General features: G+C 37.1%; 1 protein-coding gene across 1 annotated transcript; it reads left to right on the top strand.

Annotated features, from left to right (window-relative positions):
- Positions 1-45,310: 45,310 nt before the first annotated feature.
- Positions 45,311-49,631, top strand: LOC113331453 (protein IQ-DOMAIN 31-like). Its single transcript, XM_026578165.1, has 7 exons — positions 45,311-45,541; positions 45,886-45,998; positions 46,459-46,755; positions 47,226-47,429; positions 47,737-47,817; positions 48,062-49,079; positions 49,288-49,631. Exons 2-7 carry the CDS (start codon positions 45,909-45,911, stop codon positions 49,317-49,319), a joined length of 1,722 nt encoding a protein of 573 aa, XP_026433950.1. The 5' UTR covers positions 45,311-45,541; positions 45,886-45,908; the 3' UTR covers positions 49,320-49,631.
- Positions 49,632-72,089: the final 22,458 nt, after the last annotated feature.

The following is a 72,089-nucleotide window of genomic DNA, read 5'->3' on the forward strand; positions in this document are numbered from 1 at the left end:
ATATAAATAAGCCGATCATATACACTTGTAAAATTTATGAAATTTTTACAATGATATTCGGCGCAACCCTAATACTATCGAATAAGCCGAATCTAGACTTATGAATTGAAACATTTATTCGACGCAAAATGGTGTCATACAAATAAGCCGATCCTACACATGAAGAATTCATGAATTTCAAACAACATTAATCGGCGCAAAACTAATACAACCATACAATCCGATCCTAAGCACATGCAAAAATTCTGAAATTCAAACAACATTTATTCGGCACAAAACTAATACTACCATACAAGCCGATCCTACGCACATGCAAAATTTCTGAAATTCACAAAACATATTCGGCACAAAACTAACACCATCGAATAAGCCGATCCTAAATATAAGTCTCTGTGTCATTAAGTTCGGCACAAAACTAATACTACCATACAAGCCGATCCTACGCAAATGCAAAATTTCTGAAATTCACAAAACATATTCGGCATAAAACTAACACCATCGAATAAGCCGATCCTAAATATAAGTCTCTGTGTCATTAAGTTCGGCACAAAACTAATACAACCATACAAGCCAATCCCACGCACATGCAAAATTTCTGAAATTCACAAAATATATTAGGCACAAAACTAACACCATCGAATAAGCCGATCCTAAATATAAGTCTTTGTGTCATTAAGTTCGACTCAAAACGGATTTCAGATTTACGCCGACCCGTTCATATGCACGTTCAGAGTTCCGTTTCAAGAACAGCTCGGCGCACATCTAAGATTTCTTTTGCGCCGAACTATACACTGTCACCGCCGCAGAAACATGATTTTGACGAATTAAATCGACCAAACCAATCAAAAACATCAAATACGAGATGGATTTGTAGAATTAACCTTTTTAATCTCATTTCCGGAGTTGGTTCTTCTTCAATCTCTTCTTCCGGTTGATTTTGTGGTTGATTTTGAGTTTGTTCTTCACTCTCTAAATCTTCTTCTTCGTCAATAGGTTGTTCAATCGGTCGATTTGAACGAAATACTGCCTTACGACGACCCATTATATAGATGAGTTTAATCGTCGATTAAATTTTCACGAATCGACAATTAAATTTCTGCGATGATACGTTGAAAAAAAAAAAAAAAAAAAGAAGAAGGGTTCGACTGCTATGGAGGAGGAAGAAGAAGGGGTTATGAAACTGATTTTAGGTTTTGTATTAGGGTTAGGGATAGATTAGTAATTTAAAGGATTTAAAAACATATAGGTAATTGAACTACCCATAAGATACCCTTTATAAAGTCACCCAAGTTAGGACTAGTGTTTTATATGCCTAGGAAGAATTAGGTATACCCAAAATCAGGGTTCTACCTAAATAACTAATTAGATTTCACACATGAAAAAGAGGAACATAAATAGACAGAAACGGACCCATTATACTGTACGCAGTAATGAAGGTTGGACAGAGAATAATGTAGTTAAAAATAGTGGTTCATTCTTCTGTTATCTCTAGAGTCTATGAAGACGATGGGTTGTCTAACTAGCTAGTAACTAGTACAACTGCACTAACAAATGAAAAAAATTCTTCTATTCAGAAACGTTTCTCTCTCTTTCTCTCTCCAACAAAAAAAACATAAACTCTTAATCTTGATCTTGCTCAGTTTGGTCTTTTTGGACCAAATCTGAACAAGGATTATTATTATTTTTTTAGTTTTAATAGATTTTTCAATAAAATAAGATGTTGTTTTTTAATTTATGGTGTCTTTTGACACATTTCTTCACCATTTGAGTGATTTTGTCTTCGTTTTTGGGCGATTTTTTCTTCGCTTTGAGAGCAATTATTTCTTCACTTTGATGGTGATTTGTAAGATCTTTGTTGGTTGCTTAATAGCTTGTTATTCTAGATTTGAGAAATCGGCGATTCAACACGGCATAGCTTTGAGTTCATCTTCAATAAAAGGGATTTAGGGCATCCGGGTTTTTCGTTCACATATAAGATTAAGGGCTAATTACTCCTTTGTTTTTGGAGCATCTCTTGTTATAGAAGACAAACATTCAAAATGGTCGGAATTGATTCCGGATTATACCATCTTTTCTCTCTACTTTTCATACAAAAATTTGATACCTTTGCGGTATTTTGCTTTTTCTCTTCGCGAATTACATGTAATTGGTATCTTGATTTATATTTGGGTTTTAAGTTTATTGTATTTTGATGATTGAATGAAATATGGTCTGATTGTTCACCAAAGGCAAAAAAAAAAAAAAAAAAAAAAAAAAACAAGACCCTCTTTCTTGACATAAATCTAACAACAACCAGCCAAACATGAGACGTTTGTAATTTGTAATGCAGCTCAACAGCGACATACATTGCTTCTTAAAAAAAATAAAAAAATTGATCGGCTTCTTTTGTCATCTTCTTCTGTGCAGATACTTTTCTTGGTGCAGTGATCACTTTCTTAGATGCTTTCAAGAAAATATATAAGCAGTAGCACTTTACTAGTTTTGTACCTACCAAAAGAAATTCGTTTTTAGGTGGTGCCTCGTGCTTTCCAAAAAGTAAAGCCTAACGGTTCCGATATGGATAGTGAAGGGCGACCAGTAAATTTGGTGATCCGTCGCATCTTGATCGTGGTTATTTAAGATTGTCCGCGTAACCAAGATTCAAGACCCATTATGGCGCTGCCGACATTTTTAGCTCTTTTGTTTAAGAAAACAAAACTAGTCATAAAGCATCAAGGTGACCAAATTAGTGATACAAAAACTCCAGTCATATGTTGAGAGTTATAAGAACTCCATTTCTCCCAGAAGTGATACAAAAATTCCAAATCCAAAATAATAACCTAAATTAGATCTTTTCCTATTTCAGAAATACCAGGCTTACCCTTTTTTATGCTTTTCTTTGTACGAGATATTAATTCCCCAATCTCTCTTAAACTCTCAGACCACCACTGAAACCAGTACCGCGTCTATATCTTTCATGAACACCATCGCCGCCTCCTTCACCAGCAGCAACACCTCAACCTCCTACTCTTGCACCACCACTAAACCCACTGCAATATCCTGATCCTCCACCAAAATCACCTCCACGACTCCTCTTCCTACCATTACACCTCAATCAAACCCATTTCCATTTCGATTCAACGAAGATTGGGTATTAATTTTTTGAGTTAAATCGATTTGTATCAATGATGATGACGGTGGTGGTACTCCAAATCATATAATTTTACCGAACCTCTTACTCCTCCTCTTCCGATCCAACCTTCAATTTCTGACCATCTCCGAGAATCACTAAACAAAAAGTTGAATCACAATGATGATATATCATTATCATCATCATCTATTGTTTGATTTGAAGAAATTTCACCTCAACCTCAACTATTACAAGAGGTGCGTATTTCATTTTAGGGTCTTTTTGTATCTAATTTCCAATCAGAATCTGATTTCTAAAGAATTTGGTTTTAATTTTATGAATATCAGCTTTCAAAAGATTAACATCGGTATGAATACCTGATGGTGCTGGAATTCGGTCTTTTGTATGGAAGGTAATCAGTTTTCTTTTGAATTTTTAGGTTAAAAATTGAATGAATTTTGAGTTGGGTTTTTACAACAACTAAGGTAAATAAAAATGAATTTTATCTATTTATACGAGAAGAAATGTTTTGTTGTAAATGTGGTTGGATATGTATTGAGATCATATGAAACAACAACTGCATCACTAGTGTGGTCTGATGAGGTTTACAAGCGAAGCGAAGTGAAGATTTAGTCATGTATGGGTAGACTTTATAGTCATATGGAGATGTATTTTGCCTATTTGACTGTTCTGAATGGGATTTCTGTATCTAACTCTTCTGCTGTTTAGATTTATGATGTAGTTAAATTCTATTTTGTTTATATTTGCTCCTGATGTATTTTCAAATGGTCGTTGTAGTGATAGTGGTAAAAAGATTCGTTTCAGATTTATGAAGGAAATAATTTTTAGATTTAATAAAAATAAAGCAAATTAATTTTTCAAAGAGTGATGTCAAGATTTAAAATGGACTAAGGCTCCGGATTCACTATTACTTCAAGTTGATTGGTTACAAAAATATTTCATAATTATTATCTAGCTCTTTTTCCATTAAATCACTTATTAATCTATAAGGTGTCCAAATATTAAATTGTAATCCTTAAGCATGATTTATCAAAGAATTAATTATAAGCATAAAACATCAAACTGATTCACAACTAATTAGGAAAACCATTTTTATCTCTTTTTTTATTGATCCAAGTGAATTAAATAAAATAAATAATTAAAAAATTATAAAAAGAATTTACCAATCAAACATGAATAAATAGCTCCTCCGTCGCCTCAGTCACCAGGTATTTTAGCCGCTCATCATGTTGGAAAACCTCTCAAAATATTTCATTGATGCTCAAAAGTGTTTTACAATGAAGAGAAAGATAAGAAAATGATATAAAACAGGATTCTGCGACCCACAGAAGGCGTCCAGAATCAACGATAGAGATAAAGTGTTGTTGTCGTTGAAAAACTATGACCCACGAACGACAGTCGTTGTCTTTGTTGGTAAACGACTGCCTTTGGTAGTCTGTTCTTCCTCTTCTTCTTCCTCCTCGAGCAGCAGCAACAGCAACAGAACCAGAATCTATGCAACTTCAATTTTCTTGCTCTGTAGTGCTCTAAACCTCTCCCAATTCTCTCTAAACTTGCCAGCCCCTCCTTCTCGACATTAGGGACCTATTTATACACAACAGGTCACTCAAATCCTCGTAATAATTCCAAGAATATCCGGCCATTAAAGAAAATATTCCGAAATATTTTTTCTTTAATTCTATGATTTGTTACGGATTGTTCCCTGTTTTATCTCTTCTCACGCGTCATCCTTGAGCTGTAGGGATTGTTTCCGGCCAATAGAATCAATCCATGCACGTCTCTTCCATCCAAGAATTCCAAGAATAGAATATTTTTCCTATTTTAGAATATCTTCCCTGATCTGATTCCCACCGGTTATCTAACCAATTTTGACTGAATCCAACACCCATACCAGCTCTATCTAGGCCCTAGGAACAAACCCATTTAATTTGGGCCATTGAATCTCACTGGAACACCTTCAAATCCTCAACCCTAGTCACGGCAGTTCAAGAACAATTTTTTCCCGCCAATTTTTGGTTTTTGAATTTGGGAAGAAGATGTCCTCCCCCTAACCAGAACTGGGGTGTGAATAGCAGCTGCCTTGGGGGTGACCTGGGGGGCCCCCTTAGTAATTAGGTTACCCCTTATCCAAAAGCGAGAGTCCGAATAACACTTGTCCTCCGGGGGTGCCAAAATCAACTTTTCGAGCCGAATTTTCCAAAAATGTTTATTTCCTAAAAATACATAAAAACACAATATTAGTACAAAAATAGAGTTCCAATAATACGGACATTGAGGACAGATTAGACACAAAAACGTGTCTATCAAAATACCCCAAAACTTATTATTTGCTAGTCCTCGAGCAAATCTAATTTAGAAAGTAAAATGACTACACTTAGCACGTGCAGCAAGCCGTTAAACCACTAGGTGACCCTAGTGGCGGAGTGTTGTCTCCGGAGGGTTTACCAGAGGTGTACCCACAAAACCTTTACTCCAGACCCTAGATATCTACAACGAACCTTGGAAGGCACTAAAGAATCTCCTTGGTTGACATACTTATTGACTACAAGAGGAAGTACCCTGATGCGAAATTCCAATTGATGTACACGAGTTTGCACTCAAGCATACTAAAATTCATATATAAGTGACAGAGATCTACTCAGATAGTTGCACTATGGACATCATATTCGGAGTCATACTAATCACATGGAAAGATTAAGATATGGATATAGAAAAACATAGATGGTTTTGATGTTTACTAAGTGAACGGCGTTTCCCATATTTGTCTGAAGGCCTCCGCCAAAATGAACCTATCCTAATGGATTGAGATACTAGTCTGACTAATATCAACACACTGGCATATACAAGGGTATCAGTGGTCGATAACCTAACTCTAGGTCAACACAACTGGCATATACAAGGATATCAGTGGTCGACTTTATTGAATTTATTCCTTTTGGTCAAATGGTCTGGTCTCAAAAAAATTTTTTCATAGTATCTCAATCACTCTAATTCACCCTAGCATTGGTAACAACTTGAATCGTGGGCCCCACCTATCACTTAGACAAACATAGTTTAAAAACAAAATAGAAATAGAAGTGAAAAGGACTCAACGAGATATGGTGCAACTATCATGTTATTTCTAACACCTGAGCTCTGTGCTTTTATGAATAGACTCTATATATGTTTCCATCTAAGCAGATTGGTTCCTCAACTCCTATAATCAAGATGTTCCCATCCACTTAGATTAGTTAGTGCCATCCTGAATATGCATAAATTTCTAGGCTCTGGAGTTTATTTATTGCAACTAAAAGCTAACAAAAAGTTTCTTCCCCACCCCCAAACTTAAATCTAACATTGTCCTCAATGTTTCTAATTAAAGAGTAGTACCAAAAGTAAAATAACACGAGGAGAAGTTGGAAAGATAGTACCTGGGTAGAGAAAATCAAAAACTAATATACAACATACAACTGCCTCGATGGTCAATCAAGGGTAAACAGGGACCTCCTCAACATCACCTGTAGGAAAGGGTTCTAAAAAGGGTTTCAATCTCTGACCGTTAACCTTCGAAAAACTACTACCATCCGGTGTCTCTATCTCAACAGCTCCATGAGGAAAAACAGTGCGAACAATAAAAGGACCCGTCCACCGAGAACGTAACTTCCCAGGGAAAAGATGCAAGCGGGTATCATACAGAAGAACTTTTTGACCTGGAGAAAATGACTTCCGTAAAATGTTTCTATCATGCACAAGTTTCATTTTGTTCTTATACTCCTTCGCACTATCGTAAGCATCTATACGAATCTCGTCCAACTCATTGAGCTGGAGTTTCCTATGGGCTCCTGCCTCGTCAAGCGAAAAATTTAGCTGCTTAACAGCCCAATAAGATCTATGTTCTAACTCAACAGGTAAGTGACATGCCTTGCCATAAACAAGCCGATAAGGCGACATTCCAATGGGGGTATTAAACGCCGTACGGTAAGCCCATAAGGCATCAGTAAGCCTAGACGACCAGTCTTTCCGATTAAGATTAACTGTTTTCTCTAATATAAGTTTTATCTCCCTATTGGAAACCTCTACCTGACCACTAGTCTGTGGATGATACGGGGTAGCTACCTTATGTGTAATACCATATTTCTTCATCAGAAGCCTAAAAGGCCCATTACAAAAGTGCGACCCTCCATCACTAATTATAGCTCGCGGTGTACCAAAACGTGTAAGTATATTATTTTTCAAGAACTCAATCACAACCCTATGGTTATTGGTTTTACACGCAACCACCTCAATCCACTTGGAGACATAGTCTACAGCAACAAGGATGTATAGGTTACCAAAAGAATTAGGAAACGGACCCATAAAGTCAATACCCCACACATCAAAGACCTCAACAATTAAAATAGGGTTCAAGGGCATCATGTTCCTACGGGAAATGGTTCCTAATTTCTGGCATCGTTCACAAGTAACGCAGTAACTGTGAGAGTCTTTAAACAACGAAGGTCAATAGAATCCACACTGCAATATCTTAGCAGCAGTTTTCTTAGCACTAAAGTGAGCCCCACAAGCATGATCATGACAAAAGGAAATAATACTGGACTGTTCACTCTCAGGTATACATCTCCTAATAATCTGGTCTGGACAATACTTAAACAAATAAGGATCATCCCAAAAGAAGTGCTTAACCTCAGCTAAAAATCTAGAACGATCTTGTTTACCCCAATGTTGGGGCATTCGACCAGTAACAAGATAGTTCACTATATTCGCATACCAAGGTAATTGGGTAAGAAAGAAAAATTGTTCATCATGAAAGCTATCCCTTATAGGAAGGGAATCATCTGGGGAACTAACAACTAGCCTAGACAAGTGATCTGCTACAACATTTTCGGCACCCTTTTTGTCTCTAATGTATGGAGAAAACTCTTGCAACAACAGAATCCACCTAATCAATCTAGGTTTAGTATCCTTCTTAGAAAAAAGATATTTTAAAGCAACATGATCAGTATATATGATGATCTTAGAACCTAAGAGATAGGGTCTAAACTTGTCTAAGGAAAACACAATGGCTAATAGCTCCTTCTCGGTAGTGGTATAGTTCAATTGGGCATCATTCAGAGTTTTGCTAGCATAGTAAATCACATGAAGTAACTTATTTTCTCGCTGACCTAACACAACACCAATAGCATAATCTGAAGCATCACACATGATCTCAAAGGGTAGGTTCCGGTTGGGTGCTTGGACTATGGGGGCGGTAGTGAGTAATGACTTAAGCTTCTCAAAAGCCTCTAAACAAGCATCATCAAAGACAAACTTAACATCTTTTGCAAGCAAATTGCAAAGAGGTCTAGACATCAAGCTAAAATCCTTAATGAAACGACGATAAAAACCAGCATGCCCTAAAATGACCTAATATCTCTTACGGTTTTTGGGACCGGTAAAGTTTTAATAAGGTCAACTTTGGCTCTATCTACCTCTATACCCTTTGAAGATACAATATGCCCTAGAACAATTCCTGAACGAACCATAAAGTGACATTTCTCCAAATTAAGCACTAAATTCTTTTCCTTACACCTAGTCAAAACTAATGACAAATGATGCAAGCACTCATCGAAAGACGAACCAAACACTGAAAAATCATCCATAAAGACCTCTAAGAACCGTTCTACCATGTCAGAAAATATGCTCATCATGCAACGCTGAAAAGTCGCAGGGGCATTACATAGCCCGAAAGGCATGCGTCTATACGCAAAGGTACCAAAGGGACAGGTAAAAGTGGTTTTCTCCTAGTCTTCTGGGGAAATAACGATCTGATTATATCCAGAGTAGCCATCTAAAAAGCAGTAGTGACTATGTCCAGCTAATCTCTCTAGCATCTGTTCGATGAAGGGAAGGGGAAAGTGGTCCTTCCTAGTGACCTTGTTCAATTTCCTATAGTCAATACAAACACGCCAACCCGTGGTCACTCGGGTCGTTATCATTCTGGACTACAGTAATACCAGATTTCTTGGGAACAACCTGAACGGGGCTGACCCACTTACTGTCTGAGATAAGATAGATAATTCCTGCATCTAGTAGCTTAAGAACCTCAGTTCGAACTACTTCTTTCATATTGGGGTTTAGTAGACGTTGCATCTCCCTAGAAGGTTTGGTGTCTTCCTCTAAATAGATCTGATGCATACAAATAGTAGGACTTATACCCTTAATGTCTGCTATGGTCCACCCTAAAGCTTCCTTGTTGTTTTGAAGGACGGTTACTAGCCTACTTTCCTGATCTCTATCCAAGTCGGAAGAAACAATCACAGGTAAAGTCTCAGACGGGCCTAAAAACACATACTTCAGGGTATCTGGCAATGGTTTTTGGTCCAACTTAGGAGGCTCTTCTAAAGAAGGAACTAGGGTAGACTTAGAAATTGGTAGTGGTTCGAACTTAGGTTTCCATCCATTACTAATCTAACAAAGGGGTTGAATCTAACAAAGCATTCACCTCATTAATCACCTTATCATCATCAAAATCAATCCCAAAGTGAGCTAGGCATTTCTCTAATGGATCCTCTAACAAAGTGTTTGGTAATGACTCCTCGACTAATGTTCCTATCATGTTCACCTCTTCTATATTCGAGTCATCTAGTTCAGAGGGTAGCTTACTAATATTAAAAATGTTCAGCTCAATAGTCATATTACCAAAAGACAAATTCATAATGCCATTTCGACAGTTAATGATCGCATTGGATGTAGCTAAAAACGGGCGACCTAAAATCACTGGTATTTGGTTCTCTGGGTCAGGGACAGGTTGGGTATCTAGGATAACAAAATCCACCGGATATATAAACTTTTCGACCTCTATGAGAACATCCTCGATCACACCACGAGGAATTTTAACGGACCTATCAGCTAACTGAAGTGTCATCTGTGTAGGTTTCATCTCACCAAGTCCTAGCTTAAGGTACACATGGTATGGCAGTAAGTTCACACTGGCTCCTAAGTCAAGCAACGCTTTCTCAACACGATACTTACCTATTGTACAAGCAATGGTAGGGGACCCTGGGTCTTTATACTTAGGAGTAGTGGTATTCTGAATAATAGAACTCGTATGACTAGCTATGAAGGCTTTCTTCTGGACACTGAGCTTACGTTTTCGCGTACACAAGTCCTTAAGGAACTTGGAATAAGAGGGAATATGCCTAATTGCATCTAATAATGGAAGGTTGATATTAACCTGCTTAAAAACCTCCAATATATCATTAAATTTGGACTTCACTTTAGTCGGAACTAGCAGCTGGGGGAACGGCGCTCTGGGAACAAAGCCGGGATCATCAGGACCCTCATTGGTCTCTTTGGAGACTCTATCAGTCTCCTAATTTTCTGGCTCATAAGGGTGAACTACAGCATGTTCACTTTCAGGTATGTCGACCTTATTATCAACTTTCCTTCCACTCCTAAGGGTCGTAACAGAGTTAACATGACTGTACGATTTCTCTCCTCTAGGGTTAGGATCAGTATGACTAGGGAACCTTCCTTCCTCTCTCTCATTAATATACTTAGATATTTGGCCGACTTGAAGTTCTAATTTAGCAAAAGACTGGGCACTATTCTTAAAATTCTGTTTGGTTTCCTCTTGAAAATTACCCTGGATTTTTACTAACATTTCCTGGCTTTGTGATGTCATTTCCTGGCTCTTCCTTAATATACTAAGGGTTTCCTCTAATCTAGTTATTCTATTCTCAGATGGGTTCTGGGTCTGTCCTGAAGAGTTCTTAGTATAACCAAAACCTGGGGGTGGCTGAGAATTACTAGACTTGCCTTGATTCTGGCCCTTAGACCAAGAGTAATTAGGATGGTTTCTTCAACCAGGGTTGTAGGTCTCTGAGTAGGGGTCAAACTTCTGACGGTTCTCAAACCTAGCATTGTTATAGACAGCATGAGCTTGCTCTTCACTAACCTGACCTTCCCAAAATGAGTTATCGGGCTCTATTCCACAAGTAGAGATTTGAGAGGCTCTATTAGGTTCAGCAAGGGAATTATTTTTAGGTTGACCCATTTCTAATGCTTCTAACCTTCTAGATAAAGCAGCAAACTTGGCATCTGACGCAAAACTTGTATCTACCATATTGGTGCTACTTCTATTGACTAAGAGTCTTTTAGGGGGTTCCACACAAGACTCCCACTGTTGGGATTTCTCAGCGATAGCTCCTAAGAAGGTCAAAGCATCATCAACATTTTTACTAGTGAACTCACCAGCGCACATAGACTCGACCATGGCTTTGGTCGAATAGTCTAAACCATTTTAAATAATCTCTACAAGTTTCATCTTATCAAATCCATGGTGAGGACACTGGGATAGGAGATCATTGAATCTCTCTAAAAACCTATAAAGAGACTCTCCCTCTTGTTGCACACTAGTACTAATGTTCTGCCTAACAGCTGCAGTTTTATGCTTAGGGTAGAACTTCATATAGAAGGCAGCGATAAGTTCCTGCCATGTTTCTATGGATTCAGATGGTAGGTTGTTCAGCCAGGTCTTGGCTTTATCTCTCAAGGAAAAGGGAAACATCTTAAGTTTCAAGACATCAGTAAGGTCTTTTATTCTAATTGTCCCACAAATTTCCTCAAAGTCCCTAATATGGAAATAAGGGTTCTCATCATCTTTTCCTAAGAATATAGGGATCATCTGAAGAATACTAGGTTTTATCTCGAAATTAGCCGTAGTGGCTGGCAATTTAATGCACGAAGCTCGGTTGGACCTAGTTGGGAACATGTAATCTTTCAAAGTTGCCATCGGTGGCACACAGAAATACTAGGGGTACTTTCCTCACGAAGAGACAGATTCTCAAAACTGAAGTTTCCAAAAACGGGGCTCTCAAAAGAAGAGTCTTCGAGCTCCCCGCTTCCACAAGAAGATTTTAGGCTCGTCACTAATCAAACGGCCAAAATTATCTCTTTTCCAAGCACGCTCTGTAAAGGACTCGAGCGCTCTTGGCATACACAAACAAAAATCCTAAGGAAGGGAGGTTCTAAGCAAACACACAGCAGGCCGACTCCACCAAATCAAACCTAAAAATTTCTAGCAAAAAAAGCATGATGGCTCCACTTAGATTGTTTCTAGACCAGCTTCTAATCCTTCGAAAAGGAATTCGTTACAATCTGAGCAAATTCTCTGGAATCAGTACGAGTCAAAGTGAGTTGAATAGAGGCGAGGGAAGCTCATGGAGCTTTGATACCCAAGGCCTCACCGGTATTCAAGGCGGCGCAGTCACGCATTCAACTCACAGAAACATCCTGAACTTCGAAGTATGCTCAAAAGAGTAACCAATATTTTTCGAATGACTGTCCTATTAAGCTCGTTACCCTATAGGTCTCGTTCTAGTCAAAATTTTAGGCTTAGGTTCGCGTTAGGTTTCGTTTTGCTAAGGCGGGCAAGAAGGGAGCGGTGATGAAATCCGAACTCTTATCTTGTATTGGCCAGGCCTTTCCCTTTACTAGGAATTTAAAAACAGTCCAAATTCGTCCTCAATCAATGAATCACCTTAAGGAATACAGTAACTCGCTTACAGGAGATTCGCGAGTGTTTCGATGGACTTACCTCCCGTACCAGACGAGGGATGAACCGTTGAAATCGACTCGGGCCACGACTCATATGTCATGTACGAACCCGAGAGGCCGAGACGATATCGTAATCGTCGTCCTTCCCTGCACACAGTTTGTATTTAAGGTACCCTTCCGTAGGGTAAAAATAACTTAAAAATGTCCAACGTCACAGTCCAAGTCCAAAGTAAAGTGCAAAAATATTACAAAAATTTCCTAATACAATTCTAAAAAAAATTAAAAATTAAAAAAAATAATAATAAAACTAAATCCTAAAAAAATATTTGTCTTCTTTTTTTCTTTTCTTTTAGCTTTGATCTTTGTTCCAAGTCCTTAGTGTCCAATCTTCAAACCTGCAAATCAAAGACACAACAAAGAAACGTAAAGAGGAACAAATGAAAATAATAAAAACCTAAAAATTCTACCTAAGCACAAATCCGCGTCGGCGGGGCCAAAAATTTGATGTATTTTCAAATGGTCGTTGTAGTGATAGTGGTAAAAAGATTCGTTTCAGATTTATGAAGGAAATAATTTTTAGATTTAATAAAAATAAAGCAAATTAATTTTTCAAAGAGTGATGTCAAGATTTAAAATGGACTAAGGCTCTGGATTCACTATTACTTCAAGTTGATTGGTTACAAAAATATTTCATAATTATTATCTAGCTCTTTTTCCATTAAATCACTTATTAATCTATAAGGTGTCCAAATATTAAATTGTAATCCTTAAGCATGATTTATCAAAGAATTAATTCTAAGCATAAAACATCAAACTGATTCACAACTAATTAGGAAAACCATTTTTATCTCTTTTTTTTATTGATCCAAATGAATTAAATAAAATAAATAATTAAGAAATTATAAAAAGAATTTACCAATCAAACATGAATAAATAGCTCCTCCGTCGCCTCAGTCACCAGGTATTTTAGCCGCTCATCATGTTGGAAAACCTCTCAAAATATTTCATTGATGCTCAAAAGTGTTTTACAATGAAGAGAAAGACAAGAAAATGATATAAAACAGGATTCTGCGACCCACAGAAGGCGTCCAGAATCAAAGATAGAGATAAAGTGTTGTTGTCGTTGAAAAACTATGACCCACGAACGACAGTCGTTGTCTTTGTTGGTAAACGACTGCCTTTGGTAGTCTGTTCTTCCTCTTCTTCTTCCTCATCGAGCAGCAGCAGCAGCAGCACCAGAATCTCTGCAACTTCAATTTTCTTGCTCTGTAGTGCTCTAAACCTCTCCCAATTCTCTCTAAACTTGCCAGCCCCTCCTTCTCGACATTAGGGACCTATTTATACACAACAGGTCACTCAAATCCTCGTAATAATTCCAAGAATATCCGACCATTAAAGAAAATATTCCGAAATATTTTTTCTTTAATTCTCTGATTTGTTACCGATTGTTCCCTGTTTTATCTCTTCTCACGCGTCATCCTTGAGCTGTAGGGATTGTTTCCGGCCAATAGAATCAACCCATGCACGTCTCTTCCATCCAAGAATTCCAAGAATAGAATATTTTTCCTATTTTAGAATATCTTCCGTGATTTGATTCCCACTGGTTATCTAACCAATTTTGACTGAATCCAACACCCATACCAGCTCTATCTAGGCCCTAGGAACAAACCCATTTAATTTGGGCCATTGAATCTCACTGGAACACCTTCAAATCCTCAACCCTAGTCACGGCAGTTCAAGAACAATTTTTTCCCGCCAATTTTTGGTTTTTGAATTTGGGAAGAAGATGTCCTCCCCCTAACCAGAACTGGGGTGTGAATAGCAGCTTCCTTGGGGGTGACCTGGGGGGGCCCTTAGTAATTAGGTTACCCCTTATCCAAAAGCGAGAGTCCGAATAACACTTGTCCTCCGGGGGTGCCAAAATCAGCTTTTCGAGCCGAATTTTCCAAAAATGTTTATTTCCTAAAAATACATAAAAACACAATATTAGTACAAAAATAGAGTTCCAATAATACGGACATTGAGGACAAATTAGACACAAAAATGTGTCTATCATCTCCAAACTTATACAACGGTATATAGAATGTGGAACAGACTTCCACCTAATGTTCCTAGCAACTAGTAACCATAGGTAGGGAGAACATGGATGCACTAATCCACTGGATACGTGTTATTGTTGAGGTGAATGGTATTGTAAAATGGTGAATAGGATGTGGGACGGGCTGGAGCCTAGTAACTATGAGCGTTTTCTAGCAGGTTCAAATGTGTAGAAACTTTTTATTCTCATCGTGGAAATCCAAAATTGGTTTTTGCGCAGTTTTTTTCTTCCTGATTAGTGTTTGTTTTTGGTGCAGCATATGCTTAGTTGCAGTCCTCAACGTGTGGCTGCTTGTTAGTTATGTGTTTACCAAGTTGAGTGATTCATTAATAAATACTTGTGAAATGATTTGTTTATTTCAATAGTTGAGACCTCTGTGTGTGTCCATGCCTTACAATATTTGTGCGAGTTTCAAGTTATTTTTTTTATAAACCAACACAGGTTATTGGTATTGGTGTGGTCAAACAGAATGAATCATGGTTTGCAATTTTTCTTGCAGTTGAATTCTGACGAAACCAATTACGGTTTCATCTTATTTATGATGAAACCGAAAATTGGTTCCATCGTATTTTTGATGAAACCATAATGGGTTCCATCTAATCTTATCCTTACTTAAATTGAATTTTGTTTATGAGTTTGAATTGTTGTTGTGCTTGATAATGGATTAGATGTATGCTAGGATTTGTTACATGAAATTGAAGAAAAGGCCCGAAACTGGTTAGTTTTTGTATGTGCATATAGGCTCAGGAGTGGGATACTTGCTCTGTTGGATGTCATTTTGGACATAAAAGTGGAGATGATAAGACGCCGGATGCTTCGTTTGGTCAACCTAGTAATGGAGTGCCTGGGATTCTTCGGATAATGGAGTCATCGCATTATTATTCAGAGAATAACGTTGCTCCGGCACGAGAGTGGGTAAGCACAATCCAAAATGTCTTTTTAGAAATAAGATTGATGCACTAGCTAGTCTTGTTAGTTTGATAGTTCAGACTTTAAACGATGAATTTGCAAGATTGTGGATATATGTGAGGCGCTGAATTAGAAGTAATCCCCTTTGTGACTTGATAACCGTTCCAGTAAGCATTAAATGAACACTGCTAATTGAAAATATCTATTTAGCGTTCACAGGCATCCCTACAAGTCTGAATTTTAGGCTACAAAAGTTAACCTTAGCACATCAGAATGAAACTACTGGCGAGTAACCATCTTTGACATCAGCTATGTCTTATTGTTGTTACCACTCCAGAACTATCAAGAGTTGCTAAAGACTAACGTTTGCTATAATTTCTTTTGTATTAGGAAATGGTTTAAAGTTGTAATGACAACTAGTCTCTCATCAGATGTTCCTGTTGGTTATTTTTCGTGGGCTGAGTATGACATTATGGCACCCTTACAACCATAGACAGAAAAGGCCCTTGCGGTTGCCTTCATTTCCGACTGTGGTGCCCGAAACTTCCTTTTGCAGGCCCTTGAGATAATTGAAAAGTCAAATATTCCAATAGATTCCTATGGTGGTTGCCATCGGAACCGTAATGGAGGTAGAAATCATACATATTACTCTGTATATCGTATCCCATTTTGGTGCCTTATTTTGAAACTTTTGTCCAGCTCCTAGATGGGGTTTATAAAATCATGCTAGAATTATATGCTTAGTGTTGTCTGGTTGGCTTGTGAAGATATTTTTAATTCTATTAGAGACATAGACCACAAAAGTTTAATTTAGCAACTCCGTAAATGCATGCTAAAGGTTACACTTTATATTATTATTCGACAAGCCAGCATGTATCTTCTGTTTGCCTGCTGTGCTAATAGATAATAGTTTGTTGAGGTTCTTGACGACTAAAATAGGATATGGTTTTAAATAAACTTTGCACCTGCAATGTCAAATCTCTTGATATATAGTGGTCATGTTTGCTAACTATTCACAACCGTCAAGCTTTCTAGATGTTTCACATGGGTTGTTTTGTTATTCATAGTGTACAATAAATAATAATATTTCTCAGGACATATAAGTTAGTAGACAAGGAAACTTTTTTAGGTGATCAACTGATTTGGGATTGTCTTGAGAATTTACTTTTGTTCTTCTTGAGTATTAAGTGTATCATGCTTGCTGACATAGTTCACTTTGTGCAGGCTTGACACTCGGTTCGCACCAATTATGGTTTCATCTTATTTATGATGAAACTAAATCGGTTTCATATTATTAGATGAAACCAAAATGGTTTCATCGTATTATGATGAAACCAATTTGGTTCCATCTAATTTTGGTCGGTGTTGGTGGTGTGGTGGGTTTTGGGCGGTGGTGGTCGATGTGGTGGTGGTCGGCGGTGGATGATAGTGGTGGTGCAATGGCGCAGGGCGGTGGTGGTGGTGGCGACAGGTGGTGGTCGGCGGTGGTGGCGCGATGATAGTCGTCGTCGGCGGTGGTCAGCGGCGGGTGGTGGCGGTGGTCGATGGTGGAGGGGTGGTTGCTGCGGTGGTCGGTGGCGGCGAAGGTGGGCGGAGTGGTGTGGTGGAGCGGTGCGGCATGTGTTGGCGGTGGTGGTGGTTTTGGTCGGTGGCGGCGATGTGTGGTGGTCGGTGGCGGCGGCGATGTGTGGTGGTCGGTGGCGTCGGCGGCGTTGGTGGTGATTGCGGCGGTGGTGGTCAGTGGTAGTGGCACGGTGGTGGTGCTGCTGTGGTGTGTTGTTGTGAGAATATAATAAAAATTAAAGATGGGGTTGATTTTTATTTTTTTTGGGTGATTTAAACTAGAAGGGTAATATTGACAGTTTATGTTAAATGGGGTTTTGTGAACAATTTATTTTGTTGGAGTTTTTGTATATAGATAGTGACACGTATGGGGTTATAACTCGCGGCCATTAAGAAAAAACACAATTCACCAAGACAAAAACGGTTGTGTTCACTGCTTTGGCAATAATAAAACAGAAAGAGAAAGCCACGGTAGATGTATAATTCGGGGATCAATCACTAACAAGATATAAGTACAGTAAAATTCGGAAAGATATTATTTTAGCGAATTTATTATTTTATTGAGTAAAAATTTAGTATGTACAAGTCTAGTTGGGATCGGAAAAATTATTATTTTAGCGAAGTAAAATATCATATGGTTTTATGAAGAAAGATCCATCATCTCACTAAGAGCATCTCCAATACTAAGGGTGGAAGTCATCCTATGTGGGGATCTTATTTATATTTTTTATTAGGGGTGATTCCTATGTGGCTAAAACAAATGAAAATTTTACATTTTACCTCAAGTTTCATCTCCAATGCAAAAGTCTTCCTACCCTAAGATCAATTTTTGAAAAGGGTCATAATTATGGGGAAAAAACATCTTTGAAGTTATCACCCAATAACAATATTTTCTAATTAAAAGAAATCAATTTTGTAATAAAATATTGATGACGTGTCGATAGACCCAGGGTCATGAAGAAGGTGAACATATGAGTTTCTCTTTTACCCCTTCTTATGAGATGACATCCTTGTCATGATTTTCATTAAACTTGACCATAGTATTGGAGATTGATTTTTGGTTAAAAAAGTGTTAAATCCTATATATCATATTTTTTTAAGACCTTCACACCTACCATGGGAGATGCTCTAAACATCTTACAAAGTTGGAAATGGAACATCTGAAAAAGCAAGTAAATCTAGATTGTATTTATATGTGTGTAGCGATACGGGCAAGGGCCCTTTCTTACCTCTTAATCCATGGGTATAACATTATGTCTATGTACAGTAGATGTTTGTAATGGCGCAATAGATTAGAATTGCTTTATTAACTGGAATTCAAATAAGAGTGATCAATGAGTAGTTAGAGCTGAGCATATATAAATTAATGAGTGGGTAGAGTAAAACGCAATCAGTCTTCAAGTATTGGATTAGATTGCTTTAATAATTTAATAGGCTTAATACAATTCAAATGCAAAACATTAAAGTGACTAACTAATGATTAATTAGGGATCGAGTGAGACAACCAAGCTTTTAGGAGTAGTAAACTAGATTACTACTGCATCAGTGGGAGGTCGACGAAAAAATTTACTAGACAGAAAACTCTACACATACATGAGAGTTTAACTTGCTGTCTATCATTGTTCAAACATTTATTTGCACAATTACTGGAATTGGACCAGGCGTCAAACCGGCAAATCACTTATCGGTTTCGTATGGTTCAGTCGGGTTCATTGGATCAATTCCATTGCTGTCTATAAGAAACTACAGTCAATAATATATTTTTGTATATTTTTTTATTTTTGAGAGTAATCAAACTTTTGGTTAAAAAAAATAAAATAAAATGAAAAAGGATAACACCCGGAGATTGATTTTGAAAGTGGCCACCGGAAATCAAGTTTGAGTACTCGAGTCTTCAGAACTAAAATTGGAATCATATGGACAAGAATAAATCTGCATGGGACAAACAGGCAGCTGTTATGTAAATGTAATACACGAAAGCCAAGTGTAAGGCTTAAGGTGATTATAGTCATTTTGATCTCACAATTCCCATCACAAAACTGAAAGGTCAAAGCAGCTCTTCTCGGGTAAACTGAACTCACTTTCTCTTTGCGCCTGTATTTTCCTTTTTATGTCTCAGGCTCAGCGTCACACGGTCATAGAGAATTGTGATCAATCTCTCTTATTTCCCTGCAATTCTCTGTGACTCTATCTCTCTTTTACATCCTAATTCCTAACCCATCATATTTGAATACTTATTTCTTGCCTGTGAGGTGGTAGTAATCAGATTTCTTTTTTTTTTCTTTCCTTTGTAACCGTCTTTATTTCATCTACCATCTGTTAAAGTTAAAAAAAAATAAAAATACTTGCCAGTTATGGTGGTGAAGATGCAGGGGTTTTACGTTATCACGATGGAAGATGTACAGCTCAAGATGAAGATTAGGTTATATTAGATGGGTTTTGTGTTTTTGATAATTCGATATAAGTTCAGAGAATATTGATTTCTTCAATGGTATCACACAGCAGAAAGATAATTCAATAATTTTTGTTGTTGATGCTATTGCCATTACTCAAGGTAGAAAAGTTCGATGATAAAAGAGGGCGACTTAGTTGACTCAGCCGAAGGAGATGGGTTGAAACGGAGGGCGCAAGTAATGTTGGGTGGAAATAATATGGGCCAATGGATCGGGTATGGTTTAACCCGACCTGTTACTTCGTCTTCTTCACCCGTTTCTCTGCTACTGCAGTTTTCTCTGCTACTGCAGTTTGCTTTGAGTCCGAATCATTTGATAGATCTAATGAGTTTTTTTAGTAAATTTAAACTGGAAATATATTTGTATGATCGGATATCGGATATGAAGGAATTTTTTGATCAATTTGTTTGATTGGGTCGATTTGATTCTCGAATTCATGGTTTACTGGTTAGTCGAGAAAACCCGACCCGGGATACTGGATAGTCCAGCGTCAAAAAAATATTTACTCCTTAGTCCAAAATCTTTTTAAAAAGAGTAAAATTACTCTATTAATCCTAGTATATAACATTACGTATAATAATACATATGTAGTATTCTAGTAGTAATTAGTAGTAAGTAGTATGTAGTAATAACATATGTAGTATGTAGTATACTAGTAGTAACTAGTATATTAGTAGTAATATGTTATGTATTGATACTACATATTGACATGTAGTATGTTATATATTGATATGTAGTATTTATGTATTGATACTACATATTGATATGTAGTATGTTATATATTGATATGTAGTATGTTTGATATGTAGTATGTTACATATTGATACTACATATTGATATGTAGTATGTTATGTATTGATACTACATATAAAAAAAAAATTGTTATGTATTGATACTACATATTTTACTACTAGTACTAGTTGCTACTAGTTTACTAGTATATTATACTACAGTAGTATACTAGTTTAGTATAGTAAAGTAGTTACATAATTTATTAGTAACGATAAGATATTTTTGTTACTACTAGTACAATACGTATTAATATGTAGTATCACCGTATTGATACTACTAGTATGTAGTAACATACTACTAGTAACATTTACATGTATTGATACTAATTAGACCTGGAAGGGTATTTTAGGAATTTATAAAATACACTTTATAGTCTCCACGAAGTTTTTGGACTAGAGAGTAAATAATCTAGTCCAAAAAATCTTTTCCACGGGTGGACTAGCCAGTAAATTCCTACAATTGTAAATCAATTTTATTTTTTTTGCACAAAGTTTGTGACTGACATCTTTGGTCTTTTTTCATCACTAAGGGACTCCTCCGTTATGGTCGTCGTCCAATTAATGAGTTAAAATTTGTGCACCCCCATTTAAACGGGGGTGCACCGTTCACGTTCTGTCTCTCTTTGTTTGAAGAAATCTTGTACTCCATTTTTTGTTTTTTGTTTTTGTGTGTTTTTTTTCGAGGATCCATTATACTCATAGATTCGTACACTCTTATACTTTTGAATTTTTTTTTTTTTACAAAAACCAAACCGTAGCGTATTTGAAGCTAATATTTTGGGAGAATGTTCGTCTTATCAGCTTTATGACATCACGTGATTCCGGTCACTCTTGTCAACAGTACCGGCGACGATATCAGTACTAGATTTGATGAGATTTTTCCTTTCAATCAGAATGGAGAATAAATCAAGGATGATCCGCCTACCATGGTTGTTCTGATGCAGACACAAGAAACCATTGCCAGAGCTCAAGGTCATATGGCTATCACGCAAAAAGAACTCCTCAATTATCCGAAGACCTTGACAAAGCGACTGTCACCTGATCAACATCAACTTCAAAAAGGAAAATATAAAGAAACCTCCTCGACCGGAGATCCTGGATCTTCCAAGGTCCATGTGGTTGAAGACGATGAAGTTCGTGACGTCACAGATCAATCATCAGCAAAGGAACCATCGAACTTCATCACTCGTGAAGATCTGTAGCGGTTTCTGGAAACTTTTGGAAAGGAAAATTCATCCCTGATTCATCAACACCATCCATCGTATTCTCCTGATGTGCAGAAGGTCCCTCTTCCAACATTATATACTTCTCTGATATTCTCGATGTATGATGGAACCGGTAACACACGAGAACATGTATCGCGTACGATTATTAGAATCATTTGGAGAGCATGAATACAACCATGTTCTTTGTCTGGAAGTATTCTCCAGTCTCTGACGGCCAGAGCCTACACATGGTACAACAACATCGCACCAGGAAGCATAGATAATGGTGTTTGAGATGGTCAATGCCTTTTACCGGAAATGTCTCTGAACAAATCAATCTCTCTGAACCCATTTAAACCGGGGTGCACCAATTCACGTTCCGTCTCTCTTAGTTTGAGGAAACCTTGTAACATCTTTGTTTCTTTTGTGTTTTCTTTGAGGATCCCTCACACTCTTAGATTCACACTATCTCACACTTCCGAAGATTTTTTTTTTTTTACAAAAACCAAATAGTGACGTATTAGAAGCTAATATTTTGGGAGTATGTTCGTCTTAAAGCTAGACCAAGTTTTATCATAAAGCTAGTTAGTCGTAACTCTTCTACAGTTATACGTTCCAATTATTTTACTTTAGCGAGTCAAACATAGAACGACGAAGTCTTGGTTATTTGGTATATAATATGATTGTAGGGTAAAGTCTAGTCTAATATAAGTTCTTGTGAGTTGTCTTGGAATTTTTTTTTAAAAGGGGCAATGTTGTAAACAAGGATATAAATCATGGGTTGATGTGGAATCATTACTCGTATACAGTTATACATAAGATGATTTGAAAGAATATATGATATTGATGATTTTCCAAGTCGGTGGGATCACTAGTAAGGAAGTAACTAAGTGGTGATGCTAGTACTAATAAAATAAGTTTGCTAGGACGTTGGAAAGTGCCAACCATGTTATTGAATTTAGATGTTGGGAATTTTGTTTTGGTGTGTAGCTCGATGAAATACACATGTGATAGCTAGAAATAGTCTCACAAGTAGAAGACAGAGTTATATATAGAGATTAATAGGTTAAACACTCTCATTATATAGAACAAAATCCTTTTAGATAAACCCTCACGCCTCTAAACCTAAAGTGGTCAAGTGGGGACAATATTAGTACTATGTGGTCGGGCGTGGAGGTGGTATGTCGTCCCATAGATCCTCAAATTTTGAAACGTATGCAGTAAAGAAGATGTTGACTATAACATCTATATTTTATTACGTTTAGCGAGAACGTTGAACATGGTTGGTTAGGAGGGCGAGAGGATATTTCAGTTTGTGATCAAATAACATTAATTATAAAATTGTAATAATTCGATAACGCGGTGGTGTATATGATGCAAGTTAAGAGTATGTCAACATCGGTATTTATAAGATGGCATGTACGAGAACTCGAATATCACCTCGATAAAAAAGTACATAATAATATAGATCATACAATGTCCTACATAGTGGTCCAAGGCGTGGCCAAAGCATTATATTGCAAGAAATTCAGTGAAACAACCAATCTATCACCATAGACGTCGGTTATTCAACCAAGTAAATTATACAACGCATGCAATGTCGATGAGAAGCAGTTAATAAGTTTATTAATATTCAAATAAGTAAACTCCATTATAAGTGACCTAGAGAGTAAGATTGTGTCCAAGTGTTGATGGCGGGTTTTTGACAAAGATTAGATTCATAAAATCACATCGAAATTTTGTATCTCTGACCAACATCAGAAGGATAAGAAATTAATGTCTTCACCTTCCGTGAGAGAAGTAAATTGCAATTCTATAACCTCACCAAATATAATAATATATGACGGTAATATTAGAGTTTCTAAAGTAGAACTTTCAGTGTTCTATATATTTTATCAGTTAAGCTAAAATATGAGTGAAAATGCGAGGTACCCAAATATACCTCAAGCTAAAACTTTTCCTTCCTATAAGTCCTTTATCCGAAAGTGATTGTATATGGATTAAGTCGAGACAATACAACAAATCGGTTCACATTTTGTGTGATCGTCTATGGATATGAGATCGAGACAAGACAACAATCAAAGTGTGTTTACTTGATACAAAGGTTCGGACTTAACCAAACACAATAGGATTGCTTATCAAGTAAAAGGAACTAACGTTTGTGTAATTTACTTTAATTATAATAAGACAATTATAATGCGTAAATATAAAGTAAATGACAAAGCAAGATTTTTTTAACGAGGAAACCGCAAACGCAGAAAAACCCCAGGACCTTGTCCAGAATTGAACACTCTCGGGATTAAGACGCTATACAAAATAAACCAATTTCGTATAGTTGAGACCAAGCAACTAAACCTATAGTTCACCTAGTTCCGTATGTATTCCCACGTCTCCGACTTGTAAACAAGTCACGTACTTGGACCAATTCCTTTGGTTCGTATTCCAAACAGTAAAGGAACAACAAATATGTTTTTTTTTGGTAATAACTCTCTTCAACCAAGTGATATGAGTTGAACAAAGGCTATTCTGTTTATCTTAACATAAACTCCTTTGCCAGGTTCCAATATCTATCTTATGTCCAATCACCACAAAGGTAATCTTTAAGATTTTGCAATCAATACCTTTAATCCCAAGGAAAAGTATTGATGTCGATCTACACAACTATTCTATCAAAATACCACAAGGATAAATCGATTATAGTTGGATCCTCTATTACCGAAACAAGTATTGTGCACACCAAAGATTTATATAACCAAGTCATAAATCTTTTATCTCTTCTTTGTCTTCAAATCTTCTTAGATCTTGAATAAACACCTGCACACAACTACTTGAATCTCTTGTGATCAATCATGCACAGAACGGAGTCTGTTAACAATGGATTATCACAAGATCGTCTTTAGAACTAACAACAGTCTAAAGATCCATGTCAAAACCTAGAACTAGTTTGAGTGAATCTTATATCAGAAGAGAAGATTCTCAATCATAAACAAACTAGATGCAATCAAAGTTCAACCACCGTTAGTCAATCAAATCAATATGAAAACAAAAGATAAATCGCAATTATCTAGTTTCCCACCAACGGTACGCGCTAGAGCTTCTCAATCCCAAAGAAGACTTTAAACTGAGCGGCCGTAAGAGATTTCGCCTAATTAGGTTACTATCCTCTCCGAATAGGCGGCTTCACCAGTAACAGTACAACAGAGGAAGTTTACTGTCACGAAGGATTAGTTTGCCCGAAATGCAAACTCAAAGTATTTATAGAAAAGGAAGTTTGTACACCAAGGAATTTCCAAAACCGAAAATATTCTCAAGATATTCTATAGTAATTTCCATAATCGATTTTCATAATTCCTGAGAATGCACTGTCGAAAATATTTGATCGAAAATTTCCTTGGAAAACCTTTAACTAGCAAATGCACATTACTAATTCTTATTTTCCATATATAATTAAAAACCTTAATTAAAAGATTTTTGACTTATTTAATTTTGATCCTGGGATTTACTTCCTTCTTAGCTGTTAAGGAATAAAAAATATACATATTATTGCACATGTTCAAAGTGTGTCGACATCCTTTTAATGTAAGTCCTCTTTCATACTTACTCACTTGAAACCGATTTACCACACTTCCAAACAAGTTTAGAATTGGTTCATCTGACTTTCAAGTACTATGTGATTGATCAAGTAACACTCAATCACAAATCATAGGTTTAACGGTTCTACCAAAATAAGTTCGGTTCTACCTCCATGTGAGTACTGTGCATAGTCACACTAGCTTACCAAATTAGGTTGACTAGGTACTAGGATCGGTTCCCCACATATATATGGTATCTAACTCATATGTGTTGCACATGTCTATAGGATCGGTTCCCCTTTGCCTAAAAACGTGTTGCACATGTCCATAGGATCGGTCCCCCTTTCTGTTATAAACCTTGTTGCATCCCATACAAGGATCGATTCCCCTTTGTATGTGTTGCACCTCTTACTAGGATCGGTTCCCCTGTACCCAGTGTTAGGCCTTACACACACAAACTCGATCATACCAACAGGTGATTACTTAAGATCGGTTTCACTAATAAAAGTCATACTAATACATAAGTCAGGCCTCATGTGAATAGTTTTACCAAGAACACAAACAAGTCATGAGCGGTTATACTAATCAGACATATTGGTCGTTCATAAGATATGCAATGAAGAACAGCCCCAATAATGCCTGTCGATTTCCTTTTCGGTTCACAACACAAGATCATGAACTTACTTCCTTAAAACACATGTAAGAACATTGTTTCCTAGATGAAATCCTCACCTCATACCCATACATAATCACAATATAATTCATACGATTATGTTTGTGTCTTATCTAAAAAGTTTAATGGTTAAGCAATAAACCTCGTATTGTATTCCTTAATACTATGTCTATCTAGAGTGTTCATGCTTCGCAGTTTTGTGTTTTCAATATGCACGACTTGAAAGATACGTTAGGGAATGAAAAAGTTCAAGTCAAATATCACTAACCTCAAGTGGAAGGATGATGTTGTGGTTGTAGCTCCGTACTTCTTCAAGTCTTCCCAATACTTGTAATGTCTCATATCCTAATACTTTCAAGCTAACCTATACGAAGTTGACTCTAGTACATTTAATCAAGCGACTCTTAAATGAGTTTTGGTTCACTAAAATATGACAACCAAACTTGACATACGAACGCTTGGTGTGTTCAACCGAGCTATGCTCTAACAATGAGTAAGTCGTGTTGAAAGTTAGGGAGTAAATGGAATAGTCGATGTACCGCACATTTTTAAGTTCCCTTCCTATAGTACAACCCTTCTCCTTCCTTGTGACCAAATTGAATATGGAACAACCATTTTCTTGGTTTAGTCCAGAATCATACAGATTAGTCTTGAAAAAGCGGGGATCTAACAACACCACCCAATATTTCGATTAGCAATCTGTATGGACTAACTCCGAAATACTTTGCTAGATAATCAACTAGACAGTCAGACTCAATCTAGATAAAAATTATCTCAAGGAGTTATTATCTCAATCTCTCGATTTGATCTTTACTCAAGCAAATAGAAATGTGCGAGTCTTTATCAAAGAGAGATAACTTGGACGGTACCAAAGAACAATGTCCAAGGATCAATCAACTACAATCAACAACCAAAGGTTGGATTAGAGAAGTTTATGATATTAACGCACAACATGTAATATTTCAATTATATAAAATATAATTCGGAAAAGAAATAACACAGACACCATAAGTTTTGTTAACGAGGAAACCGCAAATGCAGAAAAACCCCGGGACCTAGTCCAAGATTGAATACACATTGTATTAAGCCGCTACAGACACTATCCTACTACAAGATAACTTCGGATTGGACTATCGTTGAACCCCTATCAATATCCCACTGATACAAGGTACAGTTGTACTCCTATGCCTCTGATCCCAGCAGGACACTGCGTACTTGATTCCCTTAGCTGATCTCACCCACAACTAAGAGTTGATGCAACCCAAAATCACAGACTTGATAATAAACGAATCTGTCTCACACAGAAAAGTCTATCGAAAGGATAAATCTGTCTCCCACAGATAAATCCTAGGTTTTGTTCCGTCTTTAGATATAAAATCAAGGTAACAGGAACCAATTGATAATCCGGTCTTATATTCCCGAAGAACAGCCTAGATTAATCAATCACCTCTCAACAATCCTTCCTGACTACACATGCGGTTTGTCGAGGAATCACAAACAGTTAGACGAAGATGATTGTGACTTCTTTATCTTGCCTATCGGAGAACTCTCATGATCTCAAGCCAATCAATTGATTGTACTCGTACGATAGAAGATGCAAGATCAGATCACACAACTACGATAAAAATAGTATCGGTATGGCTTCACAATCCCAATGAAGTCGTTAACCCGATTTTAGAGAAAAAAAACAAAGGTTAATGGAGATCGACTCTAGCGAGCGCACTAGTATCACACAGACGTGCGGGGATTAGTTTTGCTCAAAGCTAGATGTCTTCTATATATAGTCTTCAAATCAGGGTTTTGCCTTAGTTACAAAGCAATCCATATTCGTCGTTAGATGAAAACCTGATTTAGATTCAAGCTAATATTTCTCAACCGTTAGATCGAAAACTTAGCTTGACACACACACTCGGGTAAATGCTTACTGGGTTCGTGAGAACCATGCCCAAACGTGTACGTGTATGTTGGTTCAACACAGCATATTAACCTTGTTCATCTTCACCATAACTAGTTCAATTGACACAAATGAACTAGTTAAAGAGTTTTTCAATTGCTATGATATCTCATGTACTACACAAGACACAATTGAATCAAAGATGATGCGATTCAATTGAATCGGCTCATGAACCTTATAGCCACGGTTTGCATAAAGCATTCCTTAGTAATTTAATGATTCATGTTCAGAGCACATCTTTAAGTCATAACCTCTTAAGTTCACAAACAAGTTCGCGAACTTAAGTTAATCGGTTGATTTTTCCAAACTCAACAGAAATTCCCGGAAAGAGAACTTCCGCCATTTCGCGGACTAGGTTCGCGAACTTAGCAGCAAACGAGTTATTTGGAAATCCCAGCAGAAATTCTCGGTCGAGAACTTCCGTCAGTTCGCGGACTGAGTCGGCGGACTGGGTTCGCGGACTTGGCAAGCCAATTCCACAATCCTCCCGATTTATCTTGATCAACAAAGTTCAAAAACTTCGGTTCAAGGAATACATGGTTATATGATCTAAACTCTCATTCCAACCATTGAGACGTTCTCATAGGACGCTATGTAGCCGTTATTCACAGACGATTCATGTCAGAGAAATTCTCAAAGTGATTGAAACTTTTCATGACTTTCGTCACTAGGTGAAGATAAAATTGATCAAAGCGAAACGCTTTACCAACACACTATTTCGAGAAAAAGATAAGCATTAAATACTCAACTCGAAATGTCAAGTGTGTATGATCTAGTCTATATAGCATACGACTTTTGTCTCATAAGAAGTAGGAGATAGAATAGATAGACTTTTGAGTGATACATAAGTTCAAGTCTCCACATACCTTTTTGTTGATGAAGTTCCACGGTTCCTTGTGTAGATCTTCGTCGTTGTCGTTGAATCACCATGAAGTCCTTGAGCTTAGCTACTTTTTTCCTATCCTAGTACGAGACTCAGCTAATAGGCTATAAATCAAGACTTATAGTTTTGATCACTAACATTGACAAACATGCTTGATATAGCAACGCATGCGAGGTTGACCGAGCTATGCTCTAACAATCTCCCCCTTTGTCAATTTTAGTGACAAAACTAATACATATGGAATATAAATAAGATAAACTTTAGTGGCTCCCATTCCATAGTCTAATCTTCAACGCTCCTTGAAATCTTCGTCCTTCCAAGTACTCCAATGATCCGAAAGGTTGTCAGTTTAGCACCATCGTTGTTGAAGATCCGTAGCTATAACAATGAGAGAATTCGAGATTCTCGATCATTATTATACAGTGTCATAGTTTCAATATGAAAAATCAAAGTCCAATTGCATCACGACTTTAACAATAACACTATGGTGATATGTATCACTCCCCCTTAGTCAATACTCCATCTCGATCATAGAAACCACTCCCCCTTACACAATGATCCAAAAACCATATGTATTTGTAGTGTGACCTACAATATTTCTCCCCCTTTTTGTCAATAAAATTGGCAAAGGTACAAGAATGAGATCATAATGAAATTTCCACAAGAGACATTTCATGAACAAAAGAAAGAAAACACATCAACTTAATTTAGATGCAATCTTATAGCCGAAGCTAACAACATTCATCAAGGAGTTTTAAGATACAAGATAACCCCTTTAAAATTCCACAGCTGCACTCCCCGCAAGATATTACCATTAAGCAAAAGTTCAAAAGAACTCTCCCCCATTAGATGTCATTCCCGAAGGAACAACAAGAGCGACCTTAATTTCGAAAGAAAAGAAGGATTTTTATTTGGACACCAAAAACCATGGGAATGATTTTCCATATCCAAAACACAACCAAAATACTCACAAGTAAACCCATGAATATTTTAATTGGAACACGCAATTAAATCAAAACCACACAAGTGATCAATTTAATTGAAAGTGCTCAACATAAGTAAACTCACGGAGCTACGACTAAGTTAATCACATAGATATGACTAACTTATCCTTTCAAGCACTCAACATAAGGAGAACCTTACGGAATACACGACTGCATTAACCAATAGAACATGATAGTGTACCCGTTCATATACTCAACACAAAGAATTGTGGAATATATGAAAACACAACTAGATTAATTACAAGAGAACCTATAATTAATATAATTGGAATACAACCAAACTAATCACCGAAGTAATCAATCTAATTGTCAAAGGATTTGCTCGACAAAAGAAGACTTTCAGAGCAAATAACTAAACAACCACACAAGATGATTAATTTAGTTCATAATGCTCAACATATAGCATCTTATGGAACAACCAACAAATCCAACGTTAATCGACTTAGTTGTAAGGTGCTCAACATAAGACACACAATGGAGCCTTCACGATAAAACATAATATAATAGATCAATGAAGATCAATACCGTGGATAACATACAAGGATCTATTCTATTTTTCATCATAACGACATAATATACTTTATCCTTGTTACACAAAAGATTTAATTATATTTTCCATCAAATAAATGATTGCATAGGCATAACTTTTGTATATGTCAAAAGTTCATTCGTCCTTTCATCAATACGAATACCGATTCATGAACGACTTTACTTTTGAAAACATATGGGACCTTCAAGTTCACGGACGCAGACAATACATATCCCATAAAAATATTGCAATACTTCAAAACAGATTAATATTGCAATAACATCATCCTCCAAATATTTTTAGAATTTAAACCAATAAATTTAGAAACATGAAGATGAAAAACGTTGGACATGGATATGTGTAATCACAATAACTTCTATTCCAAACTCTAGTAATCCTTCAAAAACAAGAATAAATTCTCATAAGAAGTTTCCTAGGCATCAAGACAAACTCGTAATGCACATACAAGATGATTTGTCCTTAGAGTCAGGACAAATACCAATTAACTCATCCACATTCAAGGTTTCTCATCTCCATTTTGAAGAGAATTCAAAGAGGAAGAGAGTGCAAAAAGAATGAGGTGAATCCTAGTTCGGACGAAGAAGTTACGGCCAAAGCAAGTCGGATGAAAATCGACGTCTACAGGCAAGTATGCATACGGGTTTGCAAACAAATTTTTCAAGTCCGCGAACTTAAACCCCTGGATTTTTATTTTGAAAGATGTTATGCATACCAGGTAGGTGTACCATGAAGTCTGAACATCCCGAACTACTATCTTCAAACCTAAACGTTTAAGAACCTTAAACACATATCAAGTTAGGTAGAAAAGAACGATAAGAAAGGTACGTGAATCATTATAAGTTCTCTAAGAAAATAAAATCATAAATCTTGCTCAAGTTTATAGACATGCCTTTTTAGATGAATCCAACTGAATTCCACAGCCTTACCAAACATAATTTGTGCGCCCCAATTTTCGTGATTCCCTTACTGTATACATAACAGGGCATTTCTTGGTGAGGATGCACATACAACACAATCAAGTTGTGTTGGGGTGAACAATGTCTTGCTCACCACAAGTGACCTTTGGATTATCATGAAAGAGATCACTTTTAGAACCTTTCACATCCAATTCCATTTTTCCAAAAATTGGTTAAGTTGCAATATCATGGAAACTGCCTTCTCCATAGTCATGCAATTTTCTGGAAGGTCATTCCTTTTCACACCCAAAACATCATTGAATTTCTTTGATACCCACTTCTGAGTGCGTTCAGGAACAACCGGAACCTTCTTCCCATTACTCTCTTCGAGATTTCTAGGAAGAGAATTGGATTGACCATTCTTTTGCAAGTTAGTCTTTCTCCAATTGGGAGCATCGGATCTTGTCTTCGTCTTTACGAATTTATCCTTTTGATAATCATTACGATTGTGAAAAGGATTCGTACGACGTTTATAGGCAAATCTAGGTTTATCACAACACTGATTCCTTTGTCTAGAGGTTGGACAGTTACAACCTGTAACATTAAGAGGATCAGTCTTAACGTATGATCTTGGTTTCACAACTTCTTGTGATGCCCAAACAAGAACATCATGAAGTTTTTCATTCCTTATACGGAAACGACATCTCTTTTCCAGGTGACCTTTATTCCCGCAATAGTGGCAAACATAAGGAATGTTCTTACCTCGATCTGTGTGTGCTGACTTGGGAGGTTGATATACTTTGATCTTTTGATCCTTAACTGCCGGTGAAGGTATTTCACTTTTCCATCAGTGGAAACCTTTTGTTGAGAAGAATCGCTAACCATAACAAATTTTACCTCTTTGCTAATACTTGGAGCATCTATTCCCTTATAGCCCAATCCTCGTGTATCACGATGATTTTTACTTGCGCCTAGCATAGTGGTTAATTTGCTTGAACTAGTATTGAACATTTTCAAGTCATCTTCCAACACCTTAATTTTATCAAGAGCAACAGCTAAATCAGCCTCAAGGGGTTCTTCTCGAGCGAGAAAAGCGCTTTCTCTGTCATCAAAACTTGCTTGCTGGGCTGCAAGTTTTTCTTCTAACAAGAAATACTTTTGATAAAGATTATCACATTCAAGTGACTTCATACGTACGTTTTCCTCAGAATCCTTGAGGATCGATTCGTTAGAACGATTCGAAACATAAACACCCGCGTAACATCTTCTCAATTTCTTGTTTGTACGACAGAGATTAGTCAGAAAAGGTGTGACATGAGAAGTTGTCATCTTTTTATTTTCCAACGAATTCAAAAGCTTAACATACTCCAAGACTTCCTCATCAACATCTCTATCAATATCTGAATCACCTTCATTAGAAAGTTCATCCAACTATTCTTCTAGGTGTGTTTTCCAGACTTCAACAGATTCTACATTAAGAGAATGTTTAGATACTGACCTAGATGTGACGGTTCTCTCAGGTGAATCCAAGCTTTGAAAATCATCTGGTAATTTATGAACTGGTACGTTATTAGAGATAAACTCGTCCATAATCAGATCGCTACAAATACAGACTTATAAGGTCTTTAACATGTTTGCCTGCTCTGATACCAAGTGAAAAAGCGGGGGTCTAACAACACCACCCAATATTTCGATTAGCAATCTATATGGACTAACTCCGAAATACTTTGCTAGAGAATTAACTAGACCGTTAAACTCAATCTAGATAAAAAAGTATCTCAAGGAGTTATTATCTCAATCTCTCGATTTGATCTTTACTCAAGCAAATAGAAATCTGCGAGTCTTTATCAAAGAGAGATAACTTGGACGGTACCAAAGACCAATGTCCAAGGATCAATCAACTACAATCAACAACCAAAGGTTGGATTAGAAAAGTTGATGATCTTAACGCACGACCTGTATTATTTCAATAATATAAAATATAATGCGGAAAAGAAATAACACAGACACCAGAAATTTTGTTAACGAGGAAACCGCAAATGCAGAAAAACCCCGAGACCTAGTCCAGATTGAATACACATTGTATTAAGCCGCTACAGACACTAGCCTACTACAAGCTAACTTAGTACTAGACTATAGTTGAACCCCTATCAATCTCCCACTGATACAAGGTACAATTGTACTCCTACACCTCTGATCCCAGCAGGACACTGCGTACTTGATTCCCTCAGCTGATCTCACCCACAACTAAAAGTTGATGCAACCCAAAATCACAGACTTGATAATAAACAGATCTGTCTCACACAGAAAAGTCTATCGAAAGGATAAATCTGTCTCCCATAGATAAACCCTAGGTTTTGTTCCATCTTTAGATATACCTTGAACCAATTGATAATTCGGTCTTATATTCCTGAAGAACAGCCTAGATTAATCAATCACCTCTCAACAATCCTTCCTGACTACATAGGCGGTTTGTCGAGGAATCACAAACAGTGAGACGAATATGTTTGTGACTTCTTTAACTTGCCTATCGGATAACTCTCACGATCTCAATCCAATCAATCGATTGTACTCGTATGATAGAAGATACAAGATCAGATCACATAACTACGATAAAAGAAGTATCGGTCTGACTTCACAATCTCAATGAAGTCTTTAATTCGTTAACCCGATTTTAGAGAAGAAAATCAAAGGTTCGACTCTAGCGAGCGCACTAGTATCACACAGACGTGTGGGTATTAGTTTTGCTCAAAGATAGATGTATCCTATATATAGTCTTCAAATCAGGATTTTGCCTTTTTTACAAAGCAATCCATATTCACCGTTAGATGAAAACCTGATTTAGATTCAAGCTAATATTTCTCAACCGTTAGATCGAAAACTTAGCTTGACACACACACTTGGGTAAACGTTTACTGGGTATATGAGAACCATGCCCAAACGTGTACGTGTATGTTGGTTCAACACAGTAAACCAAAAGGTTAACCATATGTGCATTTCATATTAACCTTGTTCGTCTTCACCATAACTAGTCCAATTGACTCAAATGAACTAGTTAAAGAGTTTTTCAATTGCTATGAGATCTCATGTACTACACAAGACACAATTGAATCAAAGATGATTCGATTCGATTGAATCGGCTCATGAACATTATAGCCACGGTTTTCATAAAGCATTCCTTAGTAATTTAATGATTCATGTTCAGAGCACATCTTTAGATCATAACCTCTTAAGTTAACAAACAAGTTCACGGACTTAAGTTAATCGGTTGAGTTTTCCAAACTCAGCAGAAATTCTCGGTCGAGAACTTCCGTCAGTTCGCGGACTTGGCAAGCCAATTCCACAATCCTCCCGATTTCTCTTGATCAACAAAGTTCGAAAACTTCGGTTCAAGGAATACATGGTTATATGATCTAAACTCTCATTCCAACCATTGAGACATTCTCAGAGGACGCTATGTAGACGTTATTCACAGACTGATTCACGTCAGAGCAACTCTCAAAGTGATTGAAACTTTTCATGACTTTCGTCACTAGGTGAAGATAAACTTGATCAAAGCGAAACGTTTTACCAACACACTATTTCGAGAAAAAGATAAGCATTGAATACTCAGCTCGAAATGTCAAGTGTGTATGATCTAGTCTATATAGCATACGACTTTTGTCTCATAAGAAGTAGGAGATAGAATAGATAGACTTTTGAGTGATAGATAAGTTCAATTCTCCAAATACCTTTTTGTTGATGAAGTTCCACGGTTCCTTGTGTAGATCTTCGTGTTGTCATTGAATCACCATGAAGTCCTTGAGCTTAGCTACACTTTTTCTATCCTAATCTGAGACTCAGCTAATAGGATAAAAATCAAGACTTATAGTTTTGATCACTAACATTGACAAACATGCTTGATATAGCAGCACATGTGAGGTTGACCGAGCTATGCTCTATCAAGTCTCTCGAAATCAAAGTACTCCCGTGCAGTACATTTTTTTAAAGGTTCAGACGATTTGCTTCATCGAGCACTTTCTACTCCATTTTTTACCAGAAAACCAGCAAACCTTTTTTACCCGCAAACATCAGCACATAACCCTTATCAACACAAAAAAATCTCCCAAAAGGGGATTACTATACATTTAAGTGCAATTCAAGGTTTTACATGTATGGATGAAAAATAAAAATGGTTAGGAAATTTTGAAGCAAATGAAAACTGAAGATGAAGGTCTTTAACCACTTTGGAAAAGTACAACAACTTCAGAAATCGAATGAAACAAAGTAAAGAATTTAGAAGCATGATGGTAGGTTACAAAACTTTTATTTGAGAGACGTCTGTCCAAAGCTTGCGCATATAATTATGGTATAAATTTTACTACCCCCTCTCTTTGTCCTGGCGAGTTGAAGGGAGATGGTTCAATTCTTTCTAGTTGAAATATTAGTGGAATTCTCAAAACTCATCCCATAATAGACAATGTTGGAAGTGGGACAATAGAGGCATGTTTTCGCAAAATAAATGGAGGTTTGGATTAAACTTGCTCAAATGAGCATGTTTGGTGGAGTAAATATTCCCAGAGGGCAGGAGTCGCAGGACCATACTTATCTTGTATCAAATTTATTAAGAAAAACAATTGTCTGTAGCATCAATAAAACTTTTATAGATAAGTCTTTTATTCATAAAATATTGATAATTCATTTTGTGTAAATATGTAAGAAAATGATTTTTTTATTGATAATTTGTAAGAAAATGTTATTAATAAAAGAGTATGTTATATATGATTGTCTTCAATTGTATCTTCAAGCATATGGACATCCTCAACAGGAAGGTCCATGATCAACAATCTTATACGAATGTCCTATATATATATATTCAAAGAACAAAGTCATTTAAATCAAGATGCTTCAAAAAACTAGTAAAACATGTCCTAGGAATATCGTCGTGCAGATTCCCCGTATCGTTAGCTAAATTGTCTGCCATCGGTTTCAACCAATTGTCTACTAATGACTTGACTGTAGCAAAGTGGCCATTCCACTGATTAACTCTGTTAAGTATCAAGATGCTTAGCTTTTCCTTTTGATGATGTGTACCAGAGTTGTTGAGTCTGATTCAAATCAAACTTTGTTGTCACCATCGTGAACTACAATTAATATCTACTACCACTTTCGTGACTCATAATCATCGTTCCACATCTTTGATGAGTATGGTCATGGAGTCTGTACAAATAAATCCCCTTCTAGCATAGGCTGGGTGTACGTAAGCTTCCTCAGTGATGGTTATCTTGATCCATTCATGGGTAGGGAACCCAACCTGAATATTTTGTTGTTGTATTCATTGACTGAGAGTGGTATTAACAGTTGGAGCAGTATTCGGTAGGTGTGATGGTAGCACTTTGTCTTCCTAAGTGAATTCATGTTGTAAGTAGGTCACTGTTTTTACTACGCTCTTTAGTTTTTTGGGTCTCTTAGTTATATAAGTTAATTTCTAGAAAACTATATAATCCACAAGAGTTTTTTTTTTTTGGTGCATGATTGTTGTTTGACTTAGAATTAAAGGACTTTGTTGGTTGAAATTTGAGTCACTCAATAATATGTGTAAATAGAAAATTCCAGGCTAAGATCACATATTGGCATTGTAAAAGTAAATGACTCCCAGTTTTTGGTGCAAAACAGTAGGTTGAGCATAGATATTTAGGGATAAGTTGAGTTCAATTCAAAATGGTGAAGTTGGGGTAATCCTTCACTGATTGCTTTTCCACAAGAAAAACTGAATATATGATAATTCCCTAAGCTGAATTGATTTTGTTACTATGTCAGGTTCTTGATATAGCTTTGACTATATATAGTTTCCAATATTAATTTAGATGATCGATAATTAAGTTTTATTAGTAGGTTTTATTTAAAAAAAAATTATGGCTAAAAATATATCTGTGGACAATTTACTTTAAAATAAAAGATATATTTTATGTGTTCCATCCATATGACTAGTCTGTAATTTCACAATCAATACGAGTACAGATATCTTCTCATCTTATTATGTAGCACATCGTGTTAGGCAATTACTTGAAGTACACATCTTATTTTACAATAAGTGCTTTACAAAAACAAACAAACTAGTAATTGGCAATATATTTCACTCAAAAGGATCTTTTGTTAAAAGATGATTGTCATATGTTTGTAATAAAGGGTCTAAGATTGTTTAATTATTCTTCAAATATAAATTATTCAAAAATAACGAGAATAAACTCTAGTTTGCAGTTCACTGAGCGATAAAAATGCGGATTTTGCAGAAAATGCGCGCACAAATCGGATATATAAAATGCAAATTCAGTCAAGTATCTGGTTAAAGATGTGGGATTTGCGAAAAACGAAAATACTATTTTATGTGTTTTGCACATACTGATTCGTCATCCCAAGTTCAGCTTAAATTTTTAGTCTTAAATCCTATTTATAACTACAAACGTATTTTTAGGCCAGAGTTACAAATGGATGGCGATTTTATGCGGGAATATGCAGTTCATGAATTCAATATAACCTTTTTTTTTTGGTGCAGACAATCTGGTTCTCTTACAAATAATGACTAGTTTACCATCAAGTCAGCATATCAGAAGTAAGTGCAAATCAAAACAAACAACAAGGATGTGGTGAATGAAAATGAAACTAAGTCTGGAAAATGTCCTAGGCTATAGATATTTTTCCTAAAGTCAAACAATTAATATGGAAATGTATCACTGACATCACTCCATCTAATAAAAAAATTACAAGGGTTATCAGATATGAGGGAAAGCAATGCAAAGTTTGTAATACAAGAACTGAAAATAACAAACATATTTTTATGAAGTGACCATTCTCTAGTGCTATATGGATCACTGTACTTGTACTAGAAAATCTGTTGAACTTTTTGCAATATCAATTAATGATGAGAAGCTGGTTAAGAAACTTCATTTGAGACTGAATGAATGGTCAAAATGGAAAATGTTATATGCAAAACATGGAAATAATAAGGTGTTGTTGTGTTTTTCAGAATATCAAGCCTAATTAATAACAAGAAAACATATACGAGGAATTCACGTATTAGCAATGATAATTTGCAGAAGAATCTATATCCTGGATACCTTCGAATAATTGTGATTACTTAATAAGTTATGATGCATGTTGTAAATCCCCATCTAATTCTTGTAGAATGAGACTATTACTTAGGAATTATGCAAGTGGTTTTGAATGATCCAAATGTGGATATGCATATGTATGTATAAATTTAGAAAGTTATGAATGCGAATCTCAATGAACTGCAGTGTTATAGGTCAAAGAGCCGAGTAGTCAAACAGGTTGGATGGGTGCTAAGAAAGTGGTATCCGATTTAGATGTAGATGCGAACAATATTGTCTGGCGGAATCACACGAATTTATCAGATGTGGGAATAATGTCTATGGACTTTCCAAGATTGTCAATTCATTTAGGTTTATTAATCAGAAATTTGAATATGACAAAAGCCAGACATGTTAGAATTTGTAAAGTTACAAGATATGGAATTTTTTAACTCTCGAATTCATATACAAGGTTATTGAGGAGAATAAACAAAATGTTCATAGTTTAGTAGTGATTTAAAAAAAAAAAAAAACAAAGGCCTTCAAAAAGGCTAATGATCCTCCTCAACAATCATCTTGAGCCAGAATGGAGGTACAAACCAGTACATAAAATTAGAATGAACTTTAGCCCATTTAGCAAAAGCATGAGATACATAACTACATAAGCGCGGTTGAAAAGTAAAGGTACAAACCACCAAACCTGAATAATAAAATAAAATGTATCTAAAAAATAGCATGTTCTCTTTGATCTCCATCGAACTTCCCGGATGAAAAATGATCGATCAAATCCTCTGCATCTCTCTCGATGATGACATGATTAAGATTTTTTTCAACCACTTTCTTAAGAACATCCGATATAACTCTGAGTTCAGCTGTAACAAATTCAACATAAACCGTCATTAAAGCACAAAATGAGGCTTCATTTGTGAAGTCCCTCATCACATATCCTGCACCATTTTCCATAGATGTTTCATCAGAGGCACCATCAATGTTACATTTTATCCATTCAAAAGGGGTACATCCATTTATCATAACTACTAACAATAATATTGGTAAGTGTTTGTAACTCAGGTTTTCTAGTTAACAACATAGCTCTGACTCTACTAATAACTGCAGACCGAGTCTTCTTCTTATCATTAATAACCAGATTGCTTCTACTACTCCAAATATACCATAAGATAAAGCAAATAAACACTGACATTTATCAGGTAATATACTAAAAGAATCCACAAGCCAGAACACAAGTGTTAGAGCATCTGCTCGGTCGAACTCGCAAGCGTTGATATCTCAAGCTTGTTTGTCAAGCTTAGTTGCCAAAACTATAAGTCTTGATTTCTAGTCTACTTATATCTAAGTCTCAGATGAGGATAGAAAGTGTATTTGAGATTTAGACTTCACGGCGTTCATCGATTGAAGACGAAGAACTACTAAGGGGATCTTATGGAACTTTATCAACAAAAGGTATGTGGAGATTTGAACTCATCTGTCACTCAAAAACCTATCTACTATATCTCCTATTTGAGACAAAAGTCATATAGCTCTATAGACTTTGATTATACACATTTGATATTTCGAGTTGACTTTAACTCGATTACATATTTCTCGAAGTATGTGTTGGTAAGCTTTCGCTTTAACCAAGTTCACCTTATATTCTTGACGAAAGTCAAAATACGATCGTGTGAAAATCGCTTGGTAACATCTTATATGATTTGTGTGAGACAGTCATTTGATGTAGACTCAGAATGTTTCGTATTGATATATCAATCAATTGAAAATTTCTTTGAAGATAATAGTTTGTGTGAGAAAGCTATTATCGTCATCCAAGAATGTTTTAATGATAGAAATCAGAGTTTAGAACAATTAACCATGATTGGATATAACACAGTATGCGTACTTGTATGCTAACTGTTGCAAGTTATTCCAAGACCGGGAACCATAGTATGCATACTCGTATGCGTACTGGTTGGTTTAATGAAAGTCCAGGAACTTAGTATGTATACCCGTAAGCGTACTGGAAAAAGTTCATGTCCGAAAATTCAACTGAGTTTGGAAGGTATGCATACCTATTCGCCTACTAGCGAACCCAAACTAAGTTTAGCCACTTAGGTACGCGTACTTGTTTGCATACTTGAATAGGTTATGTTCTAAAATATGTTTGTTCATGAACTAACACATTTATATAATAAGGAACGCAATCTTTTGCAAACAGTGGCTATAATGTTCATGAATTGATTCGAGTAAATCAAAATCGATTTTTCTTCAATTATGTCTTATATACTTATATGAGCATATAAACAATTGAAAAACTCTAAAACAAGTTTAATTTGAGTCATTGAACTAGTTGTGTTAAGATGAACAAGGTTGATATGAAAGTGTTCATATGGCTAACTTCGGTTAACTATTGTTGAGCCAACAAGGTGTACACGTTTAGGTACGGTTACCCATATCTAAATGAAGTCACTTTTCATTTGTGTATGATAAGCTATGTTCGATCTAACGGTTGAAAGATATTAGCTTGAGTCTAATCAGGATTTCATCTAACACTGAATATTGAATGCTTTGTTACCAAGGTAACATTGATTGCAAACCCTGATTTGAAGAGTATATAAGGGAGAACTCTAGCAACTGGGAAACCTAATCCCCACACCTCCTGTATGATACTAGTTGCGACTAGAGTCGATTCTCCTTAAACATAGGTTTTTCTAAAACCATTATAGGTTAACGACTTAAAGACTTCATTGGGATTGTGAAGCCAGACCCAACTATTTTCTCTGTAGTTGCGTGTTATGATCTTGCTGTTTTCTATCGTATTGAGCACTATCTTCTTTAAGATTCGCTCGAGATTTAATCTCCGATAGGCAAGATAAAAAGTAGCCACAAACATCTTCGTCTCATCGTTTGTGATTCCACAATATATAGTTTCGCTACCATACAATTAAGATTATTGTGAGGTGATTGATATTACTAGGCTGTTCTTCGGGAATATAAGTCCGGTGTATCAATTGGTTCATGTTCACCTTGATTTATCAAAAGACGAAACAAAAATCATAGGTATTTATTTGGGAGACAGATTTATCTATTCAATATACTTTTCTGTGTGAGACAGATTTGTTTAACAAATCTTCGACTTTGGGTCGTAACAACTCTTAGTTGTGGGTGAGATCATCTAAGGAAATCAAGTGCGTAAAGTCTTACTAGGATTCAGAGGCGTAAGGAACACTACTGTACCTTGATCAATGTGAGATTGGTTAGGGCTCAACTACATTTCAGTCTGAAGTTAACTTGGAGTAGGCTAGTGTCTGTAGAGGCTTAATACAGTGTGGTGTTCAAATCTGGACTAGGTCCCAGGGTTTTTCTGCATTTGCAGTTTCCTCGTTAATAAAATTCCTGGTGTCCGTGTCATTTCTTTTCCGCATTATATTTTATGAATAATTGAAATATCATAGGTTGTGCGTAGTTCAATCAATTAGATAATCCAACCTTGATATACGACGTATTTTGGCAAGTCTCATATATTCCAAGATTTGGCTAAATCTTGGATATCTATTAGTTTTGGTATTTTAATTATTAGGATAATTAGTTTCTTTTTTATATTTATTATCTTGTTTTTATGAGAATAAATATCTTAGGATAGTTTAGTAAATTAGTATTTTAGGTTTTACATTTGCAGGCTTAAACAACCATGTTAACTGTCATTTCTCTTTAGCTTGCGAGATCGTTTATGAAAACTATTGTTTGGTTTAAAACCTATTTACTTCTCTTCGAGAGATTTGATCATCATGACCGTTTATCAGTTACTTTTCTCCTGGATTGGATTTGTTTATCTCTTTTGGGTCCCATTTACCAGAGTGCATTCTCCGCGTTTTGGTTTATTTCAAATCGTTTTTGCTGTGCTACATCAGGTGGCATCAGAGCAGGTTTTCCTGCGTTGTTAGTCTGTGAGGCCGCCTAAAAGAATCAGTCGAGGATTCCTGTGATCTCTAGGTTTTTATCCAAAAAAAATAATAATTAAAAAAAAATGTTGATTGTTCAGCCGGGTACTTCAGTTTCGGTACGTATCTCCTTCATCGTTTGCTTACTGTTGTGTTACGTCAATTTGTAGAGATTTAGGGTTGTAGAAAATAGATTGTCACCACAGAGAAAGAGGATAAGTTGATTGGGTTCATTCGATTACTACTTAACTTGAGCCCAACCCATTATCTATTACTTTATTGTTCTTATATTTGATAAGCCCATTTGTTTACAATGAGGTTAACATTAGTTCCACTGAGACCTAGTTTTGAAACCTTTCCTCAACCAATTGGTACCTAGGCGACAAATTAATTTATATGCAAGAGTCAAAATGCAGGAACAAAACTATACATTTCATGGTCGATATATATTGTAAAAGAGCCTTTGGGATTTTGTTAACGATGGTGGTTGTGAACAAAATTTGGTTTCCCTTAAAATGGTGGAAGCTTTGGGTTATGAGATGGGATGGTATCCCGTATTGGACAAGATTAAATGGCTAAGCAACAACGAAGGGTTAGTTACTTGTTTGGGTGTTTGGGTGTTTGCAGAATTCCTATAGCAATCAGTAAGTGTTACTCTGACATAATATTTTGTGAAGTAGTTGATATTGATGTTTGTGATGTCGTGTTGGGTGCTCCGTGGTGGTTTGACGTTCGAGCAAGCTTCCATGAAAACATTTGTGAATTCATATGGGGAACAAACAAAGTCAAGCTAATGCCAGGAAAACTACCTTCAAAAGAAGCAAGGAATGAAGATACGTCAGAAACAATAAGCGAAGACAGCTTTCCAGATCAGTTAACTAAAATAACGGAGTCCACAGTCACGAAGGATTCCTACAAGGACTCGTTTACCGAATTTTATGATGGTACTCCTAACTCTTATGGACAAAGAATAGATGATGCTTGGAAAGTTTCGTGAAAGTTTCTGCATGGCAGTGGTGGAAACAAAAGATATTGGATGACGAGCTGTTACATACATATGCCGAAGACTTTGAAGTTGAAATTGATTTCAGAATTACTAGCGATTTCGATGCACAATTCAAGGTCAGCTTGTGTCACTAAGGGCGGTTCTAAAGTTCTTTCTTCGATAAGTCATTTCCGGTATAAACTCGAGACGAGTTTCTTCGCAGTAGGGGAGCCTGATACGAGACGTATCTTTGATTGGTCAAGCATATTCCAAGATTTATTGATATCTTGGATATCTCTTAATTGTACTATTTTAGTTATTAGGATAATTAGTTTCTTTATTATATTTATCTTGTTTTTATGAGAATAAATATTCTCTTAGGCTAGTTTAGTAAATTAAGTCTTTTAGGTTTCACATTTGCAGGCTTAAATAACCATGTTTATTGTCATTTCTCTTTAGCCTGCGAGCTCCTTTATGAAAACTATTGTTTGGTTTAAAACCGGTTCACTTCTCTTCGAGAGATTTGATCATCTTGGTCTTTTATCAATTACTTTGCTCCTGGATTGAAGTTGTTTATCTCTTTTGGGTCCTATTTACCGGAGTGGATTCTCCGCGTGTCGGTTTATTTCAAATCGTTTCCGATGTGCTATATCAAACCTTTGGTTGTTAATATAAATTTATTGACACTTGAACATTGGTCTTTGGTACCGTTCAAGTTGTTTCACATAATAATCAGGATCGCAGATTTCCATCTAATTGATTTGCTGATTACATTGTGAAATAGAGATACAACTCTTGGATATATTTCTATTAATTGAGTATGACTGTCTAGTTGATTCTCTTGGAATTATATTGGTGTTTGTCCATACAGATTGCCTAAACGAAATATTGAGTTAGGTTGTTAGACTCCCATTTTTTCAACAAGCCGTTTAAACTGAGATTTATCCACAAAAGCAGAAATATTCGTACGAAGAAAACACAAAAACCAAACATGACTAGCAAAAGGACAAAGTACAAAACATGCATGATAGATTCATGAGGATCAAAACATCAAGAACTATCAACAAAAACCATGGGCATTCTGGTATGAAGAACTGTTCTTGCGGGAATGACATCAGTAGTTGCTTTCGACATAAAAATCTTATTAAAATATAATGAAATTTTATTTGGTATCCAAAGAACATTTTTGTTTGTTTTGAAGCATACATTTTATTACGTTAAACTGAGATTAAAGGTGAGAATGTTATGCCCATAGAGTCTGTTATTACAATATAATTTATAGGTGAGGGAGTTGCATTGTCCCACACTGTTGTTACGAGCTTCCCCATAGAGCAATCATCCGCCACTTGATTTGTTAGACCGTCTGCTGCTTGATTTCCTTCTCTGTAGACGTGTCTAATAATAAATTGCTGAATTTGGGTAAACCTATGCTTGATTTTTGCAATCTGATTAGAAATATACCTTGGAACGTTGGCTTTCAAGGTTAGAAATCTCGTTAAGTTTCTGAGTCTATTTCAAATTGAACTTTTGGCCTTTCCCGTTCCGTTGCCGTTCTAAAAGCGATGAGCATGACCCAAATTTCTGTTGCAAGTGCGGTAGTGATACCCAGTGGTTGTGCTATTACTAAGATTGTGTCGGCCCACTGGTTTCAGCATATAATACCAGCTCGCGCTATTCCGATATATCCCCTTACTGCTCCGTCTGTGTTAATTTTGATCCAATCTAAGTGGGATTGAGCCATTCCACGAAGATAGTTGTTGTTACTAGTGTTGTTTGCGCTGTGTTTGGACTTTGGATAAGATTGCATCCCAGGTAGTGCATAGCGGAATATCATACGTTGAATAGAAATTGTCCCATTAAAACCAAAAAATAATTTTGTATTAACACGTATCAAAAGAACATACCGGAAAAATAACCAAAATTAAAAAGTCGGTCTTGAAAATCCCCTGCCCCAAGTGCCGGAACGTGCACCCCGTTAAAAAAGGCTGCACAAAATTGAACTCAGTAATAAATAAAAACCTGATCTTTTTGAATTCTTGGGAAGTTTGTTGTACTGATTATCTTCTTCATTTTTATATTAGTATAAGAAAATTACAAAAGAAATACACATATCCCCATTCTACCCTGGGAAAAAGAAACATGTTCATTTTCTTCTCCTCTTTTGAGTGGTGTACTGGAGTGTATAGAGTAGTGACTAGAGAAGAAAGCAGAAAACTAAAGCACTATCATTACTGTTTATCTCCCACCTTTTTTTTTTCTTCTCATCATTTTTAAAGTTGCATGGCTCTCTCTAATGTTTAACTTGTTAGGGTTCTGAGAGTGAAGAGTCAAAGAGCACATTTGAATTCATTTCATTTCTTGTAAGTTCAGATCTGCTCCCATTTTTGAATTTTTTCTTTCATTTTTGATTAGATCTTAATCTGTTTTTTCTAGGTTTAAAATTTCATGCATTTCAAGTTTTGGTTTCTGTCTGGTGTTATGTCTGATTCTCTGAAATTGTTTCCACTCATTGTTACTGTACTTCCATTTATGTACTATTTCTCTTCAATTGTGATCTTAATTTTTTAATAATTATCTTCTGTTTTCTGTGAGTGTTAAGTTAATGCAACTGCAGCTCTTTTTTGAGATGTTTTATGTTAGTGAATTGCATTTTGTTACTATTAAAATTTCATTTTATTGAATTTTTGAGTGTGGAATTATGCAGGTAATCTTGGATCTTATTCATCAATGGGGAAATCACCAGCTAAATGGATCAAGTCTGTACTGTTGGGAAAGAAGACATCTAGATCCAGTTTGTCGAAAGGAAAAGACAGCCTGGTAAATTCCTATATTGAATTGCCATCAAATTCCATTGGATCTAGTGTAGAAGCACCCAAGCACATAGAGAGGGTGGATCACTCTTAGTAGTTCTGTTGAACCGAAAGTTTCCTTAGTAATTAATTATACAAGTAGATGTTACCTGCATAGTACAATTATGGAACCTGTCTCAGAAGTCTGTACTAATAGTTTTTTTATATGTGATAGATTTTTTTTTATAAAAATTCATACATCTGGTGACATTTTTTAATTATGTTTTTGTTTTTACCTGATTCTTTTGTAAAAATGCCTGGGTTAACCATTTTGTCTTAGTAATGCGACTGGAAATTTAGTTTTCATGCGTAGAGAAAAAGAGGTCTTATTTATGTTTCACATTCAATGTAGATGCAAACTCGTATTTTTTGTATTGCATGTACTCAATGTTCAGCAATTCTAACTAATAATTCATCTTCTTGTAAAGAAAACTACAAGCAAAAAAGGGGCAGGGGATGCGACTAATGTAGAAGTCGCTGATATATCTGTGGGCCATCCTTCTGTCACACAGCCGACATATGCTTCCACTGATACAAATGGAGATCATGCGGAGTCAGAGGAGGTGGCAGTGCCTACTGTAACACATGATGAAGTGGCCCTAGTGCCAGGAAGTCAAGATGCTGATAATCTGGGAACTGAAGAATCTGTTGGGCCAAATGATCCAGAGAGAGTTAGGGAAGAGGTTGCTGCTACAAAGGCACAAGCTGCATTTAGGGGTTATTTGGTAAGTTTTCTGATTCAGAGTGTTTCACTTTCACTAGGTCAGTCATATACATGGATGTCATAATAGACTTTCATTATTTTTTCCTCACCATACTATTTGTACTCCTGATGTCGTTTAAGCCTAAATATCAGGCAGAGCTACTTTATGTTGGTACAAATAGATTCTCGTGGTAGTAGCTTGATTTTATCATGTAACTAGTGCTTGTTATTTCCATGGATAACCGAATTTTGTATGTATCATTTTTATTAGTTGCTATTGACTATTTACTGTTAAGCTTACCATCGGTATGATAGTACCAGCCACAAAGAGTAGAATTTGATGAGCAGTTAGAATCATTTCACAGGTCATACCAACCTACACAGTTTGAGTGGGTCAAAAATTATATAGTATATTGAATTTGCAGAGATTAAGACTATGCTAATTGGTGTGTATGGAAATATGTGCTGATGTACCTTTCCCTGTCTCTAAAGGCTCGAAGGGCATTTCGGGCTCTCAGGGGCATCATACGACTGCAGGCTCTTATTCGAGGGCACTTGGTCCGGAGACAAGCTGTTGCAACTTTGTGTTGCTTGCAAGGAGTTGTGAAGTTACAAGCCCTGTACCGTGGTAAACAAGTTAGGCATTCTGATATTGGTGTCGAAGTGCTTAACAGATGCACTACCGTTAAACTTTTGGTAATTTCTCCAACCTTCGTTTACTAGTTTCATTTTCAGAGGAGTACCTAATTCTTCACTGTTCCTTTAATTTTTTCTCGTCTTTCTTGTTAGGAAGTCAGAGTTCTGTAGTTCCTTCTGGAAAGGTCTATTTAACCATTTATTATTGTTTTTGAAATTTCTTTTTTTTTTTGTTTATTTCCCTTTGTTGGTTTCATTCATGTATATTTCTTAATTTTTCTGGTTGCGAGACATCTAATAAACTATTTTCCTAGCTGCTTGTTTCTCACTTTCACCGAGCTGATTGCTTTGCTTCTTTTTCCACCAGGATGCCAAGTGTACAAGTTTTCCTGGAGCTAAAGCACTTACTCTAAATCAGAAACCGTCACAAATTGTCTTTGTTAGTAAGGTAACTTCAGCTCTATGTTTTCAATTTCTATCATTATTAAATATTAATTTTAATTTCTATCATTATTGAATATTAATTGGATGAAAGTGTAACATAGAAGGAACAAATACATCTATGTTAGAGTTGGGGAGCTAGAGTTGTTAAATTTCATTTGTAACTTTTTCCAATGAACTCCTTCCATTTTGATTTGGTTCATGGAGGATTTGGGTTGAGCATATGACTTAGTGTACGCTGCTGCTTACAGCTTCTTGGATCCTCACAAAGTGCAATGCCTCTCCACCTCCAATATAGTATGGACGAACCAAATTCATATTGGAGCTGGCTCGAGCGCTGGACAATCTTTCATGCTTGGGGACCTCTGCCTCAAACAAAGAAATTTGCTGATTCAAAATCTCAAAAAAACAAGGTTAATAATATAGAAGCGCACACAGCACGGTCAAAGCGTACTGTCCGGAAGGTACCGAGCAATGGCTCAGTGCATTCTTCTTCGGAATCTGCAAAACCAAAGCGGAATTTAAGGAAAGTTCCGAACCATTCTGTAGATCCAGCACCAGAACAACCACAAAATGAAGTTGATAAGGTGAAACGCAATCTAAGAAAGGTTTCTAATTCCACTATAGAGACAGAGACCAACGATCAACTTCCATTGGAGACTGAGAAGCCAATTCGCAGTGTAAGGAAGGCATCAATCCCTGCAGCTCCTGTTGTCCCAGAACAAAGCAATGGCGATTGTGCTGATAAGATGTCAGCAGATGCAGCAATCGACATAATTCATCAGTCTGATAAAGAAACTGTGGGAACACCAGTGGAAACAGATCAATTGGATGATGTGATGCATGATAGCCCACCTGCAGTTGAGTTACCACATCAAGAGATCCACAATGAAAGTGAAAATATTCCTGTGAGTAATGGGGAATATATCTCAAAAGAAGAAGACCTAGCTACCAACGAGAACCAAAAAGACATGAAGAGGAGATCTTCTTTCCCAGCAAAGCAGGACGATCTGGAGATTGGTTCACCAAAGACGCCAAAATTGCCGAGCTACATGCAAGCAACTCAATCTGCCAAGGCAAAGCTTCGAGGACAAGGCTCTCCAAAGGTTGGCCACGATGGGGAGGAGAAGAGTATATTGACTAGGCGGCATTCTCTGTCATCATCTGCTTCCAATGGAAAATTGAGCTCAGCATCACCAAGAACGCAGAGACTATCAAGTGGAAAAGGTGGAATTAAAACTGACAGATCTCTATCAGCTTCAAAAGATGGTAAGAGTAGTGAAACTTCCTTTTCATGCATCTTTTCTCTCTCCACGTGTCTCCTTATGTCTGCCATGACTTCTGCATTATATCTATTTCCCTGCATTAGATCGGACTTTCTTCATGAAATTACTGCTGCACTATCCGTTTCAAACAATAAATTAAAATTTCTTTCCGTTTCTGAGTAACCTTTTGTTGCTGTGTTAATAATTTCCAGAGAAGGTCATTCAAGCAGACTGGAGGAGATGATTTTGCAGGAAGTTTGGGTCTAGTGAACCTATCAAAATTTAACAAAAGGGAGTAGTAGTCTACACTCTATAGTCATCTCTTGTTACATGTTGTGTACAATTCTGTTGAATGTGGTATCGGTAATTCCTTTTGCTTTTTCTCCTGTTGTATTGTTCGTGGTGGTATTTTGAGTGTATGTATAGTGATGTAGGCTTACTATGTTGACAATTTCTGTTTTTTCTTGTTTCCATTCTTTCATCTCTTTTCTGGTAAATTGTTAATTTCAGAACCCTAATACATGCAAACTTAACAGAATCGTGTCCGTCGGTTAAATGTTTGGTTTCAAGTTCTCTTTATTTTGTTTTTTTTCATTAGGGAAGATGCTCAATGTTGTTGGTCTACACATTTGGTTTGATAGGTCATAATATTGCCAGTAATTAAAGAAGGGCATGCTTTTGTCGTAACAATGTATAAATAGAAACAACGAAGTATCAACTTTTTAAGATGATATCACATAGTAACAATTACTTATCTCTCATCTACGAGATTTAAGATACAAGCATCCCCTTTTAAATTCCACCGGCACACTCTTCACAAAGATATAGAAATTAAGCATAAGCTCATTTAAGAACTCTCCCCATTTGATGTTATTCCCAAAAAAACAACATGAGTGATCTTGCTTTATAAAAATAATTCCTTACCTGGAACTTAAGTTTTATTGCCCAAAAGGTATGAATAAGTTCAGGGGCAATCATTAGAACTTGATTTAATGAACCAAAATAACACCAATAGACTTCCGTAGGTGTTGAAATGTTGCGGTGTCTAAAGGTTTGGTGAGAATATCAGCCAATTGTTGTTCTGACAGCTCAAACTCTATGTTGAAAATACCATTTCAATAGAGATCTCAAATGAAGTGGTATCTTATGTCAATGTGCTTAGTTCTTGAGTTCTCAACATGATTCTCAATAACTCGATCCGCACTTGAGTTATCACACATCTTCATTATTCCAGTATCGATTCCATAATCAGTAAGCATTTGTTTCATCCATAAAATTGAGTACAACACGAACCTGCAATTATGTGTTCCGCTTCGCACGTCGACAGAGACTGTGAGTTTTGTTTCTTACTATGCCAGGCAACAAGGTTTAGTCCTACATAGTAGAATCCTCCAGATGTACTTTTCATATCTTCTACACAACATGTCCAATCTGCATCAGAATATGCTGTGAGATCTGTGTTAGTATCAAACGTATACGAGAGAACATAACCGATAGTATGTTGTACATATCTTATGATCCGTTTGGCTACTGCAAGATGAGATTCTTTTGGGCTAGCTTGATGGATCTAGCACAACAACCAACACTAAAAGCGATATCTGGTTTTGTCGCTGTTAGATATAGAAGACTTCCAATGATGGATCTGTGAAGTTTTTGATCAACATCAATACCATTCTCATCCTTATGCAACTTCCCAGTAGTGTGCATAGGAGTTAGTTTGGGAGTACTTTTCTCAAGACCAAATCTTTTACAAGATCTTTTGCATACTTTTCTTGAGAAATTTGAATTCCATCCTATGTTGTTGAATTTGTAAACACAAAAAGAATCTTAGTTCACCAACATTTCTCATCTCAAATTCCTTGCCAAGAGAGGTTTAAAACTTTTTAGCAAGTTTCTTGGAAGTAGATCCATAGATTATGTCATCCACATAGATTTGAGCAATAAGGACATCCTTCCCACTCCATTTGGTAAACATAGTCTTATCTGCTCCACCTCTTGAAAATCCTTTCCGAAGAAGTGAAGTGGTAAGTCTTCCGTACCATGCTCGAGGTGCTTGTTTTAATCTATACAATGGCTTTTTGATCTTAAATACATGATCGGGATATTTAGGACTTTCAAAACCTTTAGGTTGAGCAATATAGACTTCCTTCAAACACCCTTTTAAGAATACAAATTTTAGTCCATTTGAAATAACTTAATCTTGAGAAAACAAACATGAGATAATAGTAGTCTTATGGACTCAAGGAATGCAACATGAGCAAAGATTTCTTCAAAGTCGATTCCTTCAATCTGTGAATATCCTTGAGCGACAAGTCTAGCCTTATTTCGGACCACTGTTTCGAATTCATCTGACTTATTCTTATATATCCACTTTGTACCAACAATATTTATGTTATTGGGACAAGGTACAAGTTCCCATACATCTTGTCTTTTAAATTGATTTATCTCTTCATGCATAGCGTTCACCCAAAAGGGATCATTCAGAGCTTCATCAACTTTTTAGGTTCCACTAGTGAGAGATAACAACCAAAACTGCAAATATTTCGGAGTTGATTTCTCGTCTTAGCTGGGGATTTCGTACCTCCAATAATATTGTCGGCGTCATGATTCTATTGAACCCACAGATGTCATGGAGTGGTACGTTCAACATTAATACCCTGGGTAGGAATTTTCTCCTCGTCAGAGATATACAAAACCCGCCCACCATACCCGAACCTGCCCGTACCCGCTAAACCCGTGGGTTTTAAATCCGAACTCGCCCGTTGTGGGTGCGGGGTTGGTGATGAAAATAGAAACCCTCTATTTGTGGGTGGGAGGTTGGTATTAGCTAAAACCCACCCATACCCGCCCGAAAAAACCGCTAAATATATACCATCGATAAAATTAATCTTAGCCGTCCGTTATTAAAATCCTAGTGGTACTATTAGATTGTAGATAAGATACATAACCCTCTTTTTTTCAACTGTCTAGATAAGTAATTAAGATCTTAAGTAAGAAGTATATTTAAACTTTAAAACATGTGTGTGTGAAATTGTGAATGATCATTGAATATAAAGCAGGTATAATATGAAGTATGTGTGTGTGAAAATATTGAACTACAATCTGAAGCGGGTTTAAACCCAAACCCGACCGACCCGTAGCAGTCAGGTAAAACACCCGCCCGTTGTTTGTGGGTGTGGGGTTGGTTTTGAAAATAAAAACCCGTTGTTTGTGGGTGCGGGGTTGGTACTAGCTAAAACCCGACCCGCCCGACCCATGTGCAACTCTACTCGTCACCAGAAACATCGGGACCAGTAACCGTTCGTACAACTTCCACTGATTTCGGAACTTCTTTGACTTTCTCATCCTCCAAAGGAGGTAGCTCAGCAGAAGAGTCATCATGACGAAAATATTTTAAATTATCAATGATAACATTTGCCGATTCCATCATAACACGATTTCTGAGATTATATACTCTAAAATCACGACTATTAGATGCATAGCCAAGGAAAATACCTTTATCGCTTTTGGAATCAAATTTTCCTTTTTGTTCTCGATCCTTGAGAATGTAACACTTACTGCCAAACACGCGGAGATAGTGTAAGTTAGTTTTTTTTCCATACCATAACTCATATGGAGTATTCAATACACACAATTGATCAAGTAGCAGGCTGTGAAGACATCTACACCCCAAAATTTTAGAGGAAAGTTTTTGCTGTGAAGCATTACCCTGGCCATTTCCTGTATACATCCATTATTCCTTTCCACAACTCCATTAGCTTGCAGAGTGATGTGTGGTGAATATTGCTGAATAATATCTAATTGATCAAAGAATTCGAATACTTTAGTATCCTTGAATTTAGTTCCCCGATCACTCATAATTTTCTTTAGTATACGACCTTGTTCATTCTAGATTCTATTTACAATAATCTTGAACTCACTCAGGGTCTCATTCTTGTGTGCTAATAACGCCACCCAAGTGAATCTGGTGTAATTATCGACCATTACCAAATCATATTTCTTCCCTCCAACAGTAGGTTGTTGAATGGGTCCAAAGAGATCCATTTGAATTAAATCAAGTAGACCCTTGGTGGTAATTTCTCGAGATGATTTATGTGGAACTATTACTTGTTTACCTTTTTGACAAGCTCCACAAACACCACCTATCTTGGCACTGATTTTGGGAACACCTCTGACAAGTTATTTTTTAATGATTTTTCCATGAAGGAGAAAATTGATGTGACCAAAACACTCATGCCAAAGATGCGTAGATTCCACCTTTTTCAGATTGCAACAAAGATTAGACTAATTATCCAAAAGATAACCGCTATTTTTTCCACGTATTCCCGGAAAAATTACTTTTCCAGACTTATCTTCAATATCACATCCTTCAACACTGAAGATAACTTTATGGCATTTGTCACAAATTTAACTTACAGAAAGAAGATTTTCGGTCATACCTTTGACGTAAACAACGTGATGGATTTCAGGCACATCGGGAAGCTTGATCATTCCCTTTTTGCTAATGTAGCAACAACTCCCGTCTCCGAATGTTACATGTCCTCCATTAAAGTCGTTCGAATTCACGAACCACTAATGGTCGACTGTCATATACCGGCTACATCCAGTGTCAAGAAACAATTGAAAAGGTGAGGATAAATTTGAATCAAAATCTCCCATAATAACATCATCGTTACCCAAGGAATATTTTTTTAGATTTTTAGAAATCATAAGCTTAGAAAAAAATTTTCTAGCCTTCTTATTAAAACTACTAGAAACCTTTAATTTCTTCCTCAAGAGTTTACAAGTATGTTTCTAAGATTGAAATCACAGCAAAACATACAGGACCCAACTATAGTTGAGGTGACATTAATCGATTCTTTCGAACCAATCTGAGTCGCATCAGTTTTAAGGAAGCCTGAACCTCTTTTATCTCCATACTGACAACAATTCATTAGACATGAATCAAGAGAGTTTCTCGAATCCTTAGATAGATTTAAAGATTCAAAAAGGTTCGTCATCCCAAGAGTTTGATCGAGAACGGATATGGAATGACCTGTACCTACAATTTTCTCTTTATTGATTTGAATTTGTTCATCCAATCTATCTTGGAGAGTTTTTTTTTTGCTTTCAGATCCTTCTCGAATATCAGAATCTTTAACGTAAATTTCACAGTGAAGTCTATCAACTTTCCTTATCAACCGATGTTTCTCATGACAAAGTTTATCGATCATCTACTTCAGATCATTCCCAAAATCAACATCAATGGTTTCTAGAACACACTCGGGATTTGGTATAATTTTTACTGGTGATACGTTTATAGAGATTTCATCTTTGTCCACTAATCAAACATCTATATACACAGACTTATTAGGTCTTAGCGTGTTTGCCTACTCTGATATCAATTGAAAACGGGGGGGGGGGGGGGGTACCTAAATACAAACCACTTTTTTCTTAGGCAATCTGTATGGACAAACTCAATACAACTCCGAGAGTTAAACTCAATAAGGAATAATATCTAGAGTTATATATCTCTCTCTCTTTCGATTAGAACGTTTACATAAACGAATCCGTGAACCTAATCACAAGGAGATTACTTAGATGGTACCAAATACCAATGTCCAAGAATCAATCAAGTCGTATCCAACAAACTAGGTAGGATGTATCTAGAGTTGGCAAACAGGATGGCTTGTTACGGGTTACACGGGTTAACACGGGCCAAAGCTTGGGGATCGTTATTCTTCACGGGTAGTCATTTATCCAATCCGCGCCCGTAACGGGTTAAGCTCACGGGCTCACGGGTTAGCTGGTTTGTGGCGAGTTGACTCGCCAGAAACCGATTTTGACAGAGTTTCCTATGATTTCTAATCTATTCCCGGCCATATAAATCCTCTTCCCTGCAACCTAACATTCATCTAATTCATTTGATATTTTGATTCAATTCAATCAACAGGTTTAACAGTCACACCAACGAAAGCTTAATATCAAAATTACAAAACTGAACAATAATTTGACATTAAGTTTGCATTGAAAGTAACACAGAGTACACTATTCATCAATAGTTTAGTACTTTGTATCACCAAGTCCAAAAATAAAGATATTCACTTCCTGCACAAAATTTATATTGTGGTTAATCAAAAAAATTGTCCACAATCCAAAAAAAAATCTTCAATCTCTTTGCTATACAAAATTTGGAGACACTGATAAGTGATAACTTTATGTCCAAAAAACATTCTCATTTTTCATGTTTATCTTTGAATTACTCCAACTATTCAATATGTATTTGTAATTTCAAGAAAAATAAATCAAACAAAAGAAAAGATTCAAGTCAAAAACATGGAATGTGCATAATTACCCCGCTTTATATTGAAGAAGTTCAATTCCTAACTAGACGCGTAAGAACTTACTTCCCATCATCCTCCACTACCCCATCATCGCCATCGAGTGCACCAAGTTCAATTCCTAATACATCTTCATGAATAATCCCATTGTCCTGATCCAACTATTCTTTTCCTACATGTATAAAAAGAATCAATGTTACATATGAGATTTAGACATTCAACTAAATGAAATATTACTGACTTACGTGGCGCCACTTAAGCACTTAGCAATTCTATGTTCCCAATCACGAGTTTTTATGAACGCCTCAGCATTTTCAGGTAATAAGGAACTGCGAAATCTATCAATTACCCTTCCACCAATGTTAAATGCAGATTCCGAAGCGACGGTTGAAATAGGAATTGACAAAATATCCCCATCCATTCTCGAAAGTACTGGAAATCGTTGTTCCTGGATTTTATAGGATATCGAATGGTTGTTTTAAAGAACATCCGTATATCTCGCTAAGATATTGATCTAACTCTGACAAGTCAGATTGCATATCACCACCATTTTCCTTTGCTGCAGCATATTCCTGCATGAAATAAGCATATTTATGCAACAACATATGAACTTTGATTCAAAATTTGAATTGTGAGCAAGATTCATTAGTCACTGACTCACTGCCTAACCATTTAAGACTTAAAACTACATAAATACAGACACAATCTATAAAAAGTACCATACTTAAGCTTTAAAATTACCTCCATAAGCTCACTTCCTTGAAGGTCAGAATTCCCACCAGTTTGAATACCCAAATTTCGAGTTCCACTGCGGGAAGCTCTTGAATTTGACAAGCGGTAATACCCATTATAAAGTGCTGTCATATCACTACGCACAAGATCAACCTTATCGTCTAGTTGTCTCACGTCAGGATACAACTTGGAGTAAGTAAATTTTAGAAACTTCATTTTCAATCTAGGATCTAATACAACTGCCATAACCAATATAGGACTCAAGTTCTCCCAATAACTGTCAAATTTTTCTTGCATATTTTTTTACCATGTTCCTAATGTATTGAATTTTATTTGTTCATTATTTCTTTAGTAACACATGAACTTGACAAACTCCGTCAAAATATAGATTGGAAGTAGGATACTTACTACCAGAAAATTTAGTTGTGAGATCATAAAACGTCTTGAGAAACTTTGTGACTACTTCAATTTGGTCTCATTCTTCATTAGTTGGACAATCTTCAAAGTCTGGATCCACCTCCTTCAAATGAGTGAAAATACTTTTATACACAAGACAACTGTCTGACATAAGATAAGTTGAATTCCACCTGTATGAAACAAACACTCAGTGAGTATATTATAAAAAATAATAAAATTCTCTAACTGTATAACAAAATAAAAGTGGAAACCCACCTTGTTTTCACGTCTTGACGAATACCCCTTCTTACTCCAGACATTCCTAAATTATCAACAATGTCCAAGAACTTTTGTTTTCTTACTTGGGACTTTTTAAGGGACTTCACTGACTATCGTATCTTAAGCACAGATGGATCAATCATCTCAAGTCCATCTTTTACAATAAGAGCTAAGATGTGAGCACAACAACGCACATGAAAGTATTTTCCCTTGTTAAATATGATTTTCTTTGCAACAAGTCTACTCTTCATAATTTTAGCACAAGCTCCGTTATTTGCAGTATCCAAGGTGACATTGGATAAGTTTTCTTTAATTTTCCAATCTTCTATTATTGCAAATAGCTTCGAAGCAAGTTTTTCACCTGTATGAGGTAGTGGAAAGGGGAAAAGTTAAAGTGAATTTATATTGAAGATTCTAAATCTATCAATCACAATATCACATGCACATAAAATAAAATATCTCAAGACTCGAGTAAGTGCTTCACCTGTATGAGGTGGTGGAAGGGGACAAAAATTCAGAAGAAACTTCTTTAACTCCCAATTTTGATCAAGAAAGTGCACAGTTAAGCTTATATATCCAGTGGTATGTGGTCGTAACAGAAGTCCACATGTCTGATGTTAGACATATCCTACCTGTAAGGGTAAGTCATACATATCAGCACATCATATTATAATCAATTACTCATACATAAAAGTATAAAACAAAACATATGGGTGATGGGTCAGTAGGATTTGAAATTGTGAATCATACCTGGAGCAGGTTTCAATCTGTTTCGAATAACTTCTTTTTGTGCTTTAAGTTTTTTGACAACATCGACTTTCCCAGTATTCCTTGATCTTGGATTAGCATCCTCATTTAAATAACTACATATGTTCCTAAACTCTTTGCACTCCACCAAAGAAAATGGAACATTTCTGGCAATAATTAATGTTGAAAAAAGATCCCGTAATTTTATATGATCAACTTTGCCTACGCGGGTAGACATCTGTCCATTCTTTGCAGATAATATCAGCTGCCATACATCATGAAATTCATGATTAGGGAACTTATGCCTCTTCATAGTTGAGGTTCCACCTTTCTGGCTCTCATATTTATATCCCTGGCCACAAGCTTTGCACACTCCCTTCTTTGAACCATCTTCAGCAACTACGAGCTTAAAAAATTCCCAAACACCAGATCTAAGTTTGTGTTTCTTTCCACCTGAAGCTGATGCAGATGCACAACCAACAGTTGGAGAATCATTCACAGAGTCTATCATCATCATCATCCTCACTCTCACTCATAACATCGTTATAATGATCTTGTTCTTGTACATGTATACTTGATATCCTGGATGGAGCATTCAACCACAAAGAATAGGTCAAAGACTCAAAAATCAGTACATAATTAGCAATATTTAGCATAACAAAATATACTTACTTGCAGGAAATAAAAGAAGCAGACAACATAGACTAACAAAATCAGTACATTAACAAAAGGGAAGACTAAAGAAGTGGTAAAGAAAGTAAGCAAGAATCGTTAACTTCTCCCACAATGACTTAAAATATACAACGACGGGTCTAGAATTTCCACATCAGTACACAACAGTCTAGAATCATTAATTCCAACAGAGGTTGAAACGTAATATCCATTGCAGCTAAAAGCAGCAAGACAAAATGACAAACACTGAAGTACTTGAAAATCAGAAACAAGTACTTGCAAATCAGAAACAAAATCATGAACCATGAAGCATGTAGTACATCCAAGACGGAAGGGTATATTTTACCTTCGATTAAGTTGAAAATGCGACTAGTATAAAGCTATAATAGAGAATAATAATCAACTTTACTATCCAAAGAAACAACTCAATCCCCTGGGATATTTCAGTTATAAAGATAAACAATATAATGCGGAAAAATAAATAACACAGACACCAGAAGTTTTTTAACGAGGAAAACGCAAATGCAGAAAACCTCGGGACCTAGTCCATATTGAACACCAAACTGTATTAAACCACCACAAACACTAGCCTAATACCAATTAACTTCATATTGGAATGTAGTTGAGCCATAAAAGGTATCCTACCGATTAAGGTACAGTCACGCTCCTTACGCCTCTTGAATCCGAGCAGGATTTCGCGCAATTGATTCCCTTAGCTGACATCACACCAACTAAGAGTTGCTGCAACTCAATTGAAGACTTTAAACCAAATCTTCCTCTCACAGATTAAGCATATATATGATTCCACTTTACAATCAAATAGTTTGATCAAAGGTGATGGAAATCGATTATAGAAATAGACAAATTCTAGGTAATCTCAAAATCCGAGACTTATGCAACCCGAAGTGCAACCTAGATTATTATTCACCTCACAAGTATAGAACCTTTGGAATCAACAAAGTTTGAGACGAAGAGAACTTTGATGATTTCTATCTATCTTGATCAAGTGAGAAGCTCAACAATCGACTAAGATAAGGATAACGAGTTATCAATGAAAGATAACTGGACATGGCTTCACGAATCCCTATGAAGTCTTTGTAGTCGCTCAACCCTAAAAGGGTTAGGAAGATGACGACTCTAGATACAACTAGGACACACCGAAAAATAGTATCGAGATCAAAGATCCCAGTTGCTTGAAGTTCCCGTTTTATAGAAATTAAAAACATAGGTTGCTTTAGGTTTAAGCTAAGATAGCTTTGGAACCAAGCAACTAGTATCCACCGTTAGATGAATCTTTGAATCTGATTTACATAAACAAGATATACACTCTGGCTAGGTGAAGCCGTAATCGAACCGTGTATAAAGGCTATTTTCAACGTGGTTATCCGAAACTAGCCGATTTGAACTTAAAAACCTCAATACTCATTTTAATGAACACATAAGACATTAACTCTGAGTCACAATCATGTGATCAATTAAGTCTAGTGTTTTAGATAGTTAATCAAATGCTAATTATCTCATAGAAATAATTTAATCGCACTTGAAAATAATCGACATGGTTAGTAGGTGTACAAGGTACAAATACCATTTTCATTCGTGAGTCGGTTCAATCGCAAGTACGTGTACCAATTTGTAAGCTAACGAGCCAAACCAAGTTTCGGAGTTAACATAACTATTTAGGTATGTGTACCGGTATGGTTACCTTAAGATTATATATCATCCGTTCTAAAGTTCACATAACAATTTTGGGTTGCGTACCGGTTTCGATACACAGCCGAGTTGGGGAACACATATCTATTTGTAGATGGGGCAAAACGATTTGCTGGTTTTTAAGGAATTGAGGAGACGACCGTGCTGAGGAAACTCATCGAACCAAGCAAACTGCTTATCCTTACACAGATGCTCCGTCCTAAACCAAGACAATGGTCGTTCCAGAGTCAATTCGGTCACAAAAAAGGATGGGTCGATCTGTAGGAGGGAAGCTGAGAAATGTATGAGATCAATGGTGATCAAGGATTGTGAATGTGTTTAATATTTCTGCAAGTTTTCTGTGAACTGTTGAGTTCGAATAAGTTCTGGTTGATTGATCGAATTCTTGAGAGTGATTGCTAGGATCAGAATTCTTATGTTGTATCAATCATGGGTTCAAAGACTTATTTATATTGCAAGAAGTAGTAGACACATTGATCCCATGAAGTGTGACAATTGCTTGATTCAAAGAGTGGAGAAGTGGAAAATCGTGTTAAAACCAGTTGCTCATCGTGCGGAGACTTGGTTGATTGTCCACCCACTACTTTGCTAACTCCTCTCACTGTTTGCACGACTTGCTCACATTCTCATCGTGGATGACACGTGCTGTAGACCGCCATACCAAAACCCTAGTTTATGTCCCCCATGTGACATGATTGATGTCTCATAATTTTAGTTAGTCAGTTGTGGACTTGATGAGACGATGAGTCTTTGTATTGCTGAGTCGAACACGATTTACAAATATTCTAGGACTCATGAACTGAACGTGTTTGTTGAGACAAAGGTATAATTGTCGAATTAAGGTGAGAAAATATTGCTCATTTGATGAGTTGTTGAATATTGATAGTTGAACCAATATTCCTTAGTCTGAACAAATATTGCCCATTTGAACAAATGTTGCTCGTTTGATGAATTATTGGTAGTAGAACCAAATAAAAATATTAATTTAAAATACTGGCAACTGAATCGAGTATGATAATTAAAGTGTTGATTACGGGATCAACATAAAATTATTAGTGTTTGAATCTGGAACTATGAACCTTGGATTCAAAACCCTAATTTTGATCAATTGCTAATCAATTGATGATTTATTGAAAATCAAACATGGAGTGAGGGAGGGATCAGCTACATGGGATGATGGGTCAACCATGTAGCTCTCAGATGCTCGAGTGAGCAAATACCAAAGTCTCTTGGAGACCAGTTGGTGAAAGAATGATTAAATGCTGGTTTAATAGTGCTCGTATGAGAGTTAGATAATAAAAATTTATTATGAAAAAATGAGGGACCGACCAAGGGATCATGGAACCGGCCCTGGTTGGTCATGGGATCGACTGACCATCGTTTTATGAAATTCCAAGTTGTTTTGAAGAGTTTTAGACCTAACGTGAACAAATTAGGTCAAAATAGTGAAAATGTGTGGGATCGGCTTCTTGCAAGCCAAAAGGCCAACCTTGGTCGGCCAAGGTAATATCCCCATGTCACCATAGTGTCCCTGCCTTAGTCTTGAGAATTTTGATATTTTCTGATGCGCGGTTGAGCAACATTTGCGAAAAAATGAAGAAATCAGGGTTTTTGCTCAAATTGAGGAACTTCATAAGATGAAGGAAATAATAATAAAATAAGGAATCATAAAGTGTTGGACCGCTATGGCTAAGGCATGGCCGGACGTCCAATAAGCCTGATCCCATGGCACTTTTCCTAATTTTATATTATTTTCATGATTTGAAGGAAATATCATGAAATCAAGGAGTTTGGTATTTTTGAATGCTCGTTCGTGCATTCAAGTGCTCGTTATTGCATTATTGCTGAGTACACTTGCACCATTTTGGTCGGGGCTTACTCGATAGCGGCTCATATGCCCGTACATTGAATATTTATTACTAACCCATGGAATTCAGCTGGGAAGAGCCATGAATTGAAGTAATGAAATATTATAAAGAACGTAGAATATTTTCTAGGAATTCAGTTAATGAATCTAGTGACTAGAAATAATTAATTGATGGATCTATACTAGCACGTCATCTAGGAGCATTAATTATTCAAAAATTGAGCGATATGAGCTGGTTGAAGCGTCATATTCCTTTTATACAGTCAGGGAAAACATTGTTACATCCTGAAGACGTTATCGCTCTATACTAGAAGGAAAGATGTCTAGGAGACATCCAATCGTTCGATTATATATAGAAGTAATTACTGAAATTGCTCAGTATTCATGAGATATGCCGCTGCCTCAGTTGACAGACTGCATATTCACGTATGCTCTGAGAAACAATATACTCAGTCAGAGATTCTTGTGGCATGAGATTTCATGCTTCAATGAGAGACATGAGCCTCAATACTCATCTGATTACTGGATCAGGAATATGTAAGATTATGGTTTTATAATTTTAGCCTTTGTCGAAAATCCACCATCTATACTATTTTGGTTTGCGTACCGGTTTGGATACTAATCCCTTTCCGTAACCACAGTTCTAAAATGATTTTCATACGAGTATGCGTACTGATCCGGTTCACGAGTTAAACACATTTTCACATGATGTGCATAAAAAATTGCGTATCACAAGTATGTAAGTCGATATATAGCTACTCTGCTATGTGTATGAGTACATGTATAACGAGTTCACACTTATAACAATTTTCTCAGTTTGTAAGACTGATAACACTTTCTTGTATCCGAATCTATAGTGGTTCTATATTTCTCTCTAAATCGATTCGAAATATCTACTACATTTCTATCCTAGTCCGAGACTTATCTAATTGTAGACTAGAAATCAAGATATAATTTTGCCAACTAAATTTGACAACAAGCTTGAGATATCAACACTTGTGAGTTCAACCAAGCAATGCTCTAACAAGAACTACTATAAATCTGGATACAAGACAGTATGCATACCAGTTCACATATTGGGAGAACTGTTCTTGGTTCGGAGCCGTAGTACATGTACTCTCCTTCTTCTTTTTTTATCATAAAAAAATGAGTGATTTTATTTTCATATATTATTTTTACAAATAATGAGTGTTTTTATATATTGTTAAGAAAGAAAACTGCTTGGCACACTAATCTCGGGACCTGGTCCAATTTTATATACTCTCAGAATTAAGACCTATATAAATTAACAACTACAACTTTGCATAGTTTACACCAAGTAAGTACTCCTTCAATGCCCAGTTTTCTCAGTATCCTTGCGCCTACAACCAATCTGGCCAAAGGCACGAGAATCTCAAGAAAGATTCCACTATATTGAGTTGTTTCACCCGCTGTGAAGAATTCCGCTCCTAAGTCCTTTGGATCGTAACCTGAAACAGTAAGTGACTAAATTTGTTTCAATAACCAACTCACTTATCCCTCATCCATATCAACAGTTTAGTCAGTGATAAAGCAGAGTAAAGGATTTTCCGTTTGTATAAATAAACTCCTTTGGCCAGAAGATCAAACAAAGAAAATGATTATCAATCTCGATGACACGATCTACCCATGAAAATAAATGCTTCTTGAATATTTGATCTTATACAAGTCTTAAATTTAACAAGTAAATAACTTATGGATCCCAGAGTATCAGGTTTGCAAGAAGCTACACAAAAATCAGAACCAAAAAAGAAAGTCTTCAATCTTCAATCTTCAAACTGCAAACAACTTGATTCCCTATTGATCAAACACACAGATCTGAGTCTTTTATGTTGATTTATCGAAAATTTTATCCCACATATCTAGAATCATTTAGATTTACGAAAGCCAAATCTTCAAACAAACTTGAGTGGCCTTATATTAGAAGGGAATAAAAGGGGGATATAGAGTGTTAAATATAAGTCTCAGTGAGCTAGCGAACCTAATAACTCATAATAACTCGTTAAATAGTAAGAGCACTGATTCATGTTCACCGTTTACACGTTTATAAATCCTAACTATTGCTAGCTTTTTATCAGATCGTTTTCAAAGAAAAATAGTATGAAAAATAAAAATTACTCTTGATTCAGAGGAATGCATCATGCATGACATTGAAAAAAAATTACAAAATTGGAATACTCCTAATGTTTCTGTTTGAAGTAGATAAGAAAGGATCTTTCCTATTTATGAGCGATTATGCAATTAAAACTATGGAAAATAACATATTTATAATTGATTCAATGATAATTTTGAACTATTTTCTCCTAAAATGGTAGAATACCATAAACAAAAAAGATATAATTATCTTCATATAGGCTTAATCCAAATAGCCGCCAAACCATTGACAAAGACATGATTAAATAATTTTGTACTCTTATATGTTAGGGATTGTGGACAGAGCAAATTTACTGGTTCATTATTATGAATTATTGGATCTACTTTCTGTGAAGGTCCAATTTATTTTAATTGTTTGCCAAATTTTTTTCGTATTTTCTGTCTGATCCAGGACTTCTAAAAACTCTAAATTTAAATGTTATCAGGAGTTAAATATAATCGTTGGATCATAAAACTTACAATTTGTGTGTAGAATGTATTATGGGTGTTCCTTTATATACCCCCTCGAAATACTAACGGTACCTCACTAATTAGTTACTAATTATTTATGTTAGTTAAAATTTGGATAACATAAAATTATGAAATATAATAATTATTTTTTTATTTCGGGATTAAATTAAAATAATTAATCATAATCATCAACAACTGACGAAGATGGTAAGAAACTAGTTGGAATCCTAGAATCAAGTTGGGCTCCAACACCTTTCTGAATAACTATCCCTAATCTATGGAAAAAGAAGTTACATCTCCTTGGAATTATTTGAAAATTTTGATAACCATACCCATCTCCCAGTAAGTTCCTAAATTTATGTCTATCATAGAACATATATTGTATATGAGCACATTTTCAACCACATCAACTAACACCAATCTCCCATCAGTTAAAACTAATTCCTTTCTCGACATTCTTTGATAACGATTGATTGGTGTGAACACATAAATCTCGAAGCCATCCACGTGTTCACAAACAATATTTGCATACATTCTAATTCTGAAATCGCACATCGTATATGTAAAGGGGATGATTATATCGATTCATTGACTCTAAGCCTTCGGGCTTGTCATTGTCTAGTCGAATATTATCATGAATAATGTTCGTATAAAAGGGGTAAACAGAGAATCAAACATAAATGTAAAGCACATGACGTTCAATGCTGAATGTAAAGTGCTGAAATATAAATGAGACAAAGATTTACGTGGTTCGGCACTAAGGCCTACATCCACGGGGTTGGTGTTTCACTATGTATTGGAGATTACAAAGATAGTCAAATGACTTTAGAGTACACATAGGTCTGTGGAAGTAGGGGGATCACTTACTCTTCCTATTTCTCTCTCCTATATTCTCCTCTCTTTTCTATGGATCGGTCGACCCCTTCTCTCTTAGTGGAGAGGGGTATTTATAGGGTTGGAACGTGGGTCCCACTTCTGAGGTGCTGTTGTAATCTTATCTTCTTGTGATTTGTGCCCATTACGCAGAGGTCTTCGGCATATGTTGCGGCCTAAGCTTGAATACGAAGGGTTATCCTCGCCTCTTCCTCGAGCTGATTGACACGTGTATATCTCTTTGGTATTTAATGCGGGTAGATGGATGTCTGCTCGTGTCAGACAAGTGTCTCTTTGTCTAGTCACATCTGTGTCAGTCAAACTTCCTCTCAGCCGTTGATCTGGGATCTTCCTCGGGATTGGATGTATTAACACCCAAGGGGTATTATCTGGTGCTCCTCTAAGCCATCATACCTCTGTGATCTTCTGTCCCTGACCGTCAGATATGCTGACCGGTGGCATCTTCTGAAGAGATGCTTGTTATCATGTTTTGATATGTTGTTTTGCATGCCTTCCACGTGTCTCTTTCAGTACACGTGGTGGATGATGAAAGGTGTACATAAAATTTTCCCCTCTTCTTCTGACTTGGGCGCATTTTGCAATTTAGAAGAAGAAAAGTCGTCCTACACGTTTTATCTCTCCTGAAATAACTTCCCTTATAAATACGGGAACGTTTCCCACTTTGCATTAACTTTCCCCATAACTGCTCCGTGGTACGAGGGACAGTTATTTTCTTCTCTGGCTTTATAAATAGGAAAGAGAATGTGAAAAAAAAAAACTTTTATCCTCTTCTTTTCAGTGTTCATCCTCTTCTTGTTCTTTAGTCATTTATTATCGTCATTCTTGTGAGGAAGATAACAACATTCTTCTGTCTCTTTCTCTCTCGACTGTTGTTGCCCTTGTATCGCAGACAACTAGCTTTTGATATCTCCGATCCTTCTTTCTTCGACTGTGGTTGGTGCTTGTCGTCCTCTTCTATACAGGTATGGGGTTTTTCATTAGCTGCTCATCATTGATTTATCTATGTATCTACCCGTTTGTTTCCTGCTGCTGTATTCTTGGCTTTGTGATGAAGAACACACATGTCGAAGCATATATGCTTGCCCCTGTTCTTTGTTACAAAGTCTGTGAGTCTGCATCTAAGTATTATCCCTTGAGTTTGATGGAGTATTTCTGGTTATTTTTAGTTCTTAGGGTTTTTAATGTTTATCCGGATGAACCATCAACTATGGGTTTTTTGATCTTTAGTGATCTCCTCGTATTCTTCTCTAAACAGTTTTTGTGTTTCCTTGTAGATATGTCTGATCGTCCGCGGGGTCCTTACCAAACCTCGCCGTCTAGTCCGCCAAGATCCCCTCCGCGTCGAGATTCTGACAGATCTCCACTTGGGGAAGGTCCTTACAAGTATTCGCAATCGGATCCTCGGGGTCATAGGGTTTCATCTTCCTCTGGTGCGAAGGTTGTGCCTACTAAGAAAGGGGATGTACCGAAGGGTCCTTCTGGGTCTAGGTGTGATGTTAATCGTGCCTCTTCTCGTCCTCGTGAAGATTCTAGGAGTACGCAGGCTCCCCCTCGTGATGACTCTAGGAGTACGCGGGCTCCTCCTCCTCGTAATGAAACATTGGATGTTCCGCCCCTTCGTTCTATGGCTCCTCCTTCAATGTCTCCGCAGAAATCTTTGCCGCCGCCTCCCACGGTTTCTTTCAAATGGAAGTACTCCAAGGGTACTATGTCGAGAGCTGATCCGTCTAAAAATCTTCCTTCTAAAGGAAAGCTTCGGAATTGAGTCCTACTTCTGATTCCGCAGACGAAGAAGAAACTGTCCCCGTGATATGCAGCATTTCAGTTGGTAAGAAGAAGGTCACTTTCAAGCATATTGATCTTGAGATGTTCAAGTAAAAACATGAGCTTCAAGCTTTTGAGGTTCGCTTCTATGCCTCTGACGATGATATCACTTACGAGCTCCTTGCTAAGTATCAGTTTGACGAGTTTCATCTATTGACTATGGTTGGAGCCTTCGAGGAGGGTCTCATGTTGCCCCTATATAAGTCGGGTGACTCCTTTTATTATGACGTGTTGGCTAGTAGCGAAGGCTCTTCCACAAACACTCATAATCATTCGGTGTCACAACTATCTGGGAATTATCTTCGTGCACTGAAGGAATGTTACCTGCGAAGCAAGGGAGAGACTATGATGACCTGCTATGTTCCAAATCCTGCTGAGAGAGAGAGTGGTACACTCCTCAGAATTTAACAGTTCCTTTGGAGATTATGTCAACAGTAGAAACCGTAAGCCGTGGAGTGTTAGTCTTCGTAACATTGTTGCTCCTCGTGGTGAAATTCGTCTTTTGAGTGAGGTGAGTGATGCCAAGCTGAAGTATGTTCCTGGTACTGAGGGATCTGCTAAACGGAAACTCTTTCCTGCTCGTGAAAGGATTAAGCGTGACCATGATTATGAATGGCATGCTACTGTTATTGAGGTAGTTGGTCCTTGGGCTTATGGTTGGATTCCTGGTCCGCGCGGTTGGCGTCCTTCTGAAAACAGCAAGCCTCGTGAAACTCCTCCTGCTCGTTATGGAGATTTCTGTCCTTGGCGTCCGAATTTCGCGGGCATGAATTTTCCTTACGCTCTTGATGTCGTTGATGAAGATGAGGAGGAGGGTTCTGGTGCTACCCATCCACCGTAGAGTGCTGCTGCTGCCAAGGTATAGTTTCTTCTTATATTCTCTATTCTATTTGCCCCTTTTTCCTTGCTTGAAATAATTTTCATTTTTGAAGTGAGGGAAAAAATGAGCCTTTGTGGGGATGTGTACTGGTTTGTAGGTGTCGAAGAGGAAGAAACTTGGACCCAAACAATCTTCTACTGTGGTTACCGGTGAGGCTGAGGTTTATGAGGAGGTTACGAGTCCTGTAAATGAAGGGTATGCTGAGGATGAAGAAATGTCTGATGGAGAAGAGCGTACCGATACTTCTCACCCTGATAACGAAGGTGGTAATGGTGAAGAAGAAGTTTCCGTGGATGGTGATGGTGAAGAAGAAATTGCCGCGGGTGGTGATGGTGAGTCTGAGGGTAATATTACCGTTGGTGGTAGTGGCGGGGGTGGATCTGCCCCTGTTGGCGATAATATTGTTGGTGTGGGTACTCTGCCCGTTATTTCCCCTGAATTTTCTTTTGGTAGGATATATTCCGCGGGGGAATCCTTTGATGTGAATGCTGCCATGGGTCTTGCCGAAGACTTCTCATTGCTTTCCCCAAATGATGATTGGGATGTGCTTGGGGATATTGGTAAAGAAGATGCCACCGGTCAGCAGGCTGAAAACGGGTGGTCATACTGAGGCTGGTGATGTCGAGACTTGCGCGAGTGAGGGGAGAACAGCCAAAGGGAAGTCTGCGGTTGAATCTCCTTCAGAGGATTTCCCTTACTCGCTAATGCCTGAAGGCGAAGATGCCATTTTGGCTTGGCTTAAGAAGAAAAATCTGATGTTCGTCCCCAACCCTGCCCCAGTGGTCCCTGGTGAGAAGAATTCTGACGCTTATACTCGTCAGATGATGCAAGTGTCTTCTGAAGTCCGCGTTGCTGAGATGTGGGAGAAGAATCTGAGAGCTTCAGAAGCTAACCTAGTGGTTGACCCTCCCTCCTCTGTTGCTGATATGATGGCCATAGCTGATGGGTACCAATACGGTTTTCCCCAGCAGCGTGTCTTAGAGGTAAATCCTTGTACTGATTCCCTCATGATATACGAACATTGTATTCTTCGCGATATCCGATCCCTTGGGTATAATAATGTTTGTCGTTTGTGACATAGATGATGAGGAGCGAACATTGTAACCATGTTCTATACCAATTCTTTAAAGCAAAGTCTTTAAAGTTGGAGGCTAAGCTTCGTCATAGAAGAAGAACTATCTGCGGCCGAGATGGAAATAAGTGAACTGAAGGGTCGCCTGAAGGAAAAGGAGCGGGGTAATGCCGAGGAGAGTCTCCGTTCGGAACTTGCTATAGTCAACGAATTGGAGCAAGCTCGCAGAAATGTATCGTCCCTCACAGGTTCGTATTTTTATTGGTCTTTTACTCCTCGTGATTCCCTATTTGTACTTTGGTGTTCTGTCTCAGTCTCCCCACCCTATCTTCAGTGGGTGGAGTCCCCGAGCTCATATGGCTTCGGAAAGAAAGGGAACGACAGAAATCCCGCATTGCAGAGTTGGTGGGTAAGTTGAAAAGCGAAGCCGTAAAGTGGAATGCTCGTGCTGATGAGCACAACGCCTTAGCAGCTGAGTGGCGTGAAAAGCGAACACTGATGGTTGATATGCAAAATAAGTACAATCATGACCGTCGTCTGTTTAATGGTACGCTGCTATGGACGCGTGACAACCTGCGTGATGCTCGAGGACATGCTTCGGACTTAGAGGCTAGAGTGCGCTTTTTGGAAGGAGAGTTACAACAGGCTCGTTCTTTCTTAGGCCCCGGGGTTAGGGATAGTATGCTGCATCTTTCCGAGGAAAGAGATAATGCTAGGGCTGAGGTTGGTGCTCTTAGTAAAGCCCTAGCAGCGTCTCGAGCTGATGTTGCTCGCCAAGTGGAATCTGAAAGAGATCTTGAAGTGAATGTGTATCGACTCCATAAAAGGATGGGGGAGATGAATGACGAAGTCAACCATCTTCGTCACTTGGATTCAATGAAGGGTAGACTTAGACGCGAGTCAATTTGCTCTTACGAACCTTCAAACGGATTATAAGAAACTATCCGACGAATATGACTTTCTTGATGAGGCTCGGGACGCAGTTGTTAATGAGTATGAAGAGGCTTCGGCTAATGTCGAAGGTATAACCTCGTTTTATCGAGTGTGATTCTGTTATTTCTTCGTTTTAACCCCTTGGTATTTCTTGTTTTCAGCACTCGAGGGACAGCTTCACGCAGCAAATGATGAGCTTAAAAAAACTCAATCTGCCTTAGTGCAGCAGGAAGGACAAGCCAACTATTTCAAAGGGTTGGCCGCGTCTCGTGAGGAAGCAGCGGAGATTGCCTCCAAAGAGGCGGAACGCCTATCTGCATTTGTCTCAGGCCAACCAGCGGACCGCTGTTATCACTTATAAAGCTCGATGTCAGTTGGCTGAAGAGACCAACAAAGTCCTAGATAAGATTGAACTTGATCTTAAAGTCGAACATGGTCTTGTCAAGAATTATCCGCGTCGTCCCCTTCCCGCGCCCTTGCCTGGTTCTTCTGGGCCTTCTTCAGGTGGTAGCGTACCTTCATCTCGCAGAGACAACCCTGTTGATGGATGTATCGTCCAAGTAGATTTCTTTTATTAGTCATAGAAAGTTGATCCTTGTTGATTATATAATTTCGGATCATTTTTTGATGTGTTTCCTGCTTTATCTTATTTGCTGAACTTGTAATCAACTCTTTATGAAATGGATCATCCTTTTGGCATACCTGCGTTATCAATTCATTTTATTTTAAGTATTGTGAAGTGTTAAACTAGAAATAACTTGCTTTGTAAAAAGTTGAGAGTGTTTGGGTGCGACACCGAAGGTAAATACCTTCGTGATCGTCTTGAGACCTGTCACCCCGCTGGCGAATCCTGGGCCAGAGGATTCCCAAACGGTGGGGGCCGAGGCAGCGTTCTAGGATATGGATGCTTATTTGAAATATTTACATGCACCCATTCCGTCGACCCGCTGCCTTAAAATTGGTTGGGTATCTCTTTCTGCTGGGTGCCTTCCCCCTGGTCTTACACTCATAGACACTGATAGGGGAGCCCTGAGAGATTGTAGATTAACTACTTTCCCCAATATTGTTAATTTATTATGTAATGTACATGCGTTCACCCAGCGGGCCTTTTGACCATTTCGTTTGCTTGAAGATTTCCCAAAAAGTTTGTTTGATTGATAGGTTGAGGCCTGCTACTCCTCGTCCAGAGATAGAAACATGTAAAGCGGTTACGCTGCCTTCTTCTTCTGGTATTCTTCACGCAGATGCAAAGCTGCGCTGCTCCTATGGGTAGTACGGTTTGAGCCATTTAGCATTCCAAGGGTGCCGGAGGACCTCGCCTTTCAGATTGCGAAGATAGTAGGAACCGTTTCCCGCAATGTCGTATTATAAAAGGTCCTCCCCATGTAGGTGCTAACTTTCCCCATTTCTTCTCTCGTTGATACTGCGGGATTGTTCTTAGCACATACTGCCCTTCTACAAAATTTCGAAGCTTAACCTTTTTGTTGTACTCTCTCGCTAATCTCCGTTGATAATTTTCCATCTTTTGCAATGCTGCTTCCCTCCTTTCTTCCAGGTCGTCCAGTCTCTCTAACATCATGTCTGTTGTGAGATTTTTCTCCCATGCTTCGGTCTTTGTGGTTGGCATGAGGATCTCTGTTGGGATGACTGCTTCAGCTCCATAAGTGAGGAGAAATGGGGACTCCCCAGTGGCAGATCTTCGTGTTGTCCTGTATGCCCATAATACATTTGTGTAGCTGTTCACACCATCGCCCCTTGTGTTCGTCTAATTGCTTTTTGAGGATAAGGGCGAGGGTCTTGTTAGTAGCTTCCGCTTGTCCGTTGCTTTGAGGGTATATGGGGGTGGACTTGTTTTTCCTTATTTTGAAAGTGTCGAAGAGCATGTCTATGTTTTTCCCCTGTAATTGTTTACCATTATCGGACACGATTTCCGCTGGTATGCCGAACCTGCAAATAATGTTTTGGAATATGAAAGTAAACACGTCCACGTCTCTGATCCTGGCTAAGGCTTTGGCTTCCACCCATTTACTGAAGTAGTCCGTGGCTACTATCAAAAATCGTCTTTT

This window comes from Papaver somniferum, unplaced genomic scaffold (genome assembly GCF_003573695.1).
Source record: "Papaver somniferum cultivar HN1 unplaced genomic scaffold, ASM357369v1 unplaced-scaffold_125, whole genome shotgun sequence".
Taxonomy (NCBI): domain Eukaryota; kingdom Viridiplantae; phylum Streptophyta; class Magnoliopsida; order Ranunculales; family Papaveraceae; genus Papaver; species Papaver somniferum.

Bases quoted from the DNA above. Each gene is read 5' to 3' on its own strand.
- LOC113331453 (XM_026578165.1), top strand. From the start codon at position 45,909: ATGGGGAAATCACCAGCTAAATGGATCAAGTCTGTACTGTTGGGAAAG. The intron at 46,756-47,225 runs GTAAGTTTTCTG...CTGTCTCTAAAG, and splicing joins CTGCATTTAGGGGTTATTTG to GCTCGAAGGGCATTTCGGGC. The intron at 47,818-48,061 runs GTAACTTCAGCT...TGCTGCTTACAG, and splicing joins AAATTGTCTTTGTTAGTAAG to CTTCTTGGATCCTCACAAAG.